General features: G+C 39.1%; 1 protein-coding gene across 2 annotated transcripts; it reads left to right on the plus strand.

The window, feature by feature from the left end:
- Positions 1–1,442: 1,442 nt before the first annotated feature.
- Positions 1,443–55,364, plus strand: Wdr11 (WD repeat domain 11). 2 transcript variants are annotated; one of them, XM_026384251.2, is made up of 29 exons: positions 1,443–1,619; positions 2,745–2,856; positions 8,204–8,357; positions 9,395–9,568; positions 11,838–12,024; positions 14,222–14,387; positions 15,139–15,253; positions 16,458–16,653; positions 16,957–17,060; positions 20,348–20,524; positions 23,149–23,233; positions 28,871–28,977; positions 31,071–31,146; positions 34,754–34,862; positions 36,750–36,874; positions 37,573–37,720; positions 41,303–41,409; positions 41,824–41,938; positions 42,314–42,485; positions 45,374–45,482; positions 46,383–46,445; positions 47,754–47,819; positions 48,724–48,901; positions 49,615–49,710; positions 50,193–50,358; positions 51,590–51,687; positions 52,117–52,262; positions 53,129–53,208; positions 54,452–55,364. In XM_026384251.2, exons 1-29 carry the CDS (start codon positions 1,534–1,536, stop codon positions 54,607–54,609), a joined length of 3,675 nt encoding a protein of 1,224 aa, XP_026240036.1. In that variant the 5' UTR covers positions 1,443–1,533; the 3' UTR covers positions 54,610–55,364. The 2 variants fall into 2 exon arrangements, with proteins under 2 accessions (XP_026240036.1, XP_026240037.1); XM_026384252.2 differs by lacking the exons at positions 51,590–51,687; positions 52,117–52,262; positions 53,129–53,208; positions 54,452–55,364 and having other exon boundaries at positions 50,197–50,352.
- Positions 55,365–72,089: the final 16,725 nt, after the last annotated feature.

Consider the following 72,089-nt stretch of genomic DNA (forward strand, 5'->3'; position numbering starts at 1 on the left):
AATGTCTGATTCATTCTACTCTCCTCCCTATCCCTATACCCCCTCCCCTCCCTTTACTCCCCTCTGCCTAATGTGCAGTTGCCTGATAACAACCATTATAGTGCTCCCCTACTCCACCAAAGAGTCATAAGCTTCTCTAAAGACCCTTAGCAAAATTAGTTTAACAACAGGATATCAGCAGAAATTTCTGCAGAGTGTTCGATATGGTTTGAAGCTTCCTCTTTCTTGTAAATGCCAAGTTTGTAATCAAAACACATGAACCTCTGTCTAGCCTACGAATATGGGTCAAAGAGCAATTGTTATGAACCCACCCACTGACAGGTAACCACTACACTGAGTATAAAATTTAAAGAATTTCCAGACTCTGAGGTCCAGAGATTTTTAGGTATTAGCCCCTCTTGTCTGCTGCAGCTAAATAAATCTGTTTCCCAAAAATTCCTCGGGTGTCCAGTGTCATCTGTCCTACATCATTGCTATCACAAAAGACTCTGCCAGAATTACAAGTTTGCACAGAGGCATTGCAACCTTTTACAAAAGCACGTCTACAAGGACATCTGCCCAGCAACTGCCTGTCCAGTCTCAGACTGATGCCACCCTTGTTATTAATCATTGTGGCCAAGGATTGTTATTTGACAATACCTGATGTAATCCTCCTGTTTTTGCCTCAACCTCTTTGAAAATGCCTGTAGTTTACTATGGCAAGCATATTCCTATTGCATTGGTCTGCTATTCCCAGATAAACACGTTGGAAGACAGAGTCTGTTATTGCTTTTATTTAGGTTTAAAGTGGAAAGAAATCATTTCATTAAGTGTTACTGTAGAGTAAACCAAGTGCTGATTACAAAGAAGGGAAGGATTGGTTATAATTGGAAAAGCAGCAGAGTAGAAATTGCAAGATGAAAGCCAGCCCAGCAAACAGGCAAGGGGGTCCTTGCACCCCAAGCATAGCACACCACTTTTCCTCAAATGCAAAGGGAGTATTTCCAAAACTCATATGGAGTGTTCTCTGCACTTGGTAATTATCTGCATTGGGGGCACTTATTAATTTCACTCTCTCCATCTCATTCAATTAGTGGCCATTCGTTTGTTCTCTGTAAACTCCGAGAGAGGGAGGCTGCGACTTCATCAGTACCCCAGACACCTCAAGCGGGGCCAGGCGCTGGTCGTTGTCCTAAACGAACCGACTTAAGGCAGAAAGGCAAATTGGCACATGCGTGTCTTGTTGTTCAGATTTCTAGCAATGTTTTCCCCAAACCTGGAGGAAATAGATATGACACTTCTTGCAAACACAGCCACAGAAGTCACAAAACCCGGGACCACTGGGGCCGCAGGACTCTGCAGAAGGCGGAACCCAGAGGCGGGGAACCTGAGTTCAGCAGAAACTGGAAGCGGCGGAACCTGTAGATGGTGGGACCTTGGGGCCGGCGGAACCTGATGGCGACGCCGACGGGCTCCCCGGACTCTTGAACGGAAGGGCAGCCTTGGCCGCTTCCGGGTTGCGGGCCGGCGGGGGAGCCCGGGCTAGCCGCCGCGATGCTGCCCTACACCGTGAACTTCAAGGTGTCGGCGCGCACCCTCACCGGGGCCCTCAACGCCCACAACAAGGCGGCGGTGGACTGGTGAGGGCGGCGGGCTTCCGGGCCGCCGAGAGCGGCCAGAGTCTGAGGGGAAGGGGCGAGAACAGGGGCTTCCCTCCCTGGTGTCGGCCTCGCGCAGAAGGGCGGCCGTCGCACTGCTGCGTTCGATTTTCCTCGAGATGATGAATTTTGTTGTCCCGATGGTGGCAGGTGCCCCATGTGGGGAACCCCTGCAGATGCATTTGCCCTCCTTCCCCGGGTGTCCCCAGCCCTGCCTGCGCGCTCCGTGCTGGACCCTCCCTTCCCCTTTCCCTTCCTCCCCGGATCCAGGCTTCTCTTCCCCCCAGCCCGCCTCCCGCCTTCCCTTCCCGGCTCCTGTCCACTTCTCTCCCCCCCTCCTCTCCCCTTCCCCCTCCTCTTCCCCTCCCTCCCTCCCCCCCTCCCTCCCCCCCTCCCTCCCTCCCCCCTCCCTCCCCCCTCCCTCCCTCTCTCTCTCTCTCTCTCTCTCTCTCTCTCTCTCTCTCTCTCTCTCTCTCTCTCTCTCTTCCTTTTCTTGCATTCATTCAACGACGTGCTGGACTCTCTGCTAGGCACCTGTGCATTCCCTGCCTTTTCGCACCTTTCTCTTTTCTGGTTCAGTTCGCCCCTGTTACCTTTTGTCTTTTCACTGTGAAGTAACAGCAGCTCCAAACTAATAATAAAACGGATGTAAAGCAAAATTCTGAAGCTGTGGCGCTGGGATTGTTGTCAAAAGGACTGAAACTCCTGACTTGTGTCGTTTTTTATGGGGTTGTAAGATCTAGGACTCCTCGTAGATACATATCCCAGGCACATGGTAGATACTCAACATTGAAAACAGATTTTAAAGAATAAGACAAAGCATAGGCCCTCAAAGACACACAAGTTGCTTTTTACATGTTCATCGCTGTATAAACGTAGCCTTAGGATCCTTTTTAACCAAATTAAAAATGAATTGCAAAAAGCATTTGTAAACTTAGCTACACCTTTTATTTAAATGGATACTGTTACATACAAGCCTTTGGGTTTAAGTAATAATTTTATTAATGGTGGTACTTGTGTACCTTTATCATTTATTTAGGATTAGCAACAGAGAAGTTGAATCTTGCCTTGTTGCATACTTGAGTTTTAATGTTGCTCTTTTGCCAGGGGCTGGCAAGGTTTAATTGCTTATGGATGTCATTCGCTGGTGGTAGTGATTGATTCCAGTACTGCCCAAACTCTTCAAGTTTTAGAAAAACATAAAGCTGATGTTGTTAAGGTAAGTCAAATCTCACTTTGACCCCATAACATTCTGTATAGTGTGAAGTTTAATATATCACTAGGTTCTCATTAAATCATAGGTATACATGTTGAATACTCTTAAATATAATAATCTATTTAGGGTAACCCAGCATAATGTCAATCTAGGATGAGTTATTAAAAAATGACTTAAGTCATTTTAAAGCTATGTGGGAATACCATTTCTGCCATTTACCAGACCACTCATTCCATTGATTAGTTTTGGATGCTTTGTGTGCACTGAGGATACACAGAGAGGTCTTAGGCAATTCATTATCTTGTGAGGAGAATTCAGAGCATGGTAGGACTCGCTTAACATGCTGTGGGAAGAAAAAGAAGGAACTGCTCAGCTAGTTGTAGGGGTTTTGGGGTGGGTCACAGAAGTCTTTCCAGTTAAGGGACTGGTAAAAAGTATTTAGCCAAGTGAGAAATTTAGGGAGTAGTATTTCAGGGAAAGGGAACACGTGTAGAGCTAACTAATGTACTGCAAAGATGGCCAAAAGAGTGCTCCACTTATAGAAGTGCTGAAAGAGGAACAGCCCAAGAGATTCAACTGTGTGTCTTGAGAATTTTCTAACATTAGGGAGGAGTTTGATTTCTTTTTTTAAATGGGAGATTGATATAACTGCATTTGTATTTTAGAAAAACTCACTTTGGCAGCTGTGGAAGATCTGTTGGAGGAAGGACTGGAGGCAGTGAAATCATTTAGTAGACTTTGAGTAATTTTGGCAAGAAATTCTAAGATGCTAAAATAAGGATGAGACAAAAATAGAGTCATCTTTAGGAGCTGTGTGACAGGCAAATTGGATAACTTGTATAATGATCAATGTAAGGAATAGTCTCTGACTCCAAGGTTTCTGTTTGAATAACTGAGTAACAGTATGACCGGTAATGATGAGTATGTGTGAAGTCAGTGAGTTTAAGTTTTCAACATGAAAAGTTTGAGATAGCTATAATGTGTTTTTTTAAAAATGTTTATTTCTTAGTTTTTCGGTGGACACAACATCTTTATTTTTATGTGGTGCTGAGGATCAAACCCAGCGCCGGGCGCATGCCAGGCAAGCACACTACTGCTTGAGCCACATCCCCAGCCCTATGATGTGTTTTTTATAGTGAGGTAAAGTTTAGGAAAGAATTCAGGGTTGGGGATAGAAATTTCAGGTCTTCTTCATAACAGCTTTATTGAGATAGACTATAGAATTCACCCATTTAAAGTATACAGTTTTATGGTTTTTAGTATATTCACCATTATTTAGCCATCACCAGTCAATTTCATCACCTCAAAAAGAAACCCTGTACACATTTGCCTCATTCCCCTCGTTAGGCAACTACTAATCTATTTTCTGTCTCAGGAGGTTTGCCTGCTCTGTATATTTCATATAAATGGAATCATATTGTATATGGCTTTTTATGCCTGTCTTCTTTTACTTAACATAATGTTTTAAAAGTTCGTCTGCTATAGCATGTATCACTACTCCATTTCTTTTTATTGCTGAACAATATTCCACTGGAAGGATATATCACGTTTATTTTTTGAACATTTGGATGTTTCCCAGTTTGGGCTATTATGAATCACGTAATTATAACCATTCCTGGACTAGTTTTTATATTTGATCTGTTTTCATTTCTCTTGGGTATATATCTGGAGTAGCATTACTAACTTATTTGGTAACTCTGTGTTTAATTTTTTGAGGAGCTACTAGACTGTTCCAAATTTTACTTTCTGTTTAGCAGTATGTGAAGATTTAGATTTCTCCAAATTACCCCAATCCTTATTCTCTGTCCTTTTGATTATAATCATCCAAGTGGGTGTGAAGTGGTTCTCATTATAGTTTGGATTTGCATTTCCCTGGTAGCTAATGATGTTGAGTATCTTTTCATGAACTTGTTGGCCACTTGTGTGTCTTCATAGTAAAACTGTTCCTTCAGATCCTTTGTCCATTCAAAAACTGTATTATCTTTTTATTATTAAGATGTAAGTTTTCTTTATGTATTTTAGATATAAGTCCCTTATCACATATATATTATTTGCAAATATTTTCTCTCATTTTTTTAGGTTTTCTTTACTTTCATTCCGCAGGTCTTCCCTTTCAAGAGCAAAAGTTTTTCATTTTGATATGGTGCAATTTATCTTTTTTTTTTCTTTTTTCTTTTGTTGCTTGTACTTTTGGCGCCATCTCCAAGAAACCATTGCTTTTCCCAGTGTCAATAAGATTTACAATTTTGTTTTCTTCTAAGAGTTTTACTGTATTAACTCTTACGTGCAGATCCTTGATCCATTTTGAGTTAATTTTCATACATGGTATGAGGTGGGGGAAAATATTATTGATTTTTGTATATTTACCTATGCCTCTGCAATCTTGCAAGACTCACACATTAGAGCTAGTAATTTAGGGGTGGGTTTTTTAAAATAGACAATCGCGTTATCTGAAAATGAAGACAATTTAATTTATAATCATTGATAGTCTGTATTTCTTCAGGTTGTTTTTTTTTTTTCCTTGCCATATTACGCTGGTCAGAACCAGAGAATCCATGTGGTAGGAGGATACTCTTGTGTTGTTTCTGAGCTTGAGAGGAAAGTATTTAGTCTTTCATTGTTGAGTCTGATGTAAGGTACAGAAGTTTTTTAAAAGAAAAATATATTTACCTTCATTTTTTCTTTATCTTTCTTTCTTTCTTTTTTTTTTTTTTTTTCGTTTCTGGAGCTTTTATTTCTTTATGTAGATTCAGGTTTCAGTCTGGTGTTATATTCTCTTTACCTGAAGAATGTACTTTAAGTTCTGGAAGTGCATATCTTTCTTGATTCTCTCAGCCTTTATTTGTCTGAGAAAGTGTTTTACCTTTGTTTTTAAAGGATATAAAATGCTGGGTTGGCAATTTTGTTTTCTAGTAGTATTAAAAATATCACTCTACTATGCTCTCCTTACTTAATTTCTGATGAGAAATTCTTGCCTTGGTTTCTCTCCTCTCTCTCTCTCTCTCTCTCTCTCTCTCTCTCTCTCTCTTTTTACCTTCAAGATTTTCTCCTTATCCTTGGTTTTCAGCAGCTTGTCTATGATGTGTCTAGGTGATTTTTAAAGTGGTATATCAGTTGGAGCTTGCATAATAGGATTCAATACCTACACATGTGTATACGTGTGTGTGTGTGTGTGTGTGTGTGTGTGTGTGTGTGTGTGTATATATATATATATATATATATATACACATACATACACCAACAATCATTTTGTTATTAAAGGTAGTTATAGGTAGTTATATTCTCTAGAGTCACTGCAAACACTGAATTGGTGAATACTGAAACATTGTTTAACTCCCAGCAATTGGGTTGTGTGAACTTCTGGTCACAACATTTTCATCAGCTCAATAATATATAACCTTATTTTATATGTGTTTCTATTTAAGGACATTTAATGTATATTGTTGACTCATTAACATTGAATTCATGGCCTATAGCATATCTCTGAGCAAAGCTATCTCACTCATATATTTTTCTGTAAGGCATATCACAACTTTTTTGCCCTTAAGAACAGAACAGTACTATACTTGGGAGCTGTTTTAAACAATGAAGTCACCAACAAAAAGCCCCAAAATGTGAAAATGTGATATTTCAAGAGATGTGAAATGGACCCTTTTTTTGTGCTTTGAGAGCTGAATCAAGAATACATTGTTTGCCCTCAATTGGGAACACACGTGTGTGTCTGACTAAATTTTTACGTTCTGTTCTTATCTGCAAATGCATAGCACATACTAGTTTTGAGGTTACAAACAAATATTACTGAGTAGGCAAATTCACATTTGTGGAATCTGCAAATAATTAAGATTGACTATATACACCCATACACACAATGTATAAACACATACACACATACATTTAAATATATACACATATCTAAATGAACACATACAAAAAATACGCATAGCATGCACATTTTATTAGAAAGATTTTTGCCTCAGAAGATTTATAACAGTAAAACTTTAGATTATTAAAATATTTGGAAAACTTGATTTCATCTTTTTCATAAATACTTAATTTGTTAGCCTACTTTCCTACTTTATCATTATCTGTGGATGTGCTTATATATATATACACGTGTATATATGTTTATATGTGTACAATTAGAGATTTTCTGATGCTTCAATTTATCAGTTTTGGGGGGTGGGGTACTGGGGATTGAACTTAGGGGTAGTCAACCACTGAGCCATATCCCTAGCCCTATTTTGTATTATATTTATTATATTTATATTTTGTATTATATTTAGAGACAGGGTCTCACTGAGTTGCTTAGCACCTAGCTTTGGCTGAGGCTGGCTTTGAATTCGGAATCCTCCTGCTTCAGCCTCCTGAGATGCTGGGATTTAAATTCATCTATAAACACACACTGAATATCAACTTTGAGCACTGTACTGGTGCTCTACTGGTCTGGTACTAGAAATATGAACAAGGCCTACAGGATGTACCCCTGGGAGCTGAGAGTCTATGGGTTGGTGATAAATTAAAAAAAAAAATTATAATTACACATGGTATAATAAAGTGCTTTGAAGAAAACAAACAGGATGCTAAGAATGAAAAAACAAGTGGTAGTAACCACCAGAAGAGTGACCGGGGAGTGGCCAGGGAATGTCTCAGGTCATGGTAAGGATTATAGGACTTGTCTCTTATTCTGTATTCATTATCCAAGAATTTAATCAGATTTGTCCTGGAGTTGTGAATTTTATTTTTAAAATTCTATTCTTACTTGTCCTTTAATGTTGTTGGAAGTATGAAGCATAAATTTCTTTTTATAGAAAAGCTTATATTTTTATGAAGGTGATAGAACCAGAGTTTTTTGTTTGCTTTTGGTTTTTCCTTTGCTTCCCTGTGGAGGCTTTGTTTGTCTCTAATTGTCTCCTTTTAATTAGGAGAACAAAATATAGAAAAACATTCTTCTTAGCAATTCATGATTTTATATGTTTTGTTACAACTAGATTTTAGGGGAACTAGTTCCAAGGTATTCTGAGGTTTTAAAAGCAAAGTATTCTGGAGAATTTTTGTTGTTTTGTTTTATTTTGATTTTAACCTGAGTTTCCCAAAATATTAAGGCTATGCATCATTTTTCACATTTTCAAGGCAAGAGCATTTTGATAAAAAATATTTGCAATGCAACATTTGAAAAATGCCATGTATAATAAAAATATTAAATTTCAAAATGCAAACTAGTTTCCTTTTATTCATGCTAAAGATTTTTGTAATACAAATATAGTATGGGTTCTGGTTTATGTGTTGTAAAATGATGTTTAGTTTTATCCAATGCAAGTATTTACTTGATCTGATTTCTTCTTGATACTAGGTTAAATGGGCCAGGGAAAACTACCACCATAACATTGGCTCACCATATTGCTTGCGCTTAGCTTCTGCTGATGTCAATGGGAAGATTATTGTTTGGGATGTGGCAGCAGGAGTAGCTCAGTGTGAGATCCAGGAGCATGCCAGACCTATCCAGGGTGAGGAAAATGTGCTCTCCTCAGAGCTTATATTGATGTACTTACTCAGAATATTTTCTTGCCCCTCCCCTCCACCTCTCATTTAATATCATTGTTTGCAGATTAACTCTTGGAGATTTTTAGCCTTCTCTACTGATCTGAATTCTGGGCTTATTTTTCTCAAATCTCAATTGATTCATGCTTTGGTAAAACCCTTAATTTCAATTTCAGCCTCATTCAAGTATAATAAGAAAATTAAGCTGCTTCCATCTTGAAATCTATATTATAAGTAAACTTGGTTGAACTACTCTTATGAATTAGCTGTCAATGTTTAATAGAGTTGAACAACATTTTATTCTCATTTTCTTAGATTGTTTAACTTTTTCTTTGTTATTAATCCAAAACCAATGAAATATTCTTTAGGTATATATCTTTGAGAACCTCTCTGATTTTTAAATTGTCATTTAAAAATTTAAAATTTTTAAATGACAATTTAAAAATTTTTTGAGTATTTTCTGTGTGCTAGGTACTAAACTACATCTTTAGTCTGTTTATCATCTTGAAAAATCATGAAAAACTTCAGAGTCTCCAGGAAAGCATTTGGGGAGTGTGGCATCTTGATTGTGGCTAAGAGAGTTTCATATGTTGGTTTTATAGTTTTGTTTTTGGTTTCTTCTTTTTGTGATACTGGGGATCAAACCAAGGGCCTTGCATATGCCAGGCAAAGGCTCTATCACTGAGGTATATACCCTAACTCCTAATTTTATGTTTAAAGGATGATTAATTGTGTTGAATTTTCTGGAAAGTGATATTTTAGATTACTGGGAATTTTAACCAAACATCTCATTCTTACATGAAATAAAGTTTTCTTCTGCAGATTTTTCTTATGTTACTCATTTAAAACCAAAACAGTATTGGTAAGAATGCATATGTCACGTTTGGCATTGTGTTAAGATTTTAGGGATTGTACCTACTAAACTAAATATCAATGGCAAGTTATCCACCTCTTTTGAAATGGAAGTTTTTTGAATTTTGCCTTATTTATCTCGTCTTTACAGACGTTCAGTGGTTGTGGAATCAAGATGCTTCCCGAGATTTGTTGCTTGCTATCCACCCGCCAAATTACATTGTGCTCTGGAATGCAGATACTGGCACGAAACTGTGGAAGAAAAGCTATGCAGATAACATTCTCTCTTTTTCTTTTGACCCTTTTGATCCCTCACATTTAACTTGTGAGTATTGGTTTCTTGTGGAAAATGAATTAAATGAAGTACTAACAATATAATTAATGCTATATCCTATGCAAAATATATATATATACACACACACACACACACACACACACACACATACATCTGTAATGCTAAGATGACTGAGCAAAGTGGAGAAGCACATCTCATCCATATATCTGCAGGTCCCGATTCATGTACTAAGTCATTACTTCTTATCATTTTCACCTATTTTAATAGTTAAAAATATGAGCCAGCAACCCACACCTTCACTATGTTGAATTTGTGAATAATATCGGACTAGCCAGGGACAGAGTGTTACTGTGATACTCTAATTCAGATTTAATTGAATTAAATTTTTTAGGAATACTTAAAAACCTTGAATCAAGGATTTCATTTACTCTGTGGCCAAATTAAGTTTCTACTTTTTAAAAAGATTATTCTAGGGCTGGGGCTGTAGCTCAGTGGCAGAACACTTGCCTAGCATGTGTGAGGCACTGGGTTCGATCCTCAACACCACATAAACAAATAAAATAAAGGCATTATGTCCATCTACAACTACAAAAAATTAAAAAAAAAAAGATTATCCTAATTCATGCCATGTGTTGTGAGTGCCCTAAACAGATGCATGTAAAAAATGGAATAAGCCCAAAGGAATCTTTTCTTGCAGAGGCATTTTTTGTCACTATTTGATATTTTATAAATCAGATGATGTAAAAATGAGATTTTAGATAATTTTATGGATAAATTATTTAGAAGATACTCATTGTTCAGTTATTCAACAATATTTCTTGAGCTATTGACACCAATATGAAGGTTCTTGCTTTTGTAGAGTTAGCATTCTAGTTTGAGCCAGATCATAAACTGTGAACATAGTGAGTTAAGTTCTAGTCTGTTAAAAGGTGATAAGTGATATAAAGAATGTGAATAGGTTGAAGGGGATGAAGAGGGATGGGATATCTGGTGGTCAAGTTGTGATAGATATAATGGTTAAAGTAGGCTTCATTCTGATAATGATCAGAAACTTGAAACTTGAAAGAGGTAAGGGAATTAGCTGTTTTTCCTGGATTTGAATGACTCAATTCTGACTCTGGTCTGTCTTTATTAAATGTGTATGTGTGATAGTGAAGTGAAGGAGTCAGAGAAAGGCAGACAAGTGGAAGTTGAAATGGGACACATGGCTAAAAAGTAACCACAATATGGACTGTTCAAGCCTTTGTGTGTATGAATATTTATATGAACTTGTGCATGCATACATTCACTCACTCAGCAGTTTGCTGAGGTAAATGCAGTGCTGCAAGAACACAACAGAAGACTAGTGCAGCACAGGGAGGGAAGGCATCACAAAAGAAGAGAAGCCAGTGAGACCTTCAAAGATGATTCTGGAACCTGGAAAGGAAACAAAGTGTTAGCCCAGATTGGTTGCATCAGCTCTACGTCTCTGATTTTTCTGGTGAAAATATTTCAAAATGCCACTTGCCCTAACACTTTTTATTTACTTCACTGTGCTAGGGTTGTCATAACTTGTATGCTTTCTTGATCTCTGTGCCTGCAGCAGCCTTAGATTGCTAAGACTCAGGGTGGATGAGGTTGTCCTGCCCATATATCCCAGTATTGGTCAGCTCTAGTTAGGAGGGAGATTCTCTTTATAGTCATAAAAAGGCATAGTTTATATTGCCAAATGTTGTGTTAAACTATTTTTGTTTCATGGACATTTAGTAATCCTCTGTTGGGACTTATGTCATTTTTAAATATAAAGGGAAACAGTCTTTATTCATCCTAAGGTATAGTCTGATGTTCAAGAAGACTGAGTAGCTCATGAGAATCCTACAAAATTTAGTATCATTCAATCAAATATTTGAACTTAGCTAATTGTGATATGCAGAATATCTTACATATGGGCTATTTTTCTTCTTGTGAATCTTATATTCTGGAAAGTGTTTGGATTTTGAAGTTACAGAGTTTTTAATGAAATTCTGTGCACAGAATTTATCAGGAAGAACAAACATTTGTTCTTTCTGCCAACACTCTTCTACTGTCTCTTTAATATATAAACATAATTCAGAATGCTGAGCTTGGAAGAGTCTGATGAATTATAATGGATTACTTGTTTCTTTTCAACTTGGAGAAAATTCTCATCATGTTATGACCATAACATTGCATGTTCTATATTTTTAAAATTATTATTGTCTTTCTCTCATGTTGTATTGGAATAAAATTCTGTGCTCAACTTGACTAAACTTTAATAAGAATTTTGCTTCTTTTAATATAGTACTCACCAGTGAGGGTATTGTATTCATCTCCGACTTCTCTCCATCCAAGCCTCCCTCGGGACCTGGGAAAAAAGTGTACATCTCCAGCCCACACTCTAGCCCAGCTCATAACAAGCTGGCTGCAGCCACAGGAGCCAAGAAGGCTCTTAATAAAGTAAAAATTTTAATCACTCAAGAGAAACCTAGGTAAGTTAAAAGTGTAAGCCTAACAGCATTCATCAGTTTGTCAGATATCAAAGCATTCTTTTGGAGTTGTGCTAAGGTAGATATTCTTCTTCATCTCACTTCACTTCCTAGTTTCAAGTTTATTAGAGGAAAAAAAAAAATATTCTGCCTTTTCCCATAGGAGGAGATCCAACATTTTAGCATGGTCTCTCTGCATCGTCCAGCCATTCTAAACTCCCCCACTGAATTTTTCAGATTAAAATTTTTCACTCCTGATTTTTACTTCTGAAAATATGAAATGATTCTGAAGTTGTGCTTATTGAATACATGAAGAATTGGGAAACAAAAGCTGAATTTTATTTTAGTATGTTTTCCTGACTTTGCTGTGCCTCTCATTAGCCAATAAAATATAAGTGTTTTTCTTATGTAGTTGAAGATTTTTCCCATACTGATTAAGAGCTAAGTTCTGGGGGAATCCATAACTGTGACTCAGAACAGATTCCTTAGTCTTACTCAGATTTCAATCTCTGAAATAGGGTTTTAAAGTAGTTCTTAGGATTGTTATAGAGATTAAAAGATATGATAATGTTAGTAGAGTACTTCATGTTGTGGTTGATACTTTGTAAGCTTTCATTTAGAAAATGTGAGCTGTTATGGTTTAAGAAACTATACCTGAGCTGGGTGCAATGGCACCTGTCTGTAATCCCAGCTGCTCTGGAGGCTGAGGCAGGAGGATCGTGAGTTCAAAGCCAGCCTCTGCAACTTAGCAAAACCCTAGCAACTTAGCAAGACCCTGTCTCTAAATAAAATACAAAAAGGGCTGGGGATGTGGCTTAGTGCTTAAATGCTCCTGAGTTCAATCCCTAATACAGGAAACAAACAAACAAAAAACCCAACAACAAAAACTGTACCTATATAAAATTTTAAGTAACTACTTTTATGTATTAGTTTTATTTTTCCTGTTCTGGCAAGATTTTTTGGCATTCATTTTTAAGATATAGCCTTTATTTTTAATATGCTAAAGTTATGCTATCTAGATTTTTTGGTTAAAAAATATAGTAAAAATATAAATTTCACTACAAATACATTCTAAATTTGTGGATAAATGTTTTTATGTTATTAAACCATAGGCTGGTTAAATTGTTTATTTGTGTTCCATTTTGTGCCAAAATGAATTGAGTATCTTATGAGAACTTTCCACTATTCATGGATTCCCTATCATGTGCAAATAACTATTTGGCAGGCAAATGGTTTTATAAGTTGTGATTTAATCTCTTATGTGAATTACATGTACATTTTGAGCACTTTTTATCCTTCAACTGGAACTGACCTAGTTGCTTTTACATTCATTACTTTATATACTTAGTCCCAGGTGGTAGCTCTGTTCCCATCACATAGAGAAAGAAAACTTACTCAGGCCCATCCATGGCAGTTAGGAATTTATTGCACTACAAATCTCTCTCCCTTTCTAGTCCTCTAAAGTAACAATTTGAAATTTCTAAACCTTTCAATAAAATTATCATGTAAATATATTTCTGTTGAAATATAGTTAAAGGTTATGATTAAATATATGCAACAGTCACAAATTACTAGAATGATTTTTAGGACTAACACTTTTTTACAATCCTCATAGTTTCATGTCTTATTTACACAGAAGAACATGCTGGGATATAATGAATGAAATACCCAAATTTGTTCCAAAAAAGATTTAGGCAGTGTAAAAGTGAGTGAGATGGCCTGGGGATATAGCTCACTTGCCTACCATGCATGGAGCCCTGGGTGTTATCATCAGCACTGCCAAAAAAAAAAAAAAAAAAAAAAGTTAAGAAAGGCGGAGTAGGGCAGAGATGACCTGCTAATCCCAAGTCTTGCTTTCATCAGTCTCTTGCTTCTAATTGCAAAGTAAAAATAAAACTATTTTATGAATTCCATCATAGTATTACCACTTTTCATCTTATTGTGGATAAAATGCTGTTCTGTTTTACTTAAGTCATTCAAAAATTTAGAAATACTATGTCCACTTAGCCTATTGAATTCCAGCACTGAGATCTAAGTTTTGGATGCTAACCACATTGGTAATTTCAAGAAATAATTGTACATTCTTATTGACTATTTTTACATAGTAAGTACAAAATTAAATCTTTCTTAATCTTTTTTGAAATGAATCAAGTCTTGATACTAACATTGATATCAGTTCATCTCTTGATACTTTTTTCAGTGCTGAATTTGTAACTCTCAATGATTGCCTCCAGCTGGCATATCTTCCTTCAAAAAGGAACCACATGTTGCTGCTCTACCCTCGAGAGATTTTAATCCTTGACCTTGAGGTGAATCAAACAGTGGGCGTGATTGCAATAGAAAGGACAGGAGTTCCCTTTCTGCAGGTATCCAATGGTTTGTAAATTCCACCCCCAGAAATTTCTAGAGATGGTATTTAGAGAAAGACTTTAATCTTCCAAGTCATTAGTACCACTTTCTTTTTTCTGTTTATTAAAAAATAAATGGCAATGTTTTGTATTCCTTATTTTTCTGCACTTTTAATTGGTTTGATTTATCCTAAAAATTCTTCTGACCTCTCCTGAGATATTTACTGAGCTATTTACGTCACATACACATGGATGAAGACATATTTTTTTTAGAATTATAAATTGAATTTTTAAAATGTTCATTTGGTGTTAAATTTTAGGTAGGGGCTGGGGATGCGGCTCAAGCGGTAGCGCGCTTGCCTGGCATGCGTGCGGCCCGGGTTCGATCCTCAGCACCACATACAAACAAAGATGTTGTGTCTGCCGAGAACTAAAAAACTAAATATTAAAAAATCTCTCTCTCTCTCTCTCACTCACTCACTCTCTCTTTAAAAAAAAAAATTTAGGTATTATGTATTTAAAAAAAATTTTTTTAGTTGTAGTTGGACACAATACCTTTATTTTATTTATTTTTATGTGGTGCTGAGGATAGCAGTGTCTCGCACGTGCTAGGCGAGCGCTCTACTGCTGAGTCACAACCCCAGCCCCTGTGTATGTATTTTTGTTTCTTTTTTTGCCCATATTCTCTAAATGTGATTTTGAGTTTCACAGTATCTATGCTTCACTTAGCTATTGTGTTTTTACAAATAAATATGTCATCTATTTAAAGGTAATACCCTGCTTTCAGCGTGATGGTTTATTTTGCCTTCATGAAAATGGGTGTATAACCTTACGTGTTCGAAGATCTTACAGTAGCGTTTTCACCACTTCAGGTGATGAACCAGGTGAGTTTAAATCTCACAACAAAGTTAATTATATTTTTCTTCAAAATTATAAAGCCTAGCTGGGCACAGTGGCACATGTCTGTAATCCCAGAGGCTCAGGAGGCTGAGACAAGAGGATCATAAGTTCAAAGCCAGCTTCAGCTAAAGCGAGGCACTAAGCAACTCAGAGAGGCCCTGGCTCTAAATAAAATACAAAATAGGGCTGGGGATGTGGCTCAGTGGTTGAGTGCCCCTGAGTTTAATCTCCAGTAACCCCCCCCCCCCGCCAAAAATAATTATAAAGCCTCACCTGGTAATTGCCTGCCAATGCACATAGTGTTGATGATAATACTTGCCTTGACAGTGGTTACAGCATAAGGAAATGCCCAGGATCAGTCTCTCAGTGTTTTAACAGTGTTCCTTCTATGAATGGTAAAGAGACTGATATCTTGTAATTCTTTCTTCTTGATGGTATCCATGGACCATGTAGACATTATCTTTAGTGAGTCTTCAGTCCAAGTGCAGCCTCATGCATCTTTAGTGTTACATTCTTTGACTTTTCTGCTTTAGGAGCTTCCATTGTAAAGTGACAGGTTAACGTGTCTCCAGGGCACTCTGTTGTCAGGTCAGTCTTATCTTGGAGTGTAGAAGTAATATTTTTGTGAAGTGATGTATGACATGAAGATGAAAGTGCTTCTTATATCTTTCAAAAATTTCTGGTATTTTCAGACTTACAGACACCTGCAAATTATGATGGTCTATAGTGCATTGTTTATTATTTAATCTTACGTTACTGTTGACATATGATTCTGAACATTTCCTTTATTTTAAAATATTTTAAAACAAAATATCTTGTTAATTTATAGATTAAACTTTTGTGCAGACACTAAGCAAATTATCTTTATATTCTGAGGAAATTAGTAGTAATTGTAAAAAGTGAAGCTGTACTCAACAGTTTGCACTAGTGAAGGAATGACATTCTTTTTTAAAAAATATTCATTTCTAGCTTTAGGTGGATTCAATATCTTTATTTACATTTATGTGGTGCTGAGGATTGAACCTGGTGTCTTGTGCATGCTAGTCGAGCACTCTACCACTGAGTCACAACCCCAGCCCCAGGAATGACAGGATTACATTCTTTTAGTTGGAGTTTTATTTAAGTGGAAATAAACAGTAGTGCATTTGGTATGTTTCTGACATTTAAAATAATCAATCTTATGTTTAGATCCAGATCCTGTTCAGGAGCTTACCTATGATTTACGAAGCCAGTGCGATGCAATCAGGGTTACAAAAACTGTCCGTCCCTTCAGTATGGTGTGCTGTCCTGTCAATGAGAATGCAGCTGCCCTCATAGTGAGTGACGGCAGGGTCATGATATGGGAACTCAAGTCTGCTGTGTGCAGTCGAAATTCACGGAGCAGGTAAATGAATCACTGGGATTGTGTTTTGTGTCTTATATTTTCTGTTTCCTTTCTTTTAAAAAAGTTAGTAGGATCATCTAAAAGTAGAAGGGCCAGTTTTCTATTAAAAAATATTTTAAGGAGATAATTAAGACTTTAGATTATTAGGGAAGCATGTGTACCTGGTAAAGCTGTTTCGCCTATGAATGAGATAATACTACAATAAAAATAAAATGTCATGAGCTGGAATTAATACTTTGAGTTCCTAATATGTAATCATGGTTTTATATATGTAAAAACCATCTAATTATTATGTCTTTGCAGTAGTTCTGGTGTGTCGCCTTTGTATTCACCGGTGTCTTTCTGTGGAATTCCTGTAGGAGTGCTACAGAATAAACTCCCTGACCTTTCCCTAGATAACATGATTGGTAAGCTGCTTCTTTTTTTTTTAACTTTCATGTTAGGTATTTTTTTTTTTTTTGAAGGGCAAAATTAATAGTCATGGATTTGCAATTATTATAAAGTCAAAGAAATACTTGAGAAAACTAAAATATAGAATCATTCTTTCCTAAATTAACCAGAAGGGTATAAAATATTAGGATAAAAGTGCCTGAAGTAGCATGGATAGGCATTATAGTTGTGGATACTAGTATTTGTCATTCCTTAGAGACTAATCTAAAATGAAAGAAATCACTGGATTCTGGATTCTGCTCTTAGATGTGGGCCTTTTCTCCCTTCTCTGCCATTCCCTGATTCAAAATTCAGCTGAAGAATTGCTTTTTGGGGGGTGTGGGGGGTATGAGGCATTGAACTTAGGGGCACTTGACTACTGAGCCACAGCCCAGTCCTATTTTGTATTTTATTTAGAGATAGGGTCTCACTGAGTTGTTTAGCACTTCGCTTTTCTGAGGCTGGCTTTGAATTCATGATCCTCCTGCCTCAGCCTTCCAAGCTGTTGGGATTACAGGCATGTGCCACTTTGCCTAGGTCAAGTATTGCTCTCTATAATCTTCCAACCCTGATATAAATGTCTTTTTTTTTGTGTGGCCCCTAATAATTAATAACTATTGTAATTGTGGCCTTACTTCTATTTCCTCTAGTAAATTATAAGGGTTTGACTGAATTTTGTGTACTCCAGCACTCCATGCAGGGCCTTGGGAGTTCTAGATGTGCAGTTAGTTAAAGGAATAAAGTAACTCAGCATTGTTAGAAAAAAAATCACTTTAACTCTTACACATTAATTTTCATATTCTTATGTTAGGAATCCTTACTTTAAACAGGTATTTATAGATAAAATATTCAGTTACTTAATTATTATAGGGCTAGTACATACTAAAGAAGAATGAGGATTTGTGATTTCAAATATATATGTAACCTGAATTCATAAGATTTTGTAAATAGGCCAAGTAATTTTCATATCTATATCTTTTAAAATTGTGGATGTGGTTTACAAAGGCTTTTCTGTCATTATTTGTTCTTCCATAATGCAATTGTGAATGCATATTATTTAGTACTTTTTTTTTGCTTAAATGCTATAGATAAGTGCTATACTACAATGAGCATTGCTTTATTAATCATGTTAATCAAATGGCATTTATTGAGTGCTTAAATATTACCTTAAATGCTGTGCTACATACTCTACATATTACCTCACCACGACCCTGCAAAGTGGGTGATATTAGCCCCATTTTATGGGTGAGAACTGAGGCCCAGAAATTAAAAAACTTGCCCCATACCAAATACCAATTGGTGGAAGAGCCAGAATGTGAACACAGTCCTCCTGACTTTGGAGCCTGCTCCTTAGCAGTGGCTTCCATTTCTGGCTGCTCTACTATGTAGGGCAAGACCCTGAAGTGTCAGGGCCTTGGTTTCAATGTCTTGCAGTTGTAGAACTCTTTGCTCAATGGCACTTTTATAGTTAAAATTCTTCCTATTCACCATCCAGAAACAAATTCATATGAAGAAGTTTGGACACATTTTGCATGTTTTGCAGAATTAATTTTATCAGTAACATGATATTCTGAGTTAATCGACCTTGTCTGTTTTAAATATAAAATACTAAAGGGGAAAGAATTGTAAACACACATGAACAGAAATAATCAGTAATATGAAGCCCATAGGAGGTTGAAGTTTTATGCTGTTTAGGTATATAAGTGATATAAACAACAGTGTTTAAGAAACAAAAGGATACAGATTGTATAGCAGTTCTTGACAATGTAGTTGATTTAAAAGTGTTAAAGCTTTGTCACTTGAAAACATTTTAATTAAAACTTTTAATTAAATTTTTAATTTGAAATTTACTGTGTACTTAGTGATAATTGAAAGCAATTCAGTTAAATACAGAGGCTGATTTATATTCATTGGATAAAGGCTGCTTCTTATTAAGGCTTAATCTGCCCTACCTTGTGAATTGCCTCTTATGAAAAATACTTGAAAAATGTGGCAGTTCCCAGAAGTCAGCTCTTAAGCTAATAGTGTTGGTATTTGCAGGACCTACCTGTTGAACTTCCCTTTCCTTAATGTACCATCCATTGTTACCAAATGGATGTTACATTAAGGAAAGGGAAGCAGAGAGATTGTATTCAATTGTATGACGAATTCTAAGGGATCATTTTAGTTTGATTAAGTTTGTGGTTATTTTTTCTCTATATTTTATAGGTTTAAAAATAGCATTATTACTAACATTATGCCTCAAAGGACTATATTCATGGTTCCATCCCCCACTTGTAGTAATTATTTATATTTTTCTATTATAGCATACATGTTTGTGTGTATGTGTGTATACATATATATTCACTCACACATATTCTTTGTGTGTGTGTGTGTGTGTGTGTGTGTATGTTACTGGGTATTGAACTCAGGGGCGTTGGACCACTGAGCCACATCCCCAGCCCTATTTTGTATTTTGTTAGAGACGAGGTCTCACTGAGTTGCTTAGGGTCTTGCTAAGTTGCTGAGGCTGGCTTTAAACTCTGGATCCTCCTGCCTCAGCCTCCCAAGCCACAAGGATTACAGGTGTGCACCACCATGCCCAGCTTACACATATCTTTATGTTTTGGGCAAGTTAATTCCAATATTCAATAGTGATTTATAGGAAGGAAATTTGTATGCCTTTTTTAGTGAACAGTTTAAATTTTATTGTAATCTTTATATTTACATTGTGTTAGAGTGGTTTTTATTGGAGTCATTTTGGTTTGAGACTTGATAACCTAAATACAACATGTCTCTAAAAATAATGCTATTTAACACTTAACTGTTAACAATGACAGTTTATATACTACATATATTATTTATTAATATGTATTTTATGTTTTATGTCTTTACATAGAAATTAATTATAAGGCTTAAATTTTATAAATACATTGATACATTAAAGTTTCTCATTAGAAATCATAAATTATTCTTTGAACATGCTTTTTGTGATCATCAGTTTTATATATACTTTACAAAGCACTGCAGATTGAAAAGTAATCTTTTGGAAAGACAGTAACATAGGAATGTTTTCCAGCACACCATGCTATGGAAAGTGTTGTCTAATCCAGTTTCTCTTGATTTGTTCTGAAGTCTCTGTTTAGTGCCCTCATGCCAGGAACTGTGGCTGAAATTTGTTTCTTAGAAGACTTTAGTTTCTGAATAATGGGTAGTAGTACTCTAGAGGAATCTAAGGTCAGCATGCTTTATAATTAATAATTTTCTATTTTTAATGACAAATAAGGGCAAAGTGCAATTGCTGGAGAAGAACAGCCCAAAGGCTCCATTTTACAGGAGGTGCATCTCAAATTCCTGCTAACAGGACTGCTTTCAGGACTGCCCTCCCCACAGTTTGCCATTCGTATGTGCCCACCACTGACCACAAAAAACATCAAGATGTATCAGCCACTGCTTGCTGTTGGTGAGTATTTGACCTTCTCTTTTTGAAACTTATTTGATAGGATGTTTTGGCTCCTGATTTCTAGAAAATCCTATATCCTGTTTGAGGATGCTTTAAAAAAAAAAAAAAAGGAATGGGCTTAGTAAATTGTGGAAATACTCATCTTGAAGCATATTTCTTATATATTCTATCCTTTTCCTTTAAGTGTCTTTTTGTTTGTTTGTGGGGTACTGTGGATTGAACTCAGGGACACTTGACCCCTGAGCCACATCCCCAGCCCTTTTTTGTAATTTATTTAGAGTCAGGGTCTCACTGAATTGCTTAGCGCCTCACTAAGTTGCTAGGCTGACTTTGAACTCACGATCTTTCTGCCTCAGCCTCCCACACCACTGGAATTACAGGCATACACCACCATGCCCGGCAAAGTGTCTTATTGTTAATCCAGTGAAACTCATCACCTGATGCTGTTGAAGTGTCAGGGGGAGGGCCTGGCATGATGGTGAATCGAAGGCCCTTGTTTTTCTTGGTCTGCCTCCGGCTATCTGTGCTTAACATTTGTAGAAGGTCTTCGTTAAGTAATAATGTAGTCAGAGTTAATAATTTTGTGGCAGTGTTCTTGATGTGTTAAGAATTATGTGTTCTTTATTGTTTAAAGAGATTATGGTTCCTATAACTAAGATTTGCTTTTTGATTTGAAATTATATATGCTTATTTTATAGATAAAAAAATTTGCCTGGGCTTCAACTTGCTATTATATTAATTTCATAATAATAAAATGAACCTGATTTCCTCTACAGCAAAACCCAGAAATTAGCTTATTCTTAAGTATGTAAGGTTAAATTACATTTATTCTAAAATTGGAAAAGAGAGTACATTCAAAATAGTGAACATTTCCTCTTAAGATGCTATTGGTTGGCTTCTGGCTTTCTCCTCATGTCTACAAACATGTTATTTGTGACATGTTTGTTATTGTTTTTCTTCTTTCCTAAATGAAATCTTATTTTGTGACCAGCATATCTCAGGTTATTAGGTATGTAAGTATTAATAACTTCTTTGGGTATTCTAATTTTTCTCTGGCTATCTTCTGAAAGCAATTTAAATTTGAAGATTGAATAGTCTCTACATGTGTTCAGATTTATAAAAATGCAGATAAGTTTAATTTTTGCTTTATAAACTATTGATTCATATTTAATGTTTTATAGAAATTTTAATTAAGATTTGTCAGTGTATGTTGTAAGTGCCTGTATATACAATGTTTGTGTACCTAATGAATGTCACTACCTAATTACAATGACATTGGGATTTTTTGTCAATTTCTTGGGGATAATTACTTCTTGTTATAGCTATATAATAAGAAATATGTCAAGGTCTGAGATTTCCATTGTCAAATAAGCTGACTATACTAGCACATAATGAGTATTTTAAAGAAATTTAGGATAATAGCAAAAAATATAAAATAAGTATCTAAAGTATTCCAGTGTCACTAGGGAAAATAAGTGCAGCTCATTCTTCTTTGTGCCCCTGAAATACTAGATCGTAGTCTTCACAGATCAAGACTTGCAGAATGTAGAAATCATTTGACTGTTATGAAGATTATTCAGCTACTTTCTCAGTACCAGAAGATACCTGAGAGAATAGATGATCAGTGTGTACAACTTTGAAATGTATTTTTCTAGAATAGTTATCTAGAATACTACTGGAGCTTTATTCACAAATAATCTAAAATTGGAATTGGCCTAGCATTTTTACTTATTCTTTTGCTTTGTATAAATCCATTAGTCCTTTTAAACCATGCATAGTGAAAAAGTGGTTGTCCAAACAACTACACAGTTTACTTTCCTTAACTTATAAAAACATTTTAGAGACTAAAACTTTCTCAGTTATATCCATGTCTTTTCTGTTTAAACTTTAGACATATTGCCTGAGGCCACAAAATGTTTCATTACAATGATAACAGAAATACTGGTTAACCAAGTTAATATTAGTTACCAGGTAATTAGTTTGTGTAAGTGTGGTGCTAAGTGCTTTACATATTTTCTCATTTATAGCAAATAGATTTTCTATTATTTCTATTTTAAAGAGGCAAAAACAGATTCAGTTTTGTGCAAGTAACTTACTTAGGTATCCAAAGCCAGAGCATGAACCCAAGCTTCCTTCACTATAGAAACCACAGTTTAACTACCATATTTTACTACCTTGTCATGATTTACTTGATATGTCAAATTAGATTAAAAACTATAAAGAAAAATAGGAAAAACTGGATAGTGAGCTCAGCTAGGTTCCAGCTACAATAAACATTCTGAATCTCAAGAAGCAAAACTCCCATGTGTAGAAAAGCTTAGGAAAGTGCTTCTCCAAATCGCTATGTATATTGATTGAGGTTTTAAAATTTTTCTGTGCAAACCTATCCCTCGAGTTAAGTAAGTTTTCAGAGCATCTGATATTAGGCCATTTTTGATGAGAAGACAGAGAAATGCATTGTAGTTTAGCATGTAGTTTGGGTCTCTTTCATAAAAGATAAGTGTTGGAAAATGATTAAAATTTTGAGAGAAGACTTTTATTGGAAGTTTGAATTCCCACTAAATTAATACTCTCCTGTTACATCTTTTTAATTTTTTTTATTTGCTATTATGTCACTTTGATAGGTACAAGTAACGGTTCCATCCTGGTATATCATCTCACTAGTGGTCTGCTGCACAAGGAGCTAAGCATCCACTCATGTGAAGTCAAGTGAGTAAGTCACTGTGACATTGCGATCTAAAACATGTTCTGTTGAGATCAGAAAATGTTCTGATTCAGTGAATCTGCAGTGGTGATTATTTCACTGAAAAGTCTAAATAGTAAGTATTAATGTTCAGCTAATGGCTGTGCTGATCAAGGATGAGTACTAATTGCTTTCTTTGTAAAGGACATAAGCAGTAGAACCTATTTTTCTTTTATTGCTGCATCTTATTTATTTCTCCTAAGTCCAGGTTATTTTCTCAATAGAAATCACCATGTTGCTTTATTTAGGCTTATTTAGTTTATTTTTCAGTTTGGTGACGATCTGTCAGTAGGACTACTCATGACACATTTGAATAAAGGCATTTTAGCTGTTGATTAACCTTATTTCTTTGTTTAAATATCATCAGAAAAGGTCCCAAATGTCTTGGATTTACTCTTTGATTTTTGAGATGTGATCTGTGAGAGTGTTGTGTGTACAAAGATATCTAGAAAAGGCTAAGTTGACAGAAGTCTACCTTTTGCTTTCTGCTGTAAAGTGCACACCTGCCTGCTTGATAGCATTATTCCGCTGAGTGCAAGACTACTTTCCTTTTTCGCTCTAACAGTGATAGATTGCAAAGTTGCACACACATATAATACAAATTTCCAGCATATTTTTGATCTTTAATGAAGGCATAAGAAAGGTCATCTTGTATCTTCTGTATATTACATAATTGTAAGCCTCATGTACATTCATATTTTTAACCTTTAGTGAATTCTCTGTTCTGAGTAAATGCAATTTCTGGATGGAGAAAGGTTAACCCTTTGAGTATCACAGCTTCTGATTATAATGAAAAGGGTTACTGCTTTGTTTTGTTGTGTAGACCAAATCACTCTATATTGCCATCTTAAGCTGTGTCCTTCCTGATACACTTACCTGGAGTAGTAGTATCTTCAAAAGCATTGAACTTCAGGGCTACAGCAACATGGGCACGTTTGGACTCTTTCAGGCTGTTGATCTTCTTCTGTTTTAAGGTCTGCAGTATGTGATTGTGATACTTCTTTCGGTAGTCTCTGCTGCCATTGCTTTTATCTTTTCTCTTTCTCCTTGTCAATGTTTCTGCTCTTCACATATTTTTTTACCCTCGTCTTTCATCTATAGTAATTTTTTTTTATGGCTAACACCAACCAATCTGAATTTTCTGTTTAACCAGTGCTCTTTCTAAGGGTTATGTTAATTATTAATACTTTTGCATGTATCATTTCACTGAATACCCACTACAGCCCTAGTGGGTAGGCACTATTGTATTTCCACTTGAGAAGGGAAAAACCGCAAATCACAGAGTAATCTGTGAAAGAGATAAATGGAATTCATTCTAGGCTTTTTGAACTTCAGAGCCTGGGCTCTTTATATATACTTAACAGTACATGAGCTAAATCTCCTGTTCAGAAATGCCATACTAGAAGGAACCATGTTGGCAATAAAATAAAAATGGGCCAAGATTCGTGCCAAGCATTTTCCACTTGCTTCTGGAAAATCATACTCACTGTCATTTTGTTTCTGAATACCAAAACCTTTGGCAGCTCTCAGTGAAGTGTTGGTGTTAAGTGATCTGTGAACCTGGATTGATCAGGTTGTAGATGTCACTATGTATACTACTTATACACATGCTGTGATAACATTTCTGATTGAGTAATACTGCATTTGTTTATAGTGTTAGATGGATACTGAACAACTCTAAGGGATATGCTGCTTATACAGACTAGTGTTGTGGATGATGATATTCAGATGCTCAAGTTTTTATATGAATTTTCCCTCTTAATTGTCATTTCAAAGTTAATCTATTTTATATTTAGAGATGCTGCCCAAGAGGATGCTAAAATCCTTCTGTCTTTGTGTTTCAATTAATGCAATTTTAATGTTACAAGTAAAAGCTATTATGAAGACTTCACAGATGTGTTATAAAAAATTCTGAACTGATTAGCAATAAACCCAATAAATGCTAGGTTTTTATGTGCAAATTAAAGCTAACTTTTAGAAAGTTGTTTTTCTACCTTGTAAATGAATCTTGGGTATACATGTGGCCAGGGACTGTCTAACTGCAGATGGTTGTGTGTGTGTGCTTTAAAACTGTGGTCTTTTAACCAGAATGCTTTATAAACATCTATTGAGCCAAAGGCTTTGATGCTTATAATTCATTGGAGAAAACCTAAAAGTGAACAAGGTGAAGTGGTACATGTTAATTTTCTTAGATTATTAGTTTGTGTTTGTGTATACTAGACTATTTAAAATAATATTGCCCAGTACTATTTGGGGTGTCAAAAATTATTAACAGTTTTTATAGATATCAGAACACTGATTGACTTTGATTAAATTGATTGATTTGTAGAAAGTAAGGTGATCTCCATTCTTGTCTATAAATTTGCAGAAGAATCTTAGTACTTTCAGGCATTTCAAAAATGTGCTTCCACCACCATGTTGAGCAGTAGTCTATGTAGCAGCCCCAGTAAATGGTCAGTGTGCTTGGCTTAGCTTAGGGACCTATAGGAGTCAGATCCACAGATACCTGCTGATAAGTTCAAAGGTTACACTTGTTCAGTAGTTAGGAGTTCTTAAAGTCCTAGATTGGTGAGTGAGCTACTGTTCTTGGTCTTTTACAGACCTTAGTGTGTATTTAAACCAAGATAGCAGTGTTCTGATCCCAAGGGCAGTGTGAGCTCAGCTTCGTTTGACAAAATTATTCATTCCTTTGAGAAATAATCCCCTCCTTATCCACTTTGAAGTCCATCTTGATTTTTTTATTCTCTTCTGTGGTTATTGGATATATCAGCTTCCACCATAATCTGTTCAAAGGCAACATGCTTCTGCTAGATTACAGATGGCCCATTTTGGATCTGTACATCCTGCACACTGGGATGTAACTTGATGCTTTGACTATATCCCTTGTGGCTTTCAAACTTACGTGTTTTTTTTTTTTTTTTTTGCTTTTTCCCAACCTCCTTCTCCCTGATCATCTTTTCTCTGATCTTCTTTTCCCTAACCTCCTCCTCCCTAATCTCATTTTCTCTGAATCATCTCTATAAAAAAGCCCCCTGTTCCTGCTGATGGGCAGAATCACAGCCTTTGGAACAGGAGTCCCCTGTGTTTCTCCTTTGCTAGCAAAGCAATAAGCCTCCTTTTTCTTTTTTCTCAAAACTCTGTCCTCATTATTGGATTGGCATCAGGGACAAGGGCCAAGCTTTGGGCAATAAGAACTCACAGCACTAATAAACACAAGAAAGAGTGCTAGGCTTTTCTTGGACATCATTCATTAAGTCTTAACAGAATCCCCAAGTGCCTGTCACATGCCTGGAGAGTCATGATACCTCCCTTCACAGAATGCAGTCTAGCACACTGTTCCTCAACCACTCACACTTGTTTCCTCAGTGGCTCAGGCTTAGGTCAAAGCCTATTTGCCCTTTGGGTGTCAGCTTTAATGGTCTTCCAGGTCTGCCTGCCCTGAGACCAAGTCATGGGTGACTCTTAAAACAGCCCCTGTTGAGCTCCACAGCAATGTCTCTCACAACAGGTAATGCAGAACGTACATGTATGGGGTCTCTTTGTTGTTAGAATGTAAGCTCCAGAAGGACAGCACAGTCACTAACTTGGTACTTAACAGATAAATTTTTAAAAATCACGAATGAGGAATGGGAGGATAGAGTTATTAGTGTCTAGAGATAGTGACATCACTGTACTGGAGGTAGTTCACACTGTTAGGGACAAGGCTTGGAGGGTGGGTCTTAGGGGTTTTGTGGTCAAATAGATCTGATTAAAGCTACTAGACTTAAAGAGAGTGGAGTAACTCCAAATTGACTCCTTTTCTTTTGTTCATGCTATGCAGAAAAATTAATGAGTGTTGTTACCTGTGGGAGAAAAGAAAAAAGAAACAAGAGACAAAGGAACTTTTCTAGTGAATAATTAATGAAATTATATGGTGTTCATTGTGGGTGTGATTTGAGTTCAGTACATGGAGAGACCTGATGAAGAAAATGGGGCTTGAGTTAGCTCTTGAAATAAGAGTAGTAATTATGAAGGTGGTGATTGCCAGTGCATGGAGCATGGGTTATGTGCCAGTCCTTCTGTTTTCACTTAATATTGCTATTTCTACATAATAAGTGGGGAAACAGAGATGCAGAGAAATCACAGTGAATAAGTGTTATAGCCGATTCTTAACTATAGCAGCATCTGTAGAGGGAAGGAGAGTGGTCATTTTAGGTACAAAAATTCCATCAATGGGCTGGGGATATAGTTCAGTTGGTAGAGTGCTTGCCTCACAAGCACAAGATTATGGGTTCAGTTAAGAACTCAGTTTTAAGTTCTGTTTTAACACAATTTTACATTTAAGAAAACCTAGATAACAAAAACTGTCACCTCCTATTGGAAATATTTGTTTTAGTTCTCTTTGGATTATGTTTGTTCCTCTGCTAAAAGACAAGAATGCAGGTACATTCATAGGGATGAGTGAGTCAGATTACTCTAGTAAAGTAGTAGATAAGATGCATATGATTGGAGTTTAGTTAGGGAGGATGAGGTAGATGGCCTTGAAAGCCACAGAGAGGAGTTTGGACCTGATGCAGGAAGCCATTATACCTCCTTGGGAAAATGAGCAAGAAATGTAAAGCAATATTCATACTAGCAATTGCATTCAAATCAGTTTAGAAATGGATAGACTAGATCAGGGTTTGTTAAATGTGTTCTGTTAAGGGACAGATAATAAATATTTTAGGCTTATGATGTTTAGGTCATAAAACCTCTATCACAACTACTCAACTCTGTATTTTGAGAGCAGCCATTGACAATACCTTGTTTTTGAAAACACTGTCCCTAAGTACCAATGAGCAGTTGCATATAGAACCAAATTTAGATTTCACTCCCAGCCAGCTTTCACTGCATAGAAGCAACATAGAGCCTTTTTCTCGAGACTCTGAGGAATCCTCTTGTTCCATGGCACCTTTTCTTTTCCCCCCTGTGTTGTGTTGGTTTACACTGTCTAGTTTTGTTAGCAGGAAGGAATGTGTTGTCACTTATTGTCAAGTCCCACATTCACAAGACCCCCAGGGCTTTGGATATATCAGTTGCTGCTGTGTCAGCCATGTCTTTCTTTTTGAGACTTTGCTTTATGCTTTTCTCTAATTGATATACTATTTGAAACTTTCATCTACTTCCACATGAAATAGCTCAGTTCATAGTCTTTGCTTTAAGAATTTCTGTTTAACCAAGATTTTGATAAAATTTATAAAATTCCTAAATGTACTCAACTTTAACCGTTCTACTCAGAATATTCCTGTAGCACTTTTTTTTAAGCAATTGAAATTCTTGGAAATTCCTGTGATATGACTCCCTAGACAAATTTTAATAATCCTCTTAATGGTAGCATGACTTCTGATGATTATCATGTTACTATATCCATAGATAAAGTTTAAATTAGAAATAATTTTGTGTCAGAAATATATGATAATAAGTTCTGAATTAAAGTATTTTTAATACTGAAAGTATTTTTAATATTAAAACACTAGTAGTTTTTAATTGAAATTTATAGTAAAATTAGATATTAGGAAAACCTTATTTTTCAAATAAACTTTCCAAACAAAAAAATGTATTAAATTAATCTTTGTTATTTCTAGGGGTATTGAATGGACAAGTTTGACAGGTTTTCTTTCTTTTGCTACCTCAACACCAAACAATATGGGATTAGTGAGAAATGAACTTCAGCTGGTTGACCTTCCAACAGGTTTGTATGTTTAGACTGTTAAAAGATTCACCATTGTTTGTCATATTTGTCAAAGATGCTGCTATTTATAGAACATGTTCCAGAATATTTTCTTTCACTTAGGAGTTTTTTCTTACATTCTGTGTTTATATATTCATTCTTTTGTTTTGTAATAATTGCCCCAGAAAAATCTCATCATTGTTTTTAGGGAAACATTGTTAACACAAATACATGATAAAATGGAATAACATTAGCCTAAACAGACTGATTCATTAAAAAAATATGATACTCTGTCCAGTTGAAGTATTTTGTTATATATAACTAAAATATTAATTTTAAAATAATTGTTCATAGTTAGACTTTTAGCTTCTCTGCTTTGAGTTTGGGCCTTTAATTGACTCAAAAGGCTGAAGCAGGAGGATCGCAAGTTGGAGGCCAGCCTTAGCATCATAGCCAGACCCTCAGCAACTTACCAAGGACCTGTCTCAAAATAAAAAATAAAAAGGACTGGGGATGTAGCTCAGTGGTAAAGGCCCGTGACTTCAAGTCCCTGTCTCCCTCCCCCTGCAAAAAAAAGTTTGGACCTTTGTAGGAAACTCCTTTAAAAACTTATAGATTAAGAATAGTTTTTCATTTTTAAAAATTATTCTTTTTAGATATACATGATAGTAGAGTGTATTTAGACATACATACATGAAGTATAAATTATTCTAATTAGGATCCCATTCTTGTGGTTGTACATGATGTGTAGTTTCTCTGGTTGTGTATTTGTATATGAACATAGGAGAATTATGTCTGATTCATTCTACTGTCTTTCCTATTCTCATCCCCCCTCCCTTCCCTTCATTCTCCTTTGTCTAATCCAGTGAACTTCTCTTCTTCCCAACCCCCCAAAATAGTTTTTAAATGTTAAAATATAGTCTTGATAGTCTCTGGCTGACTGAAAGGAAAACTCAATGGGTAGTTTGAAGACTTCATAATAGAAAACATTCCAGTAAAATGACTTATTCAAAATTATTTAAAACAATCCAATGAGTTTCAAAATAAAGCAGTTGAAAATTGCTTTGATAGGATTGATAGTTTCATCATGTTATAACATGGGCTATGATTTTGAATAGGTATTTTTAAACAAAACTTCCTCATTGCCAATGCCCTGGCCCTGGCCCTCTCTCCAGTAATGTAGTGTCCCACAATGTCATTTTCTAGTAGCATTCACTGAAAACAAAACAAACAAACAAACAAAAAAAAACTCCTTGCTTGTTTTTTTCCAATGGGATTAAGTCAGGATTGTTAAGTAACTAAAAATTTACCTTTTGAGGAATGAATGCCAAGAGTAATAGTTACTGACTTCCTCCAGTGGGCATTGGAGTTTCCAGCCTGTAGTTTCCTCTGAGGAAGACAGCAGACCAGGTTTGTGGGGTACAAAAATAGCATAGTAAGATTCTATGAGATTGACTGCCTTTAGCAGAGAGGCATTCAGCATCTTTTAATTCATTATATTCTCTTTTATTTAAGGTAAACAAAATCTAAGAAATGAACTAAAATGTTTATTCAGACATGAATTAAAATTTGTGTACTTTTTATTCATAGAGAAACAAGAAACATTTTCTTTCTTCTAGCAGTTAACTAATTATACAGCATACATAAGCACTGTAGTTATAGTTCCCTAACTTCCATGTATAGAGGTGTTTTGGTGGCAACATGTTCAAAATACTTTATTTTGCATGTGGGACAAGAAATATTCAATACTTGTTCCACGAGACTTTTTTCTACTACTTAGTATTTGGAAACCTAGAAGATTTTATAGGACTTTAAATATATGTGTAGTTTTTGTAGTAGACAATTGCTTTATTATAGATGCTTTAAAATTTTAGAAAATGGTATTTAATAAACTTTAAAACAAATGAAAATGTCTTTTTATAAAATAGATATTTAAATATAAGTGATAGGTCATTGTATATTGAGACTATTTTCTGAATTTAATTATTAGAACATCTTAGAAGTAAATGGAAGAATGAACAGGAGGAGACAGGATAGCACTGATCAGTATAGCTTCTTATTTCTTACATGTTTTTGGTGCTTTTTCACATTTTCTTTAATGTTTGCAATTAAAGGAAGGAGCATTGCTTTTCGTGGTGAACGAGGGAGTGATGAATCGCCCATTGAAATGATTAAAGTATCTCATTTGAAGTAAGTGTCAACCTGAAGAAATCTATGGTGTTATCTAATGAAATCTTATAGATTTGTTAAAAGATATTTAAGAAAGAGGGAATATACTAAACTACATATGAAATATCTTGGTGATTACAAATGGTGATGTGCACCCACATCAAAGAAAATATTTTGGCCATCAAATTAAATTGCTATCACTTTAAATACCCCACTTCTGAAAAAGAGAAGTAATTTGGGGAAATCTTAACATGTCATTAGATTAATAAAACCAGTGGCCTATTTTTTGATCTGTGGTGGCTGGGTTGATACAAATGTGCTTTACCCTTTAAAAAAAACTATTTTTTTAATCTTGTGAAATTCTTGTGTATTTCCACTAAGCATGGGGTTATTGAGTGAAAGAACTCATTTTCTTTATAATTTAGACCCATTTATTTTCAGAAATTTTTTGTTCCATGAGAAAATACATGTTAAAAGAATTATTAAAAATAGAAACTGAATGAAAGTCAGTCAAAAAAACAAAGAAAGAAAGAGTAAGCGTCCTAATAGTTTTCTAAGTTATTTTAGCTTTTTTAGGATCTGTGTATTTCAATGTAAATTTTAGAGTCAGTTTATCAGTTTTACCAAAAAAGCTTTCTATGATTTTGATTGAGATTGCATTGAATCCGTATATCAGAATAGGAAGAATGGACATCTTGACACGTTTTGCAATTCATGAACCTGATATCTCTCTCCACATATTTGAGTTGACTTTAATTTTAGTAATATTTTGAAGTTTTTAGTGTGTAAGTCTTCATGTAATATTTTTTATTTCTCTTTGATGCTATTATAAATGGAATTTTTTACTTCTTTTAATTTCAATTTTCACTCATTATTTGTATACTGAAATAATTTCAGATATTGTCCTAGTATCTGTGACCATGCTGACCTTATTTATTAGTTCTGGTAGCATTTTTGTTTGTCCTTTAGGGTTTTCTACATAAATAATTTTGTTATTTGCTAATAATGACACTTTAGTGGGGGGATGGTACTGGGATTGAATCCAGGGATGCTTAACCACTGAGCCACATCCCCAGCCCTTTTTGTATTTTATTTAGAGACTAGGTCTGGTTAAGTTGCTTAGAGCCTCACTAAGTTGCTGAGGCTGGCTTTGAATTTGCAGTCTTCCTGCCTTAGCCTCCCAAGCCTTTGGAATTATAGGCGTTCGGTGCTTCACCTGGCAAGACACTTTTACATATTTCTTTCCAGTCTGTAAGCCTTTTATTTCTTGCTTCATCACACTGATGATGGCTTCCAGTAAATGTTGAATAGAAGTGGTGAGAGAGCTGACATATTTGCTCTGTTGCAGGATCTTAAATCCTGGAAATTTTGATATAAGCATTTAATGCTATGTAAGCAATATTTTTTTCTAACCTATAATTTTTTGAATTGTTGTATAATATTTTAACATTTCCATGGAGTATTCATAGGTGTATTTTTAAACTTTGAACTATTTGGGTGTTTTTCCTAGATACATCTTTTTGTTGTTTTCTAGTTTCCATTGTGGCCATAGAACATGTTTCATTTTATCTCAGTTTTTTTAATTTAATGTGATTTGTTTAATGACCCAAATGTTTGTTAGTACATGTTCCATATGCAAACTTGGAAAGGTATATTCTGCTGTTGATTAGAGTATTCCATGTCATGTCTAGTTGGTTGATACTGTTATTCAAGTCTCCTATATTTTTACTGATTTCTACCTGCTTATTCTATGAAGGACTGAGATTGTTGAAATTTCTAACTTTAGTAATGGATTTATTTTTCTTTTGAAGAATTCCTTGCGTTGGCTATTTTGAAGCTATTATTAGGTACATACATGTTTATATCTTTTTGACTTGTTGATTTCTTTATTATTGTGAATATCTTATCCTCAGTACTAGTATTTGTTTGGAAATAAGTCTGATTTGTCTGCTGTTAGTATCACCACTCCAGCTTTCTCTTGGTTAGTGTTTTGTAGTTTTCCATCTTTACACTTGTAATCTACCCTTGTCTTTATATTTGAAGTTTGTTTCTTATAGATAGCATGTAATTGGGGCTTGTTTTTCTATTTGGCCTGACAGTCTCAGCCTTCTCATTTCAGTATTTAAATAATTTATACATAGTGTAATTATCAATATGGCTTGTGTTTAAATCTACCATATTGCTAGTTATTTTATATTTTCTATTTTTTCATTTTAAATGAATAAGTAAAGTTTTTTAGTTTATTTAGTTTAATCTTTAATACATAAAACATCATTTGGTCTAATGTGCATAAACAAAAGTCCTTTAAAGGTGCCCAATAATATTTAAGAGTGCAAAGGAGCTCCAAGACTAAAATTGTTGAGAGTTGCTTGTACTGATAGGATTCCAGTCTCTTCTGTTTTCACTCTCATTCTAAACATTTGGCTAAATTCGTACTGAATTTCATGTCTAAAACACTAATCACAGTTCCCCTGCTTCAAAACATTCAGGTTTTGAAGTTCCCTGCTTCAGAACACACAGATTAACTGTGTCAAGAATAGGGGGGCATCCTTTTTTAACCTAGCTGGCATTTAAGGTCTCTAATAATGTGAACCAAAATTCACATTTCAATCTTCTTTTTTAAATTTTTTTTCCCACATACTCTGCATTTAAGGTGCATGTTTCCCAGTACACACTGTCCTTTTCTGTTGTCATTTGTCACATCTGTAACTCTATCTAGAAGGCCATTTCCCTGTTGTCAGAATTAATCTCCTCTTTTGCAGTGGATCTTCTTAGCGGGTATCTCATTGTTTAACATTAGTATTTTATAGACATGCTGTTATGTTAGACATAATAAACAGTGTACTGTATTTACATAGTCCATTATGATGTCTAATGTTCTTATCTCTTTAGTCCCTCTAACATTTTGTGAAGTAGGTATGGTTGGTATTATTAACACAATTTTAAAGATAGAGTAAAATTCAAAAAGGTTATGTGGCTTGCCTGAAGCCCTATAATTATCAAGTTGCAGGCATGATACCGAGTGGAAGATTCTGAGTCCTTTGATGTGCTGGGTACAGGGATCTTCCTACTCTGTCCCATTTCCTTGATGTTAGCCATCGTTTATGTATAATGATTGAGTTTCTTGCAGTGGTTACTGAGATATCAGTTCACCTTTGTGGAATTGCTTTCACTGACTTCCTTCTGTACTTCCAGGCTTGAAAGACTGAACAAAGTGGCTTTATTTGTTGCATACTTACTGTGGTGGGATGATAGAAACTTTATATACTTTTAATTGTTATCGCCACCTGCGTACTAATTCATTGACGTAGGTAGTAGTATTCCCATGGCAGACGTGAGAAATAGAGCTTTAGAAGAGTTATTGAGAACCTAGGCCACGCCATCTTCTGAGGTAATCTACCTCCCTAATGTGAGGAGGGTGTATGTAACTCCCAAAGGTCGTTTCAGAGCTTCATCTCCTTACAGCTGTTAATCATGGGGGCCGACTTGGTTTAAATTGATATGCTTCAAATGTGTCATCTGAGCTTTCTGATTTATTTAACTTTTAATTTGTACTAATTCATGAAGAAATTTTTGCAAAAGGAGCTTATTTAGTAATTTTGTTCATTTTATATTTGGTTCATTTTAGGCAGTATTTGGCAGTTGTATTCAAAGATAAACCACTGGAATTATGGGATGTTAGGACTTGTACCCTTCTTAGGGAAATGTCCAAAAATTTTCCTGCAATAACTGCTTTGGTAAGTTATAGTTTAAACACTAGTTAATTTAGGTATCTAAATATGTGGTATATTTTGTTTTCTTTAGCTTAAATTGCCATCATTACTGCCAAGTGTTTTTCTTGTTAAAAATTTTTGAGGGAAGATGATCTCATTAATTATAGATAACTGTTTATTTTCTAGGATGGGTTAATTTAATATTAGATTAGTGCAATTCCAGTTGGATATTTTGAGCAACCTGGTAAGCAGAAGAAATGGCAATTATCCTTGAAAAACGAGGAGTAAATGTGGGAGTCGTGGGGCCCACACTCCCTAATATTAAAACGTATGATAAATTTTACTTCCAATTTTATGGAAGTAAAATCAGTGTTGTACTGACACAAGAACAGGAAATGGACCAACCTAACAAAGAGCCCAGAAACAGACCTATGTGAATACTCAATTGCTGAATGTGCAGTGAAACAGCACCAAAGCAGAGGATGGGCAGACTGTAGGAAACTATTGAGGAAAGTGGCTTACCTGAGGAAGAAAACCAAAGCTATGTACAAGAGAGGTCTCCACAAGATTAAAGACCTGTGTGTAAAAAAGGAAGGCTATAAAATTAATAAAACTAAGTACAAAAGAATATTTTTGTGAACAGGGGCAAGAGAGTACATTAGAAGTCCAGACTAAAAAAAAGAACTAATGAATTTGACTTCATCCCTATCAATGCTGTTTGATTAAGGGTACCGTTGTCAAATAAGAAATGTTCCTGTGTCAAAGTTAACTAGGAACTCCTACAAATCAACAATGAAGAAACGGGAATCCCACTGGAAAAATGGACAGAGTGTGACAGAGAAACCCAAAAGGCCATGTAAAAATGTTCAAGCTCCTTGGACATGGCACTGCACGCCTGTAAACCCAGTGACTTGAGAATCTGAGACAGGAAGATTGCAAGTTTGAGGCTGTCCTCAGCAACTTATCGACCTATTTTAAAATATAAAGGACTGGGGGTGTGCTCAGTGGTATGGACCCTGTGGGCTCATTCCTCAGTGCTGTCGAAAAGAAAAGAAAAATCAAAAAAAAAAAAAAAAGAAAAGAAAAGAAAAATAAAACTCATTGTTTTTCAGAGATGCACAAAGGGAAATAACCACAATATACCTTTTAAAATAACAAAAATTGGAAAACCAGATAGTGTGAACTGTGGGTGAGATGCAACGGTAGGAATCCTTGAGCACTGAGCATCTGAGTCAGAAATGAACTTTTATAAGTATTTTGACTGCAGTGTCATTTGTCATGATGGGAATTTGGAGGCAATCTGGTGTCCTTTGCTGAGAGAACAGACAGATTAAATGTTGGTGAATGCCTGTGGAGTGTTATCTACTATGCAGAACCAATAGGGAGATGACTTAAAATATGTTAAGAATAATGAAAAGAGGAAGAAATAATTCTGTATAGCAGTACTACTTATGTAAACTAGAAATGCAATTATGTAAAATAACTACTCTTTAGGAACTTTTACAAATGAGAAGATATTGGATTAAAAGCATTGGAATTGGCGGGTATATAAAAGAATCAACAAGAGGAACAGTGCCAGGCCTAATAATGGGCCCTGACTCCAGGAGCATGATTCTTACCCTGTGCAGGTGAAGGGTAGGCCTGGGAGTTGAGGAGTAGGAGATGCCACAATTGAATTCATTTTTTTCATTTTGTAAAAGAGAAAGCATCAAAATGGTCATTAAGTTTTCTACTTATGCTCTGATTAAAATACATTCATTCGGCCTTCCTATAAATAGGTACAATCTGAAGAACAATTCACATGCAGCAATAGTAAGTGGTACTGGCCAGTGGGGAGTGTGCCATATTCTGGAAGGATGCTTTGGCAGAGGAGACCTGGCACTTCTGGGTTTGTCTGTGTTTGCTTCACAGGAGTGGTCACCATCTCACAACCTGAAGAGCCTGAAGAAGAAACAGCTTGCTACCCGAGAAGCCATGGCCCGCCAGACTGTTGTCTCAGACACAGAGCTGAGTATCGTGGAGTCCTCAGTGATCAGGTACAGTTTGCCATTTCCTTCCAATATCATTTATACTGTCAGTATTGTGACTGTGAAGTTGACAAGTGTCATCTAAAGGCATCTGCTGTAGTAGGTTAGACTTTGTTTCTTAAACATACTTGGTTTCATATTTCAGTGTATAATCAAAATCTGAAAAGTTAATTTTATTTTTGTATTACTTAGTGCATTCAGTAACATGCAATACTATTCACCCATCTATCTTTTAGTGAATATGTTCATTTTGTGCCCTTCTGTTCCCTTCACTTCAGTTTCCAAAATTCAGATGAATGTAGTGTAAACATAGAGATAGCTCATGTTATTCTGTACACCACAGAAAATTCTTTGGAAATTCTAAATTTTTATATCATCCCTATCCACACCATTTTAAAAACAAAAAGCTTCAGAGACTGTGAGAGGTCAGTGGAACACCACTCTTCTGTTGATTGAGTTGAGTAGCAAAAAAAAAAAAGTTTCTGTTACATTTATAATACTATTTTCCCCCATACTGGATAAACTTTCTCCCATGATGTAACTATTTAGAGTGATTTTATATTTTTACTTTATTAGCTGGGCAAGATTTATTTTAGACTTTTTAAATGGTTTTGGACCTCTTGTTAATGCATCTGGACTGTGGGCAAGTTAGTTAATGATGAGTGTCACTATAAGGGAAAAAAATCATATTTTTCTCTATCACAAAGCTTGTTGCAGGAGGCAGAAAGTAAATCTGAACTCAGCCAGAACATCTCTGCTCGGGAGCATTTTGTATTTACTGATAATGATGGCCAAGTTTATCATCTCACTGTTGAAGGAAACTCTGTGAAAGATAGTGCTCGGATTCCACCAGATGTGAGTCTAACCCTTGATTAAATCTCCATCACAGTTCTTATCAAAGATTTTGTGATCCATAGTCAGTGAAGGCATAGTTCAATTGGAAGGCTTCTTCAAAAAAACTTCATATAAATAAATTTTACTGTTTAAGAAGACATTATAACTGATTAAAATTGCGTCATACTGCTAGAGAATAACATCGTAACTGTTTGATGAAATATTTGCCATGTACTACTCATTATTATCCCCATAATAATTGGTGTGTAATTATCTCCATTTTATCTATAATGAAACTGAAAGAGAGTAAGTAACTTTTCTCAAGGTTACCTGGCTTATTTATATGGCAGAACCGTGTTTGAAACTCAGGTCTAACTTAATCATCTGTTTATTTCCATTTCAGGAATTTCTCTCAGATTTGACTTATAGAGTCTAGCATTATTTACTGAGAATAGTAATTAGATTCTAAGTGTAATAGTATTAGTATTTACATCTATATCGATAGATATACATCCCCCCCACACCTTTTTTTGGCCTTATGGAATCCTCTAACTAAGGTTTATTCTCAACATTCATCTAACAGGTTGTTTTTAACAGATGAATTAAAAAAAATGTTTTTGTTAACTAATACAAACTACTAGAATGGTTAAATGGAGGAATGAGAAGATTTTTTAAATCTCCATTTACTTAAAGTTTTTTTAAAAAGTAAAAAATTAATTTACTTAAAGTTGCCATCTAAAATTGGGATGTTCTAGTGAAAGGCCAACCCCCTCATCAGGCTCACAGTCTTCTGAAATTACAGTCAAGATGTTGGCCAGGGCTGCAGTTATTTCAAATACAGGGGGGCAGACAAATCCACTTCCAGGATGGCTCATTTAACGGCTATTACAAAATGCTGGCTGTTGGTGAGAGGCCTTCATTCTTCCTCCTGGGACCCTCTCTGTCAGGCTCCTTGAGTCTCTTCATGGTATGACAGCTGGCTTCTGCTGGAGTGATCCAGCAGAAAGCAAGAGGGAAGTCACACTGTCATTTCTATTGTAGTATGCCGTTTATTCTCAAATCAACCCTTTTCCTGTAGAAGTGATGACCAAGGGCCGTGTGTACCAAAAGGCAGAATCAGTGGGGACCTCCTAGGAGATGGCTACCAATCTTCCATATTAACAATTGTAGAAGAATTGATTATTTTTTCTAAAACAAACAAACAAACAAAATACCCTTTATGACTTCTAAATTGAAGCTAACATTCAAGAGTGCTTTTCAAAATGTAATTTGATCTTTATTATTGTATAGAACAAATCACACCTGAAACCTAGTGGTACCTAATATTGCCAAACATATTCAGGATTTTGGAAGGATAAAAATAATACAAAAGTGGAAGCTTGTTTGGTAATTATAATAGTAAAGAACTTTAAATGAAAAACTATTATTAGAATTGAGCCATAGAGTTTCAGCATAATGGAGTCATCCTTTCCTCTGGAACCCCAGAGAAAGCACCATCTGAGCTCTTCCGGTGCCATGCAATAACAGCCCAGTCTCTCTGATTTCTAATTATTGCACATTGAGAGTAAAATGTAGAAACTCTTGAGTAATTTTTGAAATGCCATTCCCCCAGCCCATGCCCTAGAGAAATTTTAAACATTTTTATATTAGACATGTGAGTGTTCCATTTTATAAGTGCTTTTTTCAGAATTGTCATTGCACCTCAGAGTTTTTAGAATCCCATCTTTTCATAGAGGCCTGAGTAAGGATATAGCAAGTCTCTGTTCTGCCAGCAAGATAAAACTCCCTGAAGGAATGACCAGCTTCATGAGAATGCAGCCTTCAATGAAATTAGTAAATATTTTAGAGCAGATTGCTTTTAGGGAAAGGAAATTGACATCTATATAGTATGTGAGAAATTTATCAATAACAAATTTTTATTTGTTATTTTTACATTCTGAAATTGTTTTCCAGTGACTGATATAGAATGTAGGCTGAGAATTGGTTTGTTTTAATCCAATATTTATTTTAATATGCTCTCAAATGTAAAGTATTTGACATTCATTTTGAGTTGAAACTCTTCCTCTGGATTTTGACCCTAGAACTGTGGAGTATATAAAATGGCAAAAGGAAGGAGAAAGCTTGACATATTTTAAATAATGTGTATGTGGATAATTCTGTAATTGCGCTTATTTAGAAAGCTGGAACAGACAGTGAATGTCTCTGTCTTATATCAGTCTTACCTGTGATCACCGAATGTCCCATTTCACACATAGGCAGCATAGCAGTATCAAGTAGTGTGCTCTCCTTAGGTTTGGGATTATTTAGCACCACAATGCAGGTATTCAGCCCTTCTTCTCCAAGCTCCTGTGTACCTTCATGTGCTTGTGTCCCATCTGCACTCAGATGGAAAGGTCTGGACAGTCCCTGCAGTTGTATTAGTACATCACCATGAACTCAAAGCTGATGACAATGATTTCTTGTGTGTGTGTGTGTGTGTGTGTGTGTGTGTGTGTTGCTGGGGATGGAACCCAGGGCTTTGATTTTGCAAAGCAAGCACTGTACCAACAGAGCTATATTCCCAGCCCGAGTGACAATGATTTCTAGGCGAATTTGAACTGTAATGTTCTATTTTTTTAAAGTTAAAGGCAAATTCTTAAATGTTATGTTAGTTTGGTCAAGAAAATAGAAATCAGGTTTGAGAGCATTGTATTTATATACAAAATTTCATTTAATTAATATAAATAAATTTCTTATTGAGTTCATTATAATATTAATTTTAAGCCATCTTCTCCTTTATTTCTTGACTGCCACAAGGATTTATGCAATATTTGGTGTAGATGGCAGTGTCGGTTAATAGTCAATTTGTCAAACATCATTTCCTATTCCTAACCATTGGACATCATGTGAATTCATATATTTTACTATAAATACAAAACCAAGACTTAAGTTAATAAATAGAGAAGCAGTTGAATAGTAATAGTATTTAATAGCTAGCATATATCAAGTCTTTATAGTGTGGCAGACATGGTTTAAGGCCTTTACCTTTATAAATTTATTAACACTGAGGAACATCTTCTAAAGTTTCATGAGCTTACTCTACTCTGTTAGTCATAAATCCTAGACACAGAAAGGTTAAATAAATGTGCCCCAAGTCCATGCCAGTTTCAGTGGGTAAAGCTGAGATTCTAGTCCAGGCTAGCTGAGTCCAGCACTCAGGCTGCTAAGCTGTCTGCAGTACCACCTCTGTACATCTGTGGGAACTGAGTCCTCTTCTTCCCAGTTGAATTTATTACAGTTGTGTTTCATTCTTATAATTAAATTGCTGTTTGTAACTTCTTTGCAGAAATTCAAGATAATATCAGTAAAGTTCTGGGTCTTCTTTTTCAATAGAAAAATCAATGCATAGTTAGTATGAAACTAATGATGTTTTCCTTGGGATGAATTTATTTGTCCTTTTGCAGTGAGAAATAAGTTAAAATCGGTTCTCTGGAAAGATTTTCCTTTACTTTCTTCATATAGCTTGCTTTCTCCCAAGGTATTTCTCCCTCAAAAGGCATCCCTTCTCTATTGATCTACCCAGAAAACTTATTTATGTGTGTTTTCATTGCTGTTGTTTTCTAGGGAAGTATGGGTAGTATTACCTGCATTGCTTGGAAAGGAGATACATTAGTGCTTGGAGACATGGATGGAAATTTAAATTTTTGGGATTTGAAAGGCAGAGTATCCAGGTATGAGCCAAGAATGAAATCTTTGTTTTAAAAAAAAAAAGAAAAAAAGAAATGGTAATAAGTAACCTCTTGGTATGGTCTCATTGAAGGCCTGTGACTTACAAACAGGACCAATAAACATGGCCAAGTGAAGCTTCAAGCCTTGGGTCCCTTGTCACCTGAACTTGGGAAGAAGGGCTTTGAGCCAAGCTCTAGATCATTCACAGTAAACACATACCTGCAGATGGTCTAGGCAAAAGCAGCTGTTGATGGGCAGGCCTTCCTGTCAAATACAGACCTCATCCCAGAATGTAAAGTTGTTCTCCTGTTATCAAAAACAGAGCTAGAAAGATACATTGGACAGTTCCTGGGGACTAGATTTACTCTTCATTGTATTGTTGTTGGTTTTTTTTGTTTTTTTTGGCTTGTCTTTAGGGGAATACCTACACATCGGAGTTGGGTGAGGAAGATTCGTTTTGCTCCTGGCAAAGGAAACCAAAAATTAATAGCAATGTACAATGATGGTGCTGAAGTGTGGGATACTAAAGAGGTAGGCAGCCCCATGAGGGTAAAACATAAATGAGGCTACCAGTCACAGGGACTGGTTTTGTTTTTCCTCTTCTCCTGATTTAGGGAGGAAAAACTGTGTAATAGGTGTGTCAAGCTTCTCCTAACTGATTAGTTTCTTCTTTTAATATTTTACTTGTGCAGTATTTGTTTTAAAGGTGACAGCTTCACGGGGCTTTCATTGCATTTGAGACCTTTAAAAGATAGGCTGCATGTGGAAGATAGGCCAGGAGAGGCTGCTGAGTTCTGCCCTTGCTTGGGGCCTAGTCACACTGCACTGTCTTCCTTGATAGTTTAATCCAGAATAATAAAGGTTTTCTTTTCTGTCTGATAGTGATGACAACATTCACCCTTGCAGGTTCAGATGGTGAGCAGTTTAAGAAGTGGAAGAAATGTGACCTTTCGGATATTGGACGTAGACTGGTGCACATCAGATAAAGTGATCTTGGCATCTGATGATGGCTGCATCCGAGTCCTAGAGATGTCTATGAAGTCTACATGTTTTAGAATGGATGAACAGGAGTTAACTGGTATGGAATTCTCATGAAAGGATGCTCTGAAACCAGTAGTTTTGCCACAAGCTATTTTCATCTAGAGAGAGAGCTGCTGTTTTTTCATTTCAGTCTCATTTTCCAGAAGTCTTGAGTATGAGAAAATAAATGAACTTTAATCTTGAGAGTTTATGATTGCTGAGATGTGTGCTCATGGTAACTGCAGGTGCCAATCATTCCCAACTAGGGTTTCCTAAGTGTCCCTTTCTGACCTATTTCTGTGCGGTTTGTTAACAAGATCAAGTATCTCTACATTCATCATGGCTTACTCAGAATTTAAAAGGACTCATCAGAGGAGATGAATCTAGTGATAAGACTGCTGGCTTCTTAATTGAGAGATTAAAAGTCAGCTTTTGGGCTGGGGATGTGGCTCAAACAGTAGCGCACTCGCCTGGCATGCGTGCGGCCCAGGTTCTATCCTCAGCACCACATACAAACAAAGATGTTGTGTCCGCTGAGAACTAAAAAAATAAATATTTTTTAAAAAAAAAAGTCAGCTTTTGTCTTAGGAAGTGCAGTGTTCATCTTTGGAAGATACTTGTGGAAGGAAATAGTTCCTGTGATCCTACCTGGAGCAGAGCAGGAACTTTCTGCATTGGGTATTCTCTTAGCATACCTTTGGTACATACTCCAGACTCTATTTTTGTAGAAAAGTACTTGAGAAACTCATTTAGTCTTTAGTAAGTCAACTCTGAGAAATGTCTGTGCCTTTGCACAGTCTATATTTGGTACTTTTGGATTAGTAAGGTTTTAAAAACCTGCCCTTTCTCATTATGTTCAAACTGGAGGCACTGCCAAGTTACTGCTGATATTGGTTGGGCTGCCTTTAACTTACCTTATTACTAATGAGGTATTTGTGTCTCTTAGCACTTGGTGTTCATAATTCAGTAAGTATTTTGCATTTATTGCAAAATAAATTATTATCTTAATTCAGAGGACAAATTTCAGTGGAGATACTTGAGCTCTATTTGGATTTTATAAAATTTTCCACTAAAAAAAAACACTATGGATCCAAACATGGCTAAAAGTTATCTAATGACTAAATCAGTTTTAATTTAGGTGAGATAAACTGTATTCATTTCCTTCATAATGCTAGCCATTTTTTAAATGCTCAGTAGCCATACATGACTATTGGCTATTGAATTGGGTAGCACAGTCTGAAGTCTATTGGCAACATAATTGATAGATTTGGGTAATGTAAAGTAATTATGTCTACTCAACATGGAGGGGTCGGTCATGAGGCTGAGTTGTAAAATGCCAGTGGCTATTCCCAGTTTTCCAAGGAATCTCTGTACTGCTTTCCATATTGACTACACCAGTCCCACCAGCAGTTTATGAATGTACCTTTTACCCCACACCCTCGCCAACACTTATTGTTGTTTGCTTCATAATAGCTACCATTCTGACAGGAGTGAGATGAAATCTTAGAATAGTTTTTATTTGAGTCTCTAATTGCTAGAGATGATGAACATTTTTTCATATATTTGTTGATTGATTCTTTATCCTCTTCTGAGAAGTGTCTGTTCAGGTCCTTGGCCCTTTTATTGATTGGGTTATTTGTTTTTTTTTGGCGTTTAGTTTTTTGAGTTCTTTATATACCCTAGAGATTAGTGCTCTATCTGATGTGTGAGGAGTAAAAATTTGCTCCCAAGATGTAGGCTCCCTATTCACCTCACAGACTGTTTCTTTTGCTGAGAAGAAACTTTTTAGTTTGAATCCATCCCATTTATTGGTTCTTGATTTTAATTCTTGTTCTATAGGAGTCCTATTAAGGAAGTTGGGGCATAATCCAACATGATGAAGATTGGGCCTACTTTTTCTTTTATTAGACGCAGGGTCTCTGGTTTAATTCCTAGGTCCTTGATCCACTTTGAGTTTTGCACATGTTAAAGAAAGGGGTTTAATATCATTTTGTTGCAGATGGAGGGTCTCTGGTTTAATTCCTAGGTCCTTGATCCACTTTGAGTTTTGCACATGTTAAAGAAAGGGGTTTAATATCATTTTGTTGCAGATGGATTTCCAGTTTTCCTAGCACCATTTGTTGAAGACTCCTTGGAAAACTGGGAATGGAACCACCATTTGACCCAGCTATTCCTCTCCTCAGTCTATACCCAAAGGACTTAAAAACAGCATACTACAGGTCACAGCTACATCAATGTTTATAACAGCACAATTCACAATAGCTAAACTATGGAACCAATCTAGATGCCCTTCAGTAGATAAATGGATAAAAAAAATATGGCATACATACACAATGGAATATTACTCAACAATAAAAGAGAATAAAATCATGGCATTTGTAGATAAATAGGTGGAGTTAGAGAAGATAATGCTAAGTGAAGTTAGCCAATCCCAAAAGAACAAATGCTGAATGTTTTCTCTGATATAAGGAGACTGATTCATAGTGGGGTAGGGAGGGGGACCATGGGAGGAATAGACTGCCGAACTCTAGACAGGGCAGAGGGGTAGGAGGGTAATGGAGAGGTCAGGGGGTTAGCAATCATAGTGGAATGTGATGGACAGCATTATCCAAAATACATGTATGAAGACAAGAATCGGTGTGAATATACTATATATACAACCAGAGATATGAAAAATTATGCTCTATATGTGTAGTATGAATTATAATGCATTCTGTTGTCATTTATTAAAAAAAGAAATTAAAAGAAAAGAAAAAATAAAAAAAGCCAGTGGCCAAGTAAATATAATTATTTTAATATTTTAAAATCACGACCATTCTTGGTATCTGTTTGGTCATTATACTGAGTCTATGATTCAAGTAGTACCAAAGTTTAATACCTTATTTTTCTTAAAAAAGAATTTTTCTTTCTTTCTTTCTTTTTTTTTTTTTTTTTTTTTTGGTCTAGAGCCTGTGTGGTGCCCGTATCTCCTTATTCCAAGGGCCTCCCTTGCCCTGAAAGCCTTCTTACTACACCAGCCTTGGAATGGATGGTATTCTTTGGACATTTCTCATGTGTAAGTTTTTTCATTTTTCTTTTTCTTTCATAATATACTTGGAGGTTGAAGGACACCCATGAAAATCAGCCATGGTATACACTCCAGATCTCAGAAGGAATGGAGTCTTAAAGTCAATCAAAAAGAAGGCAGAGACACTAAACATCTCTCGTCTGCCTTTTATGTCTGTCTCTGTGGGTCCTTGTGAAAGTGTGGGTCAGTGTGAAGCCGGAAATACATAGGTTGCTCTCAGGTGGCTGGATGGTCACCCTGTGGTCTGAATGTGGGCTTGCCATGCTGATGAAAAAGTGAGTGCGGAGACGACCAATGGAGGATGGGGGATTTGAGGCCAAGCCTAATTCTTTTAAAAGTAGCATCAGTAGGCCTGCTTCAGAGGTATGTTTAGTCTAACATCTATCTACCTAATAGTTAAAAAAAAAAAAGTCACAGGAACTATTATTAATTAAATCTACAAATGTGACTGAATTTCTGCCATATGAAGCAAATAGATTGGCATTGGGTGAGGGGTTTTTAAAAAATATAATGGAATGTGTGTTCTCAAGAACTGTCTACTTAGGGAAACAAATGGCCACTCTGTAAGGCAGAAAGAGCAAATTTCTTTATTTATTATAGTTCTTCATTAAAATGAATTTTTTTAACCTGAAAGTTTTTAGTGCCAGCTGATAAATTTTCCAAGAGTCTCTCTTTATGCATTTCTATAACTCAGTAAGATAAAAACAGATATTAAAGATGATTTATGGGTCCTGTATACATTGTTGCTATGTTAATTTATAGCTGGGTTTTTAACTAGGCTCTACAAAGAGGTTTTTTTCCTATATTAAAACAACTTTTTGTCTGGTAAAGAAAAAGGTGGTTGTAAATGGAGAGAAAATGAACTTACTCAAAATCTTTTCTGTATAGTGATTATCCAGAAAATGAAGAAATAAAGACTCTCCTTCAAGAACAGTTGAATTCATTGTCTAAGTAAGTGCTGTGAGTTTTATTAGAAGAAAAAGAATATGAGAAAGAAAAACAAATTAGTTGGGGCTTTTTAAAATTTAAATAATTTGTGTTTTTAAAAATGGCCCAAGAAGAGACCATTCTTGTACTGTAAGAGAAGGACCTGTTTAATAATTACAGGGACAGAGCATTTGTTTTCACCAAGTTCTCAACTACCAGACTGCTCTGGCCTCAGCTCAGGGCAGGTCTAGGATCTGTGTTTAACATCCTTATGTTTCGCCACCCTCTACCACAAACCCCTGTGAAGCCCTGTATTAGAAGATGCACATAGGTGACTCTTAAGACTACTTCCCTCATTTAAAACTGAGTCCCGTATCTGGTACTATGTGTGCATAGGTCTGGCTGAGAAATTAATATGTTCCCAGAGCCAAGAGTATGTACTGGGAATAATAGTGCAAAGGAAATAAAAAACCGTGGATCCACATGGAGTTCTTGGTAAAGTGTAAAATATTTTTGCAAACTACATTGCCACATGTAATTATAATATTTAACAAATTAAGGATCCTAGAATGTTCTGTTGTTGGAAAATTCAAAATAATTATTTTATTGTTTTCTGTATCCAAAAATTAAATAAGTGAGAAACTGTAAAGAATACCTTCCCTCTGACTTATGAATATTCCAAATTTATCTATTTTAGAAACGTAAATACTAGCTGTTTTTTCTTAAATATTTTACTTTTAGAATAATTTTAAAATAAATTTTGAATGCCATGTTCTCTAAAGTATGTACTCTTCCTCATGATTAGCAAAATAATTTAATCAATGAAAATCTGATTCCAGTTGCTGGCAACTGTTCACAGTTTCTGAAACTCCCATGGAATTGTTACATGCCTTCAGGGCTGAGTTGGAGCACCATCTCCTGCTGGGGGATAGATGCTGGTGCTCCAGGCCCAGGTCCTCTCAGCCCCCTCACCTTTTGTAATCTCGGTATTGAGGCAAAGTGACTTTGTTTTCATAAGTTCTAAATACATCCATTGGGTGGAATTTTTACATCTCAAGAACATATTGCCTGTAATCCTAGCGGCTTGGGAGGCAGAGGCAGGAGGATCACGAGTTCAAAGCCAGCCTCAGCAAAAGGTGCTAAGCAACTCAGTGAGACCCTGTCTGTAAATAAAATATAATATAGGGCTGGGGATGTAGCTCAGTGGCCGAGTGTCCCTGAGTTCAATCCCTGGTACCCGCCCCCCAACCCCAAAAAAGTGTATTGGTTTATCTGGTTTCAATTTTTTTTATTCAAAATTTTTGCTTTACCTCTCTGGATTCCTACCTACAGTGACATAAAGAAACTCTTGCTTGATCCAGAATTCACTCTCCTGCAGAGGTGCCTCCTTGTTTCAAGGTAACACTCTGAAGTATTCTGTGTAAGAGACAGAGAATTTCAAGTTAACTCATTTAACTTTATCTTAGCTTATGTAAAAGCTACAGCCAAATTCTCATATTTTAAAAAAATATGTGAGTTCTGCCTCTGGATTTGACTGTTAATTTTAAGAACAGTAGTAGTACAAGTATGGGGAAAATCAAATTACATTTAAACATGAGATCTAGGCCCTTCTAAATTGAAATGACTTTTTCCTACACACAGCTTTAAAATATGTGTTTTAAAATATCAGATTCAGGCTGGATGAGATGGCTCAAGCCTATAGTCCCAGCCATTTGGGAGGCAGAAGCAGGAGGAATGCAAGTTTAAGACCAGCCTCAGCAACTTAGTAAGATCTCAAAAAATAAAAAGCACTGGGAATGTAGCTCTGTGGTAAAGCACTCCTAGGTTCAGTCCCCAGTACCAAAATAATAATAAAATATCAGGTACAAACAGAATGTGTTTAAATATACCAATAAATTGTGTTCAGAAGCACTAGCTTATACTTTATCACTATAGAGTTGTCACTTACAAAAAGAAAAAAAGAAGAAAAAGACTTTTCCCTCCATGCTCCACAGAGTAAATATATAGCCAGCTGTCCCAGAGAAACAACTTCCCACTGTAGTCCACATTGTCTGCTAATGGCAAACCAGATGGACAGTTGGTCTGCACACAGAACAGAGGGATGTTGGAGTCCACAGGAGCCCTATGCAATCAGGCCCCTGTATTTTGTTGGAAACCCAGTAGCAGAGCTGGAGAACTTGATACATCATCCCTGTCCCCTTCCTAGGCTCTACTGCAGTGTCCTGATGGACTTAGAAATGATAGCGTTCGCAGGCCCAGGCTTGCTGTGTGAGCCGTAACTAACCTTGGTTTCACTCCTCAGGCTTTATGGTGACGAATCAGAGCTCCACTTTTGGACAGTGGCAGCCCACTACCTGCACAGCCTGTCCCAGGCCAAGTCAGGGAGTACAGTGGTGACCAAGGAAGCTATTCCTCGGGACAAATTGAGCAACCCACTGGATATATGCTATGATATCCTTTGTGAAAATGCCTATTTTCAGGTATTATACTTTTTTAAAAAAGTATTTAACCTTTTTATTTGAATATTTAAAGCTTTTATCTTGATTATTTGTTTCTTTCTAAATATCTCGGAAAACTTTAAAACTAAGTTAAATCTCTCTCCTATAGAGAGATGGCCTTAATTTTTCAGCTCTGACAAACTCTCATATGTGTCTCCGAAGAAAAAAAAAGACAAAAAACTAAGTTAAGTCCATATCATAGAAATAAGTCCTTTGGCATAATCAGGACTTGCAAAGCTTACAAACACTGAGTTTTTAATAAACATTAAAATTTTACTATCAATGTTAATTTTTTTATTTGTCTGAAATATTTCAACTTAGAAGATTGATTTCCCTACAAGTAACAAGTTGTTTATTCATAGTTTAACTTTACTATTCAAAATGTATAAAGATAGCTTCATAATTTTGTTGCCTTCCATCAGAATACTTCAGTACATGCAGGGTTTTTTCATCCAGTTCTATTCAAGTGCCAGTGGCTGTAAGCAGCAGACATGCATACAAAGGATAGTACATTTCGACATTTTTGCTTTCCAAATTCTTAGTAAATTGTTGAATTTTGGTAAAGTTAATTATCTAGCAATCTCACCAGTTAAACTGACTTTTCTTAAAATAATCTTTTCAAGTACAGTAAAATTGAAATAACTCTAAAGTTTTTTATAATCCATCTCAACTTTTTTGTTTTTCTCGTACTTTAGAAATTTCAACTAGAAAGGGTTAATCTACAGGAAGTAAAGCGGTCAACTTATGATCACACCAGGAAATGTACAGACCAGCTACTGCTCCTGGGTCAAGTATGTCAGTTTTTATAACTCTTTTCATGCTTCATGAATTTTCTAATTGATTAGTATTTCAGACGTGTGTGTGTGTGTGTGTGTGTGTGTGTGTGTGTGTCCCCTTCCCAATAAATTTTGGCTTTCTTTAAAAATAAAACAAGTAGCATTGTGAGAAGGCACAAATGTGGTTAGGCAGCTTGTGCTTTTGGCTTCCTTGATTGAGGGTGAAGCCCAGCTCCTGTGCATTATTTGTCGTTTCTGCATGGACCAGCAAGGAGCTGAAAGCACCCGATATCCCACTGTTTTTATATTTACTTTAGAGAAGCAGTGTGGCTCTTTAATTTAAGTTTCGCTTATGTAAACAAAACATTCAGGAGCATTTTTTAAAAATAATGTATTCCTTAAGCTATAGACTTTAGTGTTCCGCATTATGAATTTTAAAAGGCTATACTGGAGGAAGATATTCTTAATTATAATTAGAAAACTGTTTCTCTTATTAGACAGATAGAGCGGTACAGTTGCTTTTGGAAACAAGTGCAGATAACCAGCATTATTATTGTGACTCGCTGAAAGCCTGTTTGGTCACCACTGTCACCTCATCAGGTCCCTCTCAGAGCACCATTAAGCTGGTGGCAACCAACATGATTGCCAATGGCAAGTTGGCAGGTAAGGTACACTTTGTGGTGGCATCTGTCAGTGCTCACGAAGGTCAGACCCATGCTCAGCTAAGTGCTTTGTTACTGAGGACATGTCTTTCCTGTGTATACTGAAGGAAAGAAGTTATTGCTAGCTATTTGTCAGGTGGCTGTAATTTATTCATCTAAGCCAGAATTTGTTTTCAGAGTGAAAGGGGCACTATTAATAATTGTAAAAACAAGAGAGAGGGGCTGGAGATGTGGCTCAGCGGTAGCGCGCTCTCCTGGCATGCGTGTGGCCCGGGTTCGATCCTCAGCACCACATACCAACAAAGATGTTGTGTCCGCCAAGAACTAAAAAATAAATATTAAAAATTCTCTCTCTCTCTCTCTCTCTCTCTCTCTCCTCTCTCACTCTCTCTTTAAAAAAAAAAAAAAAAAAAAAAAAACAAGAGAGATAAGCCAGACAATCCCAGACACACTAAATCTAGTGTGTGTGATCAAGCTTGTTAGTGGGATGGGCTTTACAAACTGTGTATTCTCTGGGCAGTATTTGTGTTTATTACTCTGGTTACTTGAGTGGTAACCTTGTAGAACTCTATTAAAATTTAAGTCAAGGGGGCTGGAGATGTGGCTCAGCGGTAGCATGCTCGCCTGGCATGCGTGCGGCCCGGGTTCGATCCTCAGCACCACATACAAACAAAGATGTTGTGTCCGCTGAGAACTAAAAAATAAATATTAAAAACTCACTCTCTCTCTCTCTCTCTCTCTCTCTCTTTTTAAAAAAAAAAAAAAATTTAAGTCAAGAATGTCTCCATTAGTTCCAGGTGGAGTACCCCTTTTCCAAAATGCTTGAGACCAGAAATATTTCAGATTTTCAATTTTTTTTTTTCAAATTTGCAATTTTTGTGTAGAAATAATGAGATGTCTTAGGAATGGGACTCAAGTCTAAATAGAAAATTCATTTATGTTTCCTATATAGTTATACACATAGCCTGAAGGCCATCTTATATAATTTTTTTGATAATTTTATGCATTAAACAAAGTTTCATGGTATGGAATTTTCCATGTGTGACGTTCAGTGCACAAAAAGGTTCCTATTTTGGAGCATTTTGGATTTCAGATTTTCAGATTTGTATCCTCAGCCTGTGTAAGATGCTCAAGACTAGATGGAAGCAGATGGCAGCTGATTTTACTCTTTAATGATGTGTCCAGAAGGTTGCTATTGTGTCTCCTGAGAGGGCTGCTCTTCTGTCTTCTAGAGGGCGTTCAGTTGCTCTGCCTGATAGACAAAGCTGCGGACGCCTGCCGCTACCTGCAGACGTATGGCGAGTGGAATAGGGCAGCGTGGCTTGCAAAGGTAGGTGATTCCAGAGGAGCATTTGAAGTAGAAAGCTCTGTCTTCACCTCTCACTCATGATTTGGAAGTGTTTTATGCCTGCAAACTTGCTTTATAAATATTTTTCTTAAAATTCTTATCTTCCCTCAGTTTTTTGTAAGTTGCATCTCTTCTTATTAATAGAGCTTGTATTTGGTAACAAATAAGTGAAAGAAGCTGACTCTTCTCTCTGCTAGAGTCTGACCCAGCCTGCAGTCCAGGGGTACTGTCAGGCCCCTTGGTCCCACAGGTGCAGGTCACTGTCACTGGCTGCCATTTGTGGTAAGCAGCCACTCGGGGCATTGTTTTGGTAAAGCAAAGGCTAGCGTTTACTTCATAGGAACAGATCTCGCTTTGATGTAATTATTTTAATGCAGGATGTTTCTGTTTCTAATGTGGGCATCTTTCTAGGTCCGTTTGAATTCTGAAGAATGTGCTGATGTTCTGAAGCGGTGGGTGGACCACCTTTGCTCCCCACAAGTCAATCAGAAGTCAAAGGCCCTCCTGGTCCTGCTCTCTCTGGGCTGCTTTTCCAGTGTGGCGGAGACACTTCACAGGTACATCTCGAGTGCCCCTGGCTCTCTGGACTGCCCTGATTGATCAGTCACACTTCCTTGAGGCTCTGGTGGATGGATATAGTAGTGAAAGAAGTATCCAGTTTAGGTTTATTTTTTAAAAAACCTGAAGGGAATTGAACCATCTGTATTCATAATTCATTTGGTCTAGAAACTATGATATTTTACTACCAATATATTAGCCAACCCTAACAGGCACTTATTTAAAATGAATATATCCTTCTGCCAGGTGGGCGCAGTGGCACAAGCCTATAATCCCAGCCATTCGGTAGGATGAGGCAAGAGGATCACAAGTTCAGGGTCAGCCTGTTAACTTACAAGACCTTGTGTCAAATAAAAAGACCTGGGAATATAGTTCAGTGGTAGAGTGCTTGTTTAGTATGTTAAAAAAAAAAAAGAAGAATGTAAAGAAATCTTGAGAGAATCAGGAAGGATACCTCTTTAAGCAGAACAGCTGAAGGAAAGCCCAGAGAGTGGTAAAAAGGGGGTACAGCAAGGTGTCCCTTCTGACCTTTTCAAGGAAGGGAACCCATTGCTTCTGATGGAACATTTACTTATTGAAAACTAAAGGAGGCGAATATGACAAAAGATTATTTGTTCAGTCCATACAGTGAGGACATAGTCTTTTGTCATGCCTTGGTAGATTTCTGTGATTTAAAGTGTTTGACAAAGTTCATAAGCATTTGAAGCAAAGCTTGGGTTGAGGACTTGTGTATTCTCTCTTCTTCCCTTTTTGAACTGGCCTGGGTGCTGGGAACGTGTGTACAAACCTTCATATAGAAACATACCCCTAGGTGGTTCTGCCTCTAGGCCGCAGAGGCTCACGCCTGTTCTGTTGTATTGGACAGCATGCGGTACTTCGACAGAGCCGCGTTGTTCGTGGAAGCGTGTCTCGAATATGGTGCGTTGGAAATCAGTGAGGACACAGATATCCTTTATGAGGGTGTTGATGCTGAGGGGGAAGAAGTGACATGAGTGGGGCTTGGAATTTCTCTAGTCAAACTGCCTGGGCAGAAATGATATTATATTGAAAAAGATCCATGTTTTGACTCACCAAAGCCAGGTGAGAGAGATGGGAGGAGGAAGAATTGGAGCGAGGGTCACTGTACCACTGGCTTTGGCCCTGGCTCGATGGAGGGGACACTGAGAGGACTGCACAGGAGGAGCCCAATTCCATAATGTTTGTTTGTATTTCAAAGGAAGCTGAAGAAATAATTTAAAAAAGGCATAAGGACCTGGTACTATAAAATAGTATTCTTAAATAAATTTTGTGTGTTTATCTGGAAAGTATATACTGAAAAATAAAAAAGATTCCCTCTGCACCCGTGATGACAGTCTGATATGGAACAAGACAGAACACTTAAGAGAAATGTGTCTCAAAGGCAGGCCATGTGGGCCACCCACAATCAAGAACATAATATTTCTTCTAGATGTCTCTTGAGTCACATATTTTTCTTTGAACAGAATAGGCTTAAGGATACAGCTTCCAATCCCTTGTGTTTGCATAGCCCTACTTTTCTCATTGCACTTTTATTTGAATTTTTACATTTGGCCTTATTTCCATATGTCAGGTATTTAGTTCTGTGCACATATATATTTTTTTAAACTAAAACTAAACCAAAATTTTTGAAAACTAAAAACTAAAGCAAAAGCTTACTCAAGGACATGTAGCTTGTTACTGGTGAAATTGACTTTGGTTCAAAGTACTGCTTTGAGATATCAAAACTCAGCGTACCAGTGCTGTCTAAAAGTCCAGCACCATGATCTGTAGAGGCTGGGGAAGTGAATATCTGCCCCACGCCCCATACTCCCCACCCCAAGCTGCCAGCCTCTCAGACTTTAACACAGAGCAGAGGTGTCTGGGAGGTTCTCTTCTCCCATCTTTCTTTTTCTAGTTTTCACTTGGGTGTAGGTGGTGGGAGACTCTGGAAAGATGTTGCCTGATCCTCAGGAAGGAGAAGCGTCCACTCAGCTGGCACAGAGTGCAGTGATGTTACAGGTTGAGACATCACCTCTCTCTGCACACAGCTGCCTGCACTTGTGCTGTGCTGCCCACCCACCGTGGGTGTCAGGTCCCCCTAGGGTAGAGCTGGCACTTCTCCTGCCCCTGGGATCCTCTGTGGAGCATCAGTCCCACTCTTTCGGCTCTTCTTTCCTTAACTGTGGTTTACAGAAACTCACTACTGCTATATATGCAGATTATGCTCGAAGCTTGAAGAACCTTGGATTTAAACAGGGTGCACTTCTTTTTGCTTCAAAAGCTGGAGCAGCTGGCAAAGATTTATTGAGTGAACTTGAATCCCCCAAGGAGGAACTAATCGAGGAGTGACAGGTTATGTGCCAGGGAAGCTGAGGGTGGAAGTAGGCTGGGAGGAGAGCTGACCAGGCTATGGTCACGGTGATGGCTGAAGCCCAGGCCAGTGAGGAAGGCAGGCCCCTGTGGGCTCTCCCACCGTGTAAGGTCGTGTGTGCGCAGAAGTCTGTGGGCTGTCATATTAAGAACAAGTTCTCTATCCTATACTGAGCTTCAAAAAATGTGAACACTTCAGAGTTTGAAGGTGTGTATCATTTTCTACTTCTGGATAGAGAGCTGTAAGATTCCTGGAAATACTTTTAATTTTTTTTTAAACTTAAAATTCAAAAGACTGAATCACTTTTCTTATTTACTGAAGTATGAAGATGTTTGAAAAATTAGTAAAGAAGTTTGTGAGACTGAGTCTCAAATATGTGCTGTGCCTGTGTTTATACACAATCATTCCAGATGAAAACAGGGCAGAGGTATTTAAAGATAGCTTACCAAAGCATTTTTTTTCTTACCTTGAGAATACAGTTGATTCTTTGGTTTAGGCAGTTGCTGACATTTGTAATTTTAGGCTCATATTCTCCTGGGGAGGTTTTAAACTTTATGTTTAGTTTCAGTATGTGAGGTCTTTGATATTTTGAATTTTAACCTCTTCTATGATACATTACAGTAACCTTATTTTTTACATCTCTCTTTGTACTTTAATTTTCTGTGTATGTGTTCTTCTAATGACTGAAATATATAAGTTGTTAACAATTATAAATTATTGCTGAGAATTTAAATGTCTGTAACTTACAATAATGATAAATAAAAAGGACATTCCACTCAGGGCTTGTGTTTTTCGAGTTTTGTTTTGTTTTTATTTTGAGACGGAGTCTCACTAAGTTGCCCAGGCAGGCTGGTCTTGAACTCAATGATTCTCCTGCCTCAACCTCGCCAGTAGCTGGGATTATGGACGTGTGCCAGGCCCTTATGTTCTCTGAATGGTGTGTGAAGCCTGGTGCTGTGCTGGCTGCTCAGGAGTTGTCCAGCTGCCCAGCCTCCAGGGTCAGCATTGAGAGGACTGATACCCATACCTGGGCACGTCTGCCTCCGAGTTCCTGGTGGGAACCCACTGGCATTTCCATCTTTCCCCTCCTGGACCTTCTGGGTGGCACATGGCCTCACCCATCAGAATGTATGATTTTTAGATAGGGTCATAGCTTCTCTCTACCCTTGGGAATCAACCACTCTGACCCCCAGTGGTAGGAGACAGCTGCATGGAGAGGAAGGCCTGCCCAGGAGTCCTTGCTCCCAGACTAGTGCTTCAGCTGAAGCACTCAGGACTCACTCCTTGGTCCTGTAACTGGCTTCCTCCACTGTTCTTTCTTTGCCTAGGCAGGTTACATTAGAATTTCTAAAGGTTGTGGGCAAGCACAGCTCTCTTCATATTGTGTATTATTTAAGATGATTGTTTGGATATATTTTATTATTCAACCATTGTCTCAGTTCATGCTGCTGAAGCAAGACCACAGACTGGGTGGCTTAAACTCAGACCTTTATTTTTCACAATTTTGGAGACTGGAAGTTCAAGATCAAGGAAGGTGCCAGCAGACTCAGTTGTCCTCACTTGGCCTTCCCTTTCTTGTAAGAGCACTAGTCCCAGCTGCCCAGTGAACTTCAGCTCCTAATCAAAACCGGATCACTTCTCATACCTTCACTTTGAAGAGTGGATCCAGGCATTCAGCCCATAACCACCAACCAACTGAAGAATCAGAATGTGAACTTAGTAAGCAGAGAGGAAAAGGAAGGTGTTTTATTCCTGAGCAGTGTATTTTGAAAATTAAATAGTCTTCAGATTGAGGCCAACAATAAGCAGCAAAGTATTACCTGACTATAGAAACAAAGAAGTGGGAAGGACAAAGCCCTGCTAGCAGCTGGTTCCCAGTGGGGAGACGAGGCCAGGATCCTGCATCTGTGCTACAGTGCCAGTTAGTGTAGCTGTCAGCGCTCTTGACAAGATAGACCAAGTGTGTGTTCAGATGCAATTGAAAGTCTCCTTCCAACTGGAACTCAGGAGTGCTCTCTGGTGAGCTTGTGGTCACCGAGCTGAAACTGCTATACCTATCTTCTCAAGTCAAGAGCTGAACAAATCTGAGTCATTTTTCACATGCAGCCTTTCTGAGTTTTGGTTTATCTTCATGAACCATCTTTAAGAACACTGTCTTACAGAGGATGCATCAGCAGATGGCCTCAGAGTGAGACAGCAGCTGGAGAGGGGAATGAGAGCAAGAATGGCTTCAGGGAGCCCCCCACATTCCATGCCAGTCTTGCCTGGTGGGGCCTGGGCAACAGTCGGCAACTTCTGTGACAGGAAGGCCCATGCTAGGCGCTCCTCCCTCCAGTCTGATCTCGAGCCATTTCCTTCCCTTCTCTGCTGCTTTTTCCCTGCTCTGTTGCTCAAGGGCTGTTCTACCAAAGGCAGCTTACCTCTTCAGTCTTGGAGGCCTTCTCCTGGCTTTGGAAGTGGTTGCAGGACATTTTGTTCTTTTTAAAGTGGTCAGCAAAGTGTCATCCATGTAAACCTTGTGTCCTTCTCACACTACCTAATTAGAAAGTCTCTCCATGACAGACACTGATCAGAAAACTCTCTGCTGCTTATTTCCTGGAGAATTCATTTTGCATGAGGACACGGCTACATTTCAGTGAATCCTGATATCTTCATTTTCAGCAACAGTACATGACTGAAGAACAGCATTAAGGTACAAACTTGTGGAGAATTCTGCCAGGCAGGAAAGGCAGACAGTTGAGAATGTTTTAGCCAATGGGGCTATTTCTCAGACCTGACTCAAAACACCTGGTGAATGAAAACTCTTTCAATTAAAATATAAAGGCATTTTTAATGGATTCTACTTTACACAAAGGAGAGAGAGCCCACCTCTCTTCTGCTCAGATTTTGAGTGACTCAGCCTATCAGGCAAGACCCTGCAGACTATTTCAGGCATTTCTATTCACTATTGGGCTTGCCTGCCTAAAAATCCAAAGAATATCACCCTTACTTTGTATTTTTCAAGGTCACTGAGAAACATGCATAAAATACAAGTGACCATCCTAAATACAAGAGAAAAAAGGATTCCTTTCCATGGGCCACGTGGCTCCCAGTTTTCCCATCCTCTGTATTTAAAGTTAGCAAAGCCAAAGGTTGTTAAGGAAGAAAGCTGGTTTCTGCTTTAGAAAGACCGGATTTGATGAAGTTGAGAATTTGAGATGAGATAAAAAGACATTTCTCAGTCATTTCCCTAAAAATGTAGCCCTTGGGATTGACCTTCTTCCTCCAGTGACAGCATTTTATAAAATGAAGCAAGACTGCTGGCTTGGGGCCAGGAAGAGGGCTGCAGGGGGCATCTGCCGATGTGGGTGCCCCAGCACATGATGTGCACTCACAGCCCCACTCCCACATCTGCCTGTTTATGTAAATAAAATTTTCCTGGAACACACCCAGGCCCACCTGTTCATTGTCTATGGCTATTTTCAACAAGAGTTGAGTACTTGGCGACAGAGATCGGGTGGCCTAAAAAGTTTAGAGTGTTGCCGTCTAGCCCTTGACAGAAGTTTTCCAACTCCTGCCTGAGGAGTTAGAAATTGCTTCCTTATGATGTAATCTCCGATGTCCAGCTACCCGACTGGCCACTGATCAACATGAGGTCCCTTGTGATTTCTCTAGACTGGCTCACTAGGACCCACCTGCTGAGAAGGGTGGTGGCATGCACCCATCCCTCTGGCCCCTTCAGGGCCCAAGTCTCATGGGAGTGGCTCTAGGAAAGGACCATGCATATACATGGGCAGGTGTCTGTCTCTCAACTGCTGAGGGAGTCAGTATTATCACCATCTATAAATGAAGCTCAGTTAACAGTTGCCCACAGTCAAGCAGCTGGAGTGCCTGGAGGCGGTCCCAAGCTCCACTCCTTTCCCCCTTGCTCCCCATCTCTGGCAAGGGTGTTTAGAATCCTCCAAGTGGATTTGCTAGAGGCAAAAAGCAAAAACCAAGGTGTAGTGACAGTGTTAGCTAGAATGGCTCCAATAGGTGCTGAGAGATGAGCCACCGCCATTCCCAAAGTTCAGACCCCAAGCAGCAAGCAGAGCAGCGCAGCAGCATTTGAATGAGCTAACATGGGAGTCCTGTGGGATCCTGTCCTCCTGCCTGTTTATGAATCTTTTCCCTTTGGACAATTCTAAGGTAAAAGCCATCAGTGAATGGCAGGTAAGTTCAACTCCTAGAGCTGTTTCATTATCAAAACTCGTTTAAGCAAATTTCAGTTTTATTCCAACACCCCCAAACCTGTTCTGCTATGAGACCCTCACTTAATTCCAATCTTATTCTGCCATCATTTGTAGCCAAAACACTTCAGGCAAGCTAGAATACGAAAAATCATCATGCTGTCAACCAGTGGCATGCATTACTATTGCAGAAGAGAATCTAATAGATGTCTTACTTGGGAAAAGAATCCTGGGTCAGGGAATCCTCTACTCCTGGTGACAAAGACCTCAAACAATCTCACAGAGCTGAACCAGGAAATGGAACAAAATAATCAGAAGTGAAGAATGGAAAGTTTGCAATATAAGAAAATGGAAGAAGTTCAAGAAGGAAATTGGCAAACCATAAGTTTGCAGAGGAATGTTGTGGGAGGGAAGTCTAAGAAATTATTTCTTAAGAATGATTGAGGGTAATAACTTGGACGGTTTTCCTAAAAGCTACCTGTCCAACAACATAATTCCTTCCTACAGATATTTGCTTCTCAGTGTTTTACAGGAATGTCTGTCAATCAGAAATAAAAGTTGAGTGTCAGCCCCTTGCTTCTCTGATCTTTGCCTAGTGTAGACCAAGGAAAATACACCTTCCCTATAGGCAGCGAGAAAGCTGCCTGGAGGATAGGATCCCACAGGACTCCCATGTTAGCTCATTCAAATGTTGCTGCGCTGCTCTGCTTGCTGCTTGGGGTCTGAGCTTTGGGAATGGCGGTGGCTCATCTCTCAGCACCTATTGGAGCCATTCTAGCTAACACTGTCACTACACCTTGGTTTTTGCTTTTTGCCTCTAGCAAATCCACTTGGAGGATTCTAAACACCCTTGCCAGAGATGGGGAGCAAGGGGGAAAGGAGTGGAACTTGGGACCGCCTCCAGGCACTCCAGCTGCTTGACTGTGGGCAACTGTTAACTGAGCTTCATTTATAGATGGTGATAATACTGACTCCCTCAGCAGTTGAGAGACAGATACCTGCAAGATCTTCTCTCATCCTTGGCAGTTTTTCAGGGACATGTGCAGTCTGTCAACTGGGCTTCTGGGAAGGGGGATGAGATCTCATGGTTCCCTTTCATTCAGGACAGGGGTTCTTGCTGAAGTGTCCAGAGATGAGCAGGAGCAGGGAATGGAATGAGTGGAAGTGGGAAGGAAAGAGAAGAAAGAAGCACAGATTGATTCCTGCAGCCTCTGAAACGCTCCTCTGGGACTGATTTCTGAAAGCGTGTTTTTGGACAGAAAGAAATCTGGATGCAGGTGGGTCACCATCTCACCCCCACTCCCTGTCCTGGGGATGAACGCAGGCCTGCCCTACCGCTGAGCTACATCCACAGCCCTTTTAAATTTTTAGTTCAAGATAGGTTCTCCCTAAGTTGCTTAGCTTCTTGCAAAGTTGATGAGGTCACCTTGAACTTAATGATCCTCCTGTCTCAGCCTCCTGAGTCACTGGGGTTTACAGGTGTGTGTCACAATGCCTGGCAAGGGCAGCACTGTCTGTGTCCTTGAGGCAGCTCTAGAAACTGGCTCTGTCAACTTTCAGCACTTCTTTTCCTGAAAATCCCACTGTCCAAGGTCCCTTCCAACCCCTATTCCCATTCTTAGGGACCACCAAACTCAGAGTATTTATTGAGCTCCCCATACCTTCTTCAAAGGACCCCTCACCCTATGGGTGGTACTCAGAGGCAGAGATGAGCAAGATGGTCAGGGATGTGCAGTGCACCTGACTTGGAGGAGTTGGGAAAACAGCACCAAAAGTAGCAAATAGGTGGTGGGAGAAGACTCGGCCACAGGTAAGAGGGAGGCGGGAGGGGAAGGCTGGGGTGGCAGAGGAGAAGCTTCCAGGCAGAATGGACTAAATGGCAAGTGGAGCAAGTGAGAGTGCTGCTTTGGGGCCAGTGTGATCTCAGCAGGCTCTGGCCAAGGAGTGTTTGGAGATGCTGCAAGGAGGCTGGGATGGGGCCTTCCACTCCATGTGCTGTTGCGAGGGTCCCTCTGTGATTGCTTGGGACTTCTCCAGGGTAGGCAGGTTCTGAAGGACAGCAAGAGCCATGTGCTCAGCCTTGGTGTCTTGAGGACATGGCACCAGCTAGCTGCACAGGCCACATCTGTCCCCACAGTGATCGAAGGCTGGCATGGAAGAGTCACGTGCTGTCACGATGGGAGGCAAGGCTTCCTGAAGGAGTTGTAACTAAATCCTAAAGCCTGAAATTTATTAGATGTAAGAGAAGGGAAGGGCTCTCCAGCTGAGGGCCTGCCAGGCAGGGCACAGGCAGGAGCATGCATGAGCTGCTGGGACCCTGTCTTCTCCTCCTCCTGTCTCCTCCTGCTCTGTGTACTTCCTGGAGACAGGAGCAGCAGGGTTCAGCCTCAACTTTCCCAGGCCTCAGAGGGAGAGTGATAGGTCAATCTCAAAGGTCCAAGCCAGGTATGTCCTGGGTTTCCCTCCCCCTCTGCCTTCCCACTGATCCCCAAGGGCTACTGGGGTTGGGAGGAAACAGAGGAGAAGGGAAATTCACCTCTGATCAAGGATGCACGAAGCTCAGCCTCTCAGCAGTGGATACAGGCATCGATCAATGGTTCAAGACAGCAAACCAGGACGGTCTCCATCATAGAGTCACCACGCAGCAAGAGGAGGAAGGAGCAGGTTGACTCACTGCAGGCTTTGAGGGGAGGCTTGGAATGAGCATGGCCATGAAAGGTGAGCAGAATTAGGACCCTCAGGGCTGAGTGTGAGACAGTCAGACAGACACTCCACAGCAAGAGGCACGCCATGGACATGTGAAAATGACCCCAGAGCCTACAGCCAGTAGCTGGCTCCCTTTCTCGGCACTGTTGGAACCAGTCCTCTGGGTAGGCGGGCCTGTTGCTTGGAAGCCCGCAGAGCCCTGCAGGGCCCAGGCCTGCATGCATTGCACTGTGCAGGCCAGGGGACTGGGCAAGGCCTAGTTAGCTGTTCCAGGTAACAAAAAGTTGTCCTCAGAGCATTATGACTGGACAAGGTGGCAGAGACAGATGAAACCCCAAGGAAAGGAAAGGAGCTGCCAGCCCTGCTTATGCAGCTGCAGACCACCACTGACCCCTCTCCAGCCCTGGAGAGGGAAGCACAGGCCCGGGAGGCAAGGTCTCGGCCCACGCTGCTCACCTTGCACAGCTAGCTGTGCTGTCTGGTCCTAACACTGGGGGTGCCTTTCTCCCTGATCTCCTGTCACATGTTGTCCTGGCCACACCTCTGATGTGGCTCCCACTATGCTTGGAATAAAATACCTTTCCATGGTTTGTCGGCAGCGGGGCCGTTCAGGATCTTGCTCCTTGCTTCCTGTCTCTGTCCACATCTCCTGTGGCTTCCTCCTGTCCTCAGATCCCAGAAGTTTGTAGCACATAGAAGGCACTCGATAAATATGTCATACATGTATATTAGATAAATGGATGCAAGTTAAGGGAGGTTGGGCCTGGTGGGAGGGCAAGGACAGGGGCCTGCTAGAGAGGTGTACCTGCTGGGGCTGGCAGCCAGCATAGGCCTGTCTGCTCACACGAGGCTCTGTCAGCCCATGATCTGTTTCCTCTGCTCTTTCTTCTGGGATGGGAGATGGAGAGGAGCTGATACTGCTCCAGGGATAAGTAGGATTTGGAGACAGACAAAGCTTTCAAGAGGCTCCAGCACATTCTAGAAGACTGTTCACCCCACCTGCCCTCTCCAGTGATGATGTGGAGGCCTCTTAGGAGAAGACGCACACATAATGGTGGTTTCTCTCAGGAATGCCTCTGGCTGCAATATGTCTTCCCCTTTGGACCCCACAAACTGTCCATACAACAATGACAGCCCCCACATGCTTGATGTGATTGGCTGTTTGGGAAAAGCCAGAGAGGAGGCTGAGTTTTGAGTCAAAATGGAGACAGCCTCAGCCCACATGATGAGGGATCAGCTATATGCATTTTGGCCCCAAGAAAGGGACTGCTAATGGGCCACAAGAGTGGCCCAGGGAGGGCCCAGCTTACAGAGGCTTAGAGGAGGGGCCTCAGGAGGGACAGCCCAAGGACTCACCTGGGCCTTCTCCCTGACTGCTCTGAGAGTTGCCTTCTGTCTGCAGAAGCTTCTAGAAAATTTATCAACAGGTGTTCCAATCTTCCTTTTTTTTTTTTTCTTGGCACAGAACTACCCTGCTCGTTCTCATCATATTTATTTCCTTTAACAAATGTATGTGTTATTTATTTAAGAAAACCTAATACCTGGAGTGTTTAGTGTAATCACATCTTCTGTTGTAGCTGATGAATACAGGACAAAGTATATGTACTTAGAAAAATGATGTGTCATGGTTTGGTGTTTTCATTTCTGAAATCTATAATCAGTTATGAAACTAAGAGGCAGGATTTCTGCTCCTGTGTGTGCATATTTGGGGGCAGCAACATAGGGGTGAACTCTGTTCCCATCACCCACACGGTGGTCTGCTGACTCTGCCACTCAGCATCCTTCCCGCAGCTCTGCAGGTGCCTGAGAGGCTGTTCCCTGGAGCAGTAGAGCTGGGGCCCCAGGCCTGAATTCCAGCTCTGCATCTGGCACTTGATTCCTGACATCCCCAGGCCTCCATTTCTTGATCTGTAAAATGGATTTAATGACAGCTTAATGACCTGCCTTGTCCATCAAGCTGTAAAACCCTTAGAACAGAGCTTGGCCCTGGTTATAGTGATACCAAAGCCCTACCACCTGTATAAGTTGAACTCAGTAAACCACAGGGAGAAATGAGTCTTTTCTGAGATGTCCCCAGAAGACTAGCCAGGCTCATAGTAGTCAGTATTTTCAGAAATAAGTAATTGGGAAGAGCAAAGGTTGTAATTCAGAGATGACAATTTAAAGTTAGAATATTATTTCCAAGAGGAAATTCCAACAAAATATCCCTCAGGAAAAAAAAAATAAAAGAAGGGGAAACCAAATGGTCTGAGAAGAGAAGGCATTCTCAAGCTTCCTGGAGATTGACCATGTACATGAGCTCACTAAAGGCTCTGAGAAGTCCTGCAGTAAAGCACTGAACCATGTGTATCTCAGCCAACACAGCTGCCTCATTGTTTTCTCTCCTCCTTCCTCCTTCCTTTTTTTTTTTTTTTCCTTATGCTGGAGTGCTTTGAAGTGGGCAGTCACCCAGGGAATCCTGGGTATAGGATGCCATTCTAAGCAAGGGACAGAGCAATGATGCCACTCACCAGGATTTCTGTAATGCTCAGCATGTGGCCCAGGGTCTCAGCCCTGCCAGAGGCTGCCACCCGAACTACAGGGACAGAGGTCTTCTTTCTAGAGCATAATATCGGTGTTCTCTTTGAATTGACCTGATCTTGGTCAACACAAAAGGATTTCATGTCTTTTCTCAGAGAGAAACTTCTATATATGAAGCTAGGATTTATATCATCAAATAATTTTTTCCAAGCCTAGATGCTTCATGGAGAAAGAAAAACCCAAAACACTTCAGACAAACCAAAGCCACCCCAACTCAAAAACCCTGAGAAGGGAGCACGCTGAAGAGTTTCTTAGCCTTTTGGGGTTTCTGACTAGTTCATGTCACCACAGCTTTTCTTTTATTGCAGCTGCAAGGACAGCCTTGATATGGTCCCTTCAATTGGCACCCTGCCTCTGTATACACTCCTCCTATAATGGGGTGCTCACTGCCTCCCAGGCTGCCCTTGGTAGTATTCCTAGCTCCCACCACCAGAAGGCGCTGTAGGTAACCGTGAGATGTCTCCAGGGACACCCACATGGAGTGGCTGTCCAGTGTAGTGGATGAAGCCTGGACTCAGGTGGCATTTCCTAGGATAGAATCCCACCCCATTGCTTACAGACTATGCACAAATGGCTAACAGGCTGCCCCTCTCTCTGCCCCAGTTTGCTCATGTGCAAAATGAAGGACCATACATTGTGCTTATAAGGTGGTTGAGGGATGTGAGCCCTTACAGCCGTGTCTGGCCCGTGGCACTGTGCAAGTTTGTGACGTTATTCTGTTCTTAACTGGGACTTCTTGGGGCACCTTTCAGTTCGGTCTTTTCCTGGATTTGCCACCAGTATGAACAAGTCTGGAGCTTGCTCTCCCCAGGCAGCTGTCAGAGCCCACTGCTGCTTCGACAGAACCCCCAAGACGGGGAACTTTGTCGAGTGGAGATTTATTTTGGTTTATGCTTCTGGAGGCTGGAAGGTCCAAGGCCAGGTGGCAGCATCTGGACACAAATGGAAGAGACAAGACACAAGGGAAGCCTCGCTTAAAACAACTGGCGCCTGAGATACCAATCCAGTTCCTCCCAGTGCCACGAGGAAAGCAGCGGGGACCAGAATTAGAGGACTGTCCTCTAGGTGTAGACGCAGCCTTCAAAACATTCATCAGGCTTTTGTGGGGGGGAGTTTGGATGTTCCGAGATTAGTCTGCAAAACCGGAGCATGTTAGGCTGCTCAGGTTTGGGGGTGCTCCCCTTTCATGCAGAAGCTATTGGAAAATGTCAGCGCTTTATCTTTTGTCCTTATTTTTCTTTGAATGAATAGTAGATGTTTGTGTGCGGGGGTTCTGAAACAGTAACTGTTGGCTGAAAAATCAAATTCTGGTCTTCAGCACCTGCTCTGTTCCTTGGTCAAGTGCTCTGGAGCCTGGGTCCTTGTCTTCCTGCCTCAGTGGTGGCTCTGTTTTCAATGATGAGGCCAGCAAAGGATGGCACTGGCTCCTGACAGTGGCAGAAGGACATTCATCACACAGACATCACTCATTCAAGCCATGGTCTCAGAGATTCTCAGGATCAGCTCCAGATACCACTGGTTGGTCTATGGTCTATTGAGAAATCCTGGCTGGCTTCAATTCAATAAATAAGCTGCTGAGACCTCCAAGAGCACTGCAGGCTGAAGCATTGTGAGCAAAGCTAAAGAGAAGATGGGCCCTGAGGTTTTCTAGGCAGTCAGGACTCTGCCTGCACTTGCAGGTGTGAGGACACTCCCTTTACTTAGCTTTGCCTCCAGACCCACCACGCCCCTCTGCATCTCCTCCTTTCCTTCCAGCCCTGAGCAACCTGGCAGCTGGCCACTCCCAGGTGAGATTCGCTGGGAGACTTGCTGGGTGAGAACTGGCCATGTGGAAGCCACTGGAGGCCATTAGACCATTAATGGTAAAGCAAGTCCAGACTAGCAGAGTGGCCTGACCTCACTGCCTGCTTCCCAGAGGGGTGAAGGTGGGTCTGAGTCAGCAGCCTCAGCAGTGAGCCATGAATGCTGCTGCCCTTGGAGACCTGGTGACATGCAGCCGAGTCCTGGGAAAACCTCCCTTTGTTCCCTGGGCTTGTCAAGCAATTGCCACTGTCTCCCTAGGCTCAACAGACTGTCCCATCTTAAGCTATAGGCTGTCCAGGCAGCTGGACATACTTTAGCAGGAATACAAATGGAAACACTGCCTGGCATTGTGCTGTCACTTCCCAGAAGCATCAAGGATGGCCAGTGACCGTCAAGAAGTTGTGGGGACAGGGTGGAACCTGCAGAGCCTCTGGAGAGATTCATCCCTGCTAACACCCACTTCAAATTGTGACCTCCAGAAGTGGGAGGGAGCACACTTCTGTTGTTTGAAGACCCCAAGTTGTGTGGCAACTTGTCATGTTGCCCTAGGAAGCTAAACTGTTGACCAAACATGAGGACCCAGAATTCCTCAGGGATGTGGAGTTGTAGGATGATGTCCCTGCTCTTCTCCTGTGACAGAATTCCGACACCTCGCTGCTGTGCTCTTGCTCTTTTATTTAGACTCTGTTGTCTCAGGCAAGGATCCATATGTGTGTTGGGAGGCGGGGAGCTGGGGTGGAGCCCAGGATCTTGTGCACATGAGGTAAGTGCTCTACCACTGAGCAAACCCCAGCCCACACTTTGGCTTCCACTCGTGCCTCTGGACCCAGACTAGACTTACCCCATGAGGCACTGGACCTTCTGTTCTCATTGCCATTCTCAACCCTCCCAGAACTTTGTTGGTGTTTCTTTTTGCTGGCTGCTGCTGACCAGAGAGAATTATAGGCATCAAGGATCCCTAGACTCTACTATCTAAACTGTGCTATCCTAGGAGAGTATAGTTTGTCAGACTGTCTAGAGCCATGCGAGTGGTTGGGGGAGATTCAAGAGTCAGGGATTCTCCATAGTTTTGGTTTCCTGCGCTTCTAGAGCCAAGAATGCCTTTTCAATACTATATACCTCTACCTGTGTTCCTTGGGACTACTGTGTCCTGTGAAATATTACCAAACATTTGTTGAAACATCATGAGCAGGTAAGACTAAAAACTACCCAAATAAATGGAGTTCAACCAGCTTATTCTCTGCAGAACTTGATGGGGCCTTTAGTGCATATACAAGTTGTGCCCCCAGTATTCAGGGACCCTGAAACCAACTGATCACAGAGTTTTCTGTTATTTTGTCTACTTCTGTCTGCCTCTGCCTTGATGAGCTTCAGCAATGAAGATATCCCTCCCTTATTTCTCATCCAGCCTTTAAGAAAACCACCCTGCCCCTCCCATCATTCCTGTACATCAGTGGAACAACACAGCTTCCAGCCCAGGACCCTTCACCAGGTCTCTGCCTCGGGCACGAGTTCACTTGTGAGTGGTATAAATGACTACATAATCCAGGGCCAGGCCATGACTCCCTCTCAACAAGCTGTCATTTCCATCCCACAGTGCAGAGGTCCTGAAATCCTTGTGTGTGGACTTGCAGAGCCACCCCGTGACGCTCTTATTGTCTGACACTCCTTTACTCTTGCTGTCTGATGCCCCTTTCCTGCTGTAGGTGCCTGGGGAACATGGACACATCTGAATGCATGGCACCCACCCCATCTCACACCCCAACCCTCAGGAGCTCCCAGCTTAATGCAAGACTTTCCTCTACAAAATAATGGACCGTTCACTGGCCTAGCCTCCACTGGACTCAAGGCCCAGTGGGCCTCCCCATGGTGGCATCCCCAGCATTTTCCACAGTGCTGGGTGTTTCCAGGTTTCACACACCTGCTTCTTGATTTGATGATTCAAGGCCCAGGACACTTAGGCCAGGTGGTGACTAGAGGTGAGGTGCCTCTAGGATGAGACCACTGGGTCCAGGCCTCCCTGATTCTTTTGCTCTTGGCTTCTTTCCTTAGTATCCATTGTGTTTGGTATTAGCCCAGTTACAATATTTTTCTTTTCCCATGGGCATATATTGTTTTATATTTAGCCTTCTCTAACCCTAATATAACTTACATGTCTTCTAATTACCATCATTTTTTTAAAACTCTGTCTTTCAATCAGAGCATTAGTCCATTTATATATAACAATATTTACTATATGAATTAAATCTACTATCTTATCATTTGCTGTCCATTTATCCCACCTGTTTTATGTCTCTTTCCCTCCCCTCTTATCTTCTTTAATTAGTATTTTATTACTCCATTTCCCCCCATTATGCCGTTGCTAATAAATTCTTTACTACCCATTTAGTGATTATCTGAACAATTACATCATTTGGCTCTGAATTGTTATTGATGTATAATATAAATTAGTACTCCTACCAACTTCCAGACTGTAAAAAGGAGCTAGACCATTTTAATTCTGCCTAACCTGCTTCTGACTTACACACAACTGTTATCACCTATTAGTAATATGACAAGGCATATTACTAATATCCCATGTGGCTAATATCCATTTAAACTTGTTTATGTCAACTCACATTTCCATTGCCCCTTGGTCCTTCCTGCCAACTGGGATAATTTTCTCTCAGTTGGAAAAACAATGTTCAGTATTTTCTTTGGTACAAGTCTACTGGTAAAGAATTCTCTCAGTTTTTCTTGTCTTTACTGTCTTTGTTTTGCTTTCATTTTTTTTAACTAGAAATTTTCAAGCATTCAGAAGCAGGGGAAATAATGTAATTGACCTCTAAGTACTTGTCACCAGTAAGCAATCATCTCACCTCCATGTGTTAAAGATATTTTCAGTGGGTAATCGAGGTTGACAATTATTTTCTTTCAACACTTTGAAGACATTCCATTGTCTTCCAGCTTCTGCTATTTATATAGAGAAGTCAGCTGTCAGTTTAATGGATTCCCCTGTAAGTAGACCTAATCAATCATTTTGGATCATTTGATCAATCATGTCTGGTGTTTTATTCACTGTGAGGCTCTGAATCCTCCAGAGAGGACTGACTTATGTCTATTGCAGGCAGCTAAACAAATCAGATGCATTAGCAACCCCAGGTTACCCTGATGCAATTGGGAACAGAGATGATTCAAAACTAAGCTTCCTTCCTTGCAAGGTGTGGTCTTTTTCTGATGCACTATTATTTTTCAAGTATAGCCCTTTGGGGTGCCCTAGCCCTATTGTCTACAGAAGGCTCCACTTAGGTTCTCAGCCTCTCCTTCAGTGGTTTTAAACCCAATAAAACACATCTGGGCGCTTCTTGAAGAAGAAGCTAAGACTGAGGAAGCCCTGGTGCCCTCCTACCCGGGCTAGACTGCTCCGTGCTCTGCTGGAGCTGCCATCTGAGTGCTCTCCTCTGGTTCGTGGCAGAGAGCAAGGCCTCGACAGATCTTCCACAGGTCTCATGGCGCTTCTCCACTGATGAGCAAAGTAACAATCACAATGTATAACTGAGAACTGGTGACAACCCATGACACTGAGGTCTACAGCTTTTTATCCCTACACATGTTTGCTCTTAGAACATTTTAAAAAATAAGAACATGAAGTATTGCTGTATTTTTGGCTGATTGGCTAGTGCAGTTTGGTGGGCTCCTGGGATGGAATGAATGTACCATCACCTTCCATATCTGTGGGTTCTGAAGCTGAGGGTTCAACCAGCCCCCGATGGAAAGTATTTAAAAAGCATGTTCTACTGTTGCTTGAAGTGTACTATATAGTTAGGCCCATGATGGCTGAATCTGTACCAAATACATACAGATTTTCTTTTTCAAGTCACTTTTCTCTAAACAATAGAGTATGATGTCTATTTGCATAGCACTTATGTTGCGTTAGGTATTGCAGGCATCGTAGAGATGGCTCAAAGGGCACAGGAGGAGGCACATAGATGACATGCAAATAACACACCATTTTATGTAAGGACCTGAGCATCCACAATTTTGGTATTGGGGTCCTGAAACCAATTCCCTGTGGATTTTCAGGTTTGAGTCACAAACAGCCCATGAGCTACGTGACCTATGTCAACAGCTCAATTATAGTCTAGATCAGGTTCAAATGGACCCTCAAATTTCCTTTTATGGATGACTATGATCCAAAGGCTCCAGAGGAAATAGAAAGTCAGTTTCTGGGTTGGGGGAAGCTCTAGGGGAGTAAAGGGACAGTCCCAGGGGTGTGGGCTCCAGAAGAAAGTCAGTAGCAGCTACTCAGCTCCACTGTTAGCACAGAACAATGGGGACTCCAGGTGTCAGATCTTTTAAACTTTCTAAAGGAGCTGAAAGTTAAAAAACTATATTATACCCAGATTTTAAAATGTTGGTGTAACTAAAACGAATCCAGGGCAAGTGTAACAAAATACATCTCTGGGCCAAAATCGGCCCTCACATCACAGTTTGTGACTTCCATAATAATAAAAGTAAGAAAACATCAGCTTTGCTTCCTTTTTCATTCCCTGTGTTGATACACTGAGAAAGCTGAGATGAGTCAACCCTTGGGGGGCATCTTGGTCTCTCTGTGCTACAGGCCACACCCACACACAAGGGCTTCTATTCCTGCTCACCTGAATTGTACACGCATGTTATAAAGACAGTCACCAGAGCGTAGCACCATGTCTGGCGGGAGCCATCACAGGGATAAAGGAAAGGGCGCCGGCAGTGGCATCAAGGCCTGGGGGCACCACCTTCTATCCTTCGCTAGCTGGACGGGGCACGTTCCTATTCCATCTCCATCCCCTCTCTCTTAAGAACATGGTGACATCTGCACTGATGAGAAGCAAATTTCTGCAAGCAGCTAGTCGGCCATGAAGTGCTGGTGGGTGGAGGCTGTCAGATCAGTGTCCTGGGTATCTGGTGGCCCCAGACCTCTGTGTCTAGCTCCCCATCCGTCCTCTGTTCCTCCAGCAAACACCCCCAGCTGCTTTAAGCAGCCCTGGTCCTGGAGTCCTTGTCCCCAGGGCAGGCCCTGTCCCTCCCTTCTTGCCTCCCTTCTCGGTGTCACTGGAGAAAGTTCCGTCACCCCTCCCCATCACATGGAGCTCTGGGGTCATATCCAGTCCAGGACACAGGGCTGGCACTTGGCTCTGCATGCTTATCAACATAATGGTCCTTGTCATTGATGTCAGCCCTTAAAACACGTGTCAGTGAGGGCCACACCCTGCCCCTCTGCTTCCCTCCAGGATCCAGAACACTCCGGCTCACCGGGCTCACCATGCTCACCATGCTCTTCCCCCGGGGCTCCATCCACTCAGGACTCATGTTCCCCCTTGCTCCTGCCCTGTGCACCCAGGTCTCCCTTCCCTGTCCTCCTGGTCTGTGGGACCTTGCCATCTCTGTAGGTACAGAATGAATCTCCACACGTAGGACCTAGAACACTGCTACTGTCTATGGTGGTCATATTTTATTAAGAAGAATCCTGCCAGTGATCTGCTACGGTGCAGGGTTGGCTTGGAGGTGTGGGAGAGGCCCAGAGCATTAGGACGAACTGGGCATTAGGTGCACCTGGCGTCTCCACCTTCCCTCCCATTCCTTGCCCTTTCTTTTCACTGATTGATTGAGGGCTCCACCAATCAACTGCCTAATTCACATCCAGAGGGAGGGTTCCCTCCACTCTCGAGGGAAGGGAGGGAAAGTCCTCCTGTCTGACCACTTTGGGCTGGAACTCAGCATCTAAGTGTGGCAATCCCTCCCACCAGGCTCTTCCTAGGGCCTCCTTTCCAGCCACCACATCCGGAGCTGGCTCTCACCCACTCACTGTAGCTTCTGCTATTCAGTCAGGGCCCTCATTCTCCAGAGGCTGAGCAAAGGGAGCCCTTGGACCCACCTGAGTGCAATTTAATACCCCTTACCTACAGCATCATTGAGTGCTGCCTAGGAAGTCTTCAAAGTGGCTGAGAAATTCCACTTCTAGGTGTTTTTCTAGAGAACAAGGATGAGCACAAAAACTTAGCTGCAGAGATATAATTGTTGCGATTTTAAATACCCAAGAGTTGCTTTAAAGCAATTCTAGTGCATGCCTGCAGTGGAATCCTGTGCTAAGGAAGATATCCGTGCAAATGATGTTGATTTGGAAGGGTCACCTCCAACCT

The sequence above is a fragment of the Urocitellus parryii genome, chromosome 5, assembly GCF_045843805.1.
Source record: "Urocitellus parryii isolate mUroPar1 chromosome 5, mUroPar1.hap1, whole genome shotgun sequence".
Lineage (NCBI taxonomy): Eukaryota > Metazoa > Chordata > Mammalia > Rodentia > Sciuridae > Urocitellus > Urocitellus parryii.

Coding starts and splice junctions, on each gene's coding strand:
- Wdr11 (XM_026384251.2), top strand. CDS start 1,534: ATGCTGCCCTACACCGTGAACTTCAAGGTGTCGGCGCGCACCCTCACC. Junction 14,388..15,138: donor CAGGAGTTCCCTTTCTGCAG/GTATCCAATGGT, acceptor ATCTATTTAAAG/GTAATACCCTGCTTTCAGCG. Junction 15,254..16,457: donor CACTTCAGGTGATGAACCAG/GTGAGTTTAAAT, acceptor TCTTATGTTTAG/ATCCAGATCCTGTTCAGGAG.